The following is a 72089-nucleotide window of genomic DNA, read 5'->3' as shown; positions in this document are numbered from 1 at the left end:
TCCATATTCATCATAACAAATACACTTCCCCAAAAGTTGTCATTCTTTAGATCACATAAAATCTGAGCTCCTAAATTGCTTCATCCTTTTCTATGAGAAATGGATCATTAAATGTAATTCTCGAACCTCCTATGCTGCCAATATTGTACAATCCGAGCGCTCCCACACATACGAACAATCACCATTCACTAGAATGATGGGGTCTACATCTGTCTCCACCTCATCGGCCAGCAGGCCTTCACCATCAACTCTCCCTTGAGCTTATGCCATCATTCAGAAGTGATCTCCACTATCTCACATGCGTTCACTTTCAAAATTAAATCGTTATAGAGAGTGTGAGGGTGACACATAACTCATCACTCTGAATGCAATTAACCTATTCCACCACCTCTCATACTTTCATCCCCATCATATCTCATTATTTTTCCTCAACAACTATCTTGACAAGGCTATCAACAATGCCATTGCCTTCTTTGTAAATATGGCTGATTTTGAAATCTTGCTGACTATCGATTAATCGCTTAATTGGTATTAGCCACCTTCCCAATTTTTAATTTGGCATATGATTATGTCAAATTGTATTAACATTAATCAAAGAGTCCCATTCCAAGTGTATCTTCTCAGCCTCAACTTCATTTCCCAACTCCAATCCCATTAAAGCCGCTCTGAATTTTGTTACAATGTTCATGGTCTTCCCAATATGTTTGGATCTCTAAACTAAAATATTTCCATCAGAATCTCTCGCAACACAGCCTATTCCACTAGATCTAGGGTTTCCTCATTAGGCCCCATCAAAATTGAACTTAATCAAACCATGCTTAGGTGCTTCCCAATGAACATTATTATGAGGGTTTGTTGATTGTCTGGCATTGTTACCTTATAATAAGGGGGGTACTTTCAATCCTTGAAAACCCTTCATCGTCCCATCATCCCAATTTAAGAAAATGCTTTGTTTTAGTGACTTATTTCTAGCCGCATTGTTGGCTATCTCAACAATTGTCATTTCCATTTTTCTGATCAAACATTTTCTTGCCATGGATTTATCTTGAAATACTCTTCAATTATGCTCTTTCCATAGTTATCAGATGATAGAAGATGGAATGATTTTCCATAAGCTATCAAAAATGCCTTTCCTAATCTTGCCAACCGACATCTCAAACCAATCCTTCAAATTTTGTGGAAGGGGCCATTGGAAGTTGAGTTTGTCCATGAAATACTTCCAACACGTCTCAGCATATAGACAAGTTAGAAGGAGATGAATTCCATTTTCTTTTGAAATTCTACAAAGGTAGCATCTTCTAGGCCTAACAATGCCAAGCATAGCCAATCGATCCTGGGTAGTATTCTATTTCGAATTGCTAACTACAGACGTATAAATTTGACCATCTGATTAAATAAATATTTATTGTTTATTTAATCTATTAAATCAATTCCTTTATTAATTAAATTATATTTAATTAATCCCCCCACATTCCTTGAATCATATTTAATTAATCCCCCCATTTCTAAATTCATAATACTCAATTGCTTCAGTCTTGCTCCACTAGCTGCTTGCGATCTACATATTTTCTCCCACGAAATCAAAGGGACTTCTTGTATCTCCGTTGCCCCATTCTAAAAAAAAGTCTCATGACTTGAATCAGAATGTCCTCAATCACCCTAGGCAACTTCATACAAGATATTGAATAGACCAATATTGCTAATAGAACCACTTTTAATGTATGAGGATTCGACTTGCGGAGCTAAGCCACTTTCCTTTCCAGATATCCTATTTCTTCTTGCGGCTATTAATCAAGGTTTCTCAATAATATTTTTTTATTAATGTCAACAAATAAAGGCATCTCAAGGAATCTTCCTGGAAGTTGGCTATCCTCAACTCCAAAATTGGAGCAATCTCCCTTTGTATAGACTCAGCTAGACATTTAAGAAAAAGATTTTGATTTCCCCCAGTTGACATTCTTCCTTGAAGCTTTGCCATAATCTGATGAGTTTGTCTAATGTCCTAGGTTTTATAGTTTGATGTCTCCATTTTATACCACTTGCAGACTATAGTTAAGACTTCTATATACTTTATGAATGCAGAAGGCTACAATTACTGTTAATTATAATATATATACATGTGACATAATGGTATACATATATTATGCATTTGATGGATGCTTGATACTAAATAATTGTGAAAAATGATGTTTGTGTGTGTTATTACTAGTTGTACTAATGTGGCATAGGAGCATGAACCCAAATGAAGGAAGGAAGAGTTTTGTTGCGCCAATCATCCTTAATCCAAGGAAAGGAATTGAATGCACACACATGTGGAACAATCAGGAGCGAAAATGGTCAAAGCAGAAGAAGAAGAGTCTTTACAGACTCTGCCTATATCGAAGTACATTTGTTGTTTGAATTAGTCTACTGTTATGCGCCATCACTTCTAGAGAGATGGAAAGGATTACATTTAAGATATGTTGTAACCATTCAAAAAAGGAGTTTCCTCTGTAGTGAACTCCTATAGTTAGTTTTCTTCTTTCTATTGAATAAGTCACTCGAGTCTTCAACATGAGCAACAAGTAGTTAAAAGTATATAAATAATAGTTAACATTTAACTCCCTCCTCGATATTAAATAGAGATATGCTATTACATGTAAAAAATTAGTCAATAAGGAAGAATGAGGATTTATTTTGTTAGTCTTTAGTTTATTTTGTACAGAGTTATTACCAAAATTGTGAGAATGAATAAAATATCTTGACCGAGATTCTCTGCAACTACTTTGGTGTTACTACTTACATATGTTATGAGGAGAATTGATGAATGTTTCATAAGTAGTAATGTTAGCTCACGGGAGGACCACATTATTCAAGTAGGTCACTTGAGGTAACGTGGAACTCTCCTTTTAATTTCCAGTTGTTTTGTTCCCATGCATGAGAAGATTAATTCACTAATTTGAAGTTGTTATTACTTTAAGCTTGTTGAAAATGAAACTAGTGTAGTTAGTTAGTCTGGTTGCAACCATATCTAGCTACATAATTGTTCAAATATTTTGTTTTAGGAAAACTTTTGCACCCGTAGCCACTATTGTGTTGCTACAGAAGCCACCCATGACCACTGTTGGTTACTTAGTTTCAGTTACTTTAATTATGTTTTATAGGTAATGCACTTTCTTTACATAACAGTAGGAACCAAAACCCTTCACTGCACATACAGTGCCAATGTCATCTTTGATATACGTCCCTAGTTGATAATTTAAATGAGGCTCCATTTTAGTCAATTGGTTACCTCTTGAGTACTTTAACCGAGTTGAATACAAGATAAACTATTCCAACTAATTGAACATAATGGAGACCAGTCATAATCATCCGATACCTTTTTGATGTTCCTAGCCTCAACTTTGCAAACTTTCCCCAATAGAATAGTGTCATCCACAAACTGTTGGTGGGTGACAAAATCTATACTAGGTGCCACTTCAGTGGCTTTCCTTTGACCTTCCCTCTTGAAAAAGGAGATATATCTCGCTAGTGATTTTGCCATTATTATAAAAAGAAAAGGGGACAAGGGGTCCCCTTGTCTAATGCCTCGGGTTGAATCAAAAAACCCTTGTGCCGCCCCATTCACTAGGACATAAAACTTTGGAGTGCTAATACAATTTCCTATTCATTCAATCCATTTGCCTTCAAATCCAAACCTTATTAAAATAGATAACAAAAATTGTTTGTCCATCGGGTCATATGCCTTAAGTATATCCAACTTAATCACTATGCTAAGGGTTCTTATTTTCCTTGTTATATGGATAGACTCATGAGCCACAATTATGGCTTCCACTATGGATCTTCCAAGCAAAAAACCACTTTGTTCTTCTGAAATAACTTTGTGTAAGACCTTCTTCAATCTATTAGCAATCAAATTTGTTGTCACTTTGTAGATAGTATTACATAATACAATGGGTCGATAACCATTCATACACACAACATCCTTCTTCTTTGGAATCAATGCTAGAAAGGTATGATTTAGCACACTCAGCAAAGTGTATTTCTTCCTAGATTCTTGTACAGCCTTATGCACATCATCCCCTATAATATCCCATAAATACTAATAAAATTTGGTTGGAAATTCATTTGGGCTAGACGCTTTATTTAGATCAAGTTGAAAGGTGGCAATATGAACCACTTCCTTGGTTACGCTTCTATACAATTTTGTATTATCATCTTCACCAACTATTAGCGATACCTTTTCCAAAACATCATCCCTAATTCGATCGTGAACTAGGGTATCATGGGTCAAAATTGTTTGGAAATATCTCACTGCTTCCTGATTAGCTTCTTCAATAATATGAGTCATGGATCCATCTTAACTCATTATCTCCACCATTTTGTTCCCGCATCTATTTGCAATTGCCATTTTTGTGAAAAAATTTAGTGTTTCTATCTCCTTCTTTGAGCCATGTTTCTCTTGTCGATGACACTCCTCACGAGCCGATATTTTTCTCAATTCCTAATTCAACCTTTTCTCTAATTCATATTCTATTGACCCCATCCCATTATCAATAATGACTTTATCTAAAGCCTCAAGCTCTACTACTATCTTGTCCTTTTTTGCTAAAATGTTTTTGAATTGATCCTTATTCCATTCCTTGAGTCTTCTTTTGACATGAGCAATCTTCTTACAAAATAGATATAATTTAGATTGATTACCAACCCTACTCTCCATCCACCATTTACACACCAACTCCTTCAAGGATGGATCCCTCAACCACATATTTTCAAATCTGAAAGGACAACATCCTTTGGGGTCCTCTGGTTTGATCTTCAGAAGAATTGAGAAATGATTTGAGTCAGTATACGAGTGAATCTCAACCTCATAGGTGAATAATTCATTGTTCCAATCCCCAAAGAGAAAGAAATAGTCAAGTTTTTCAACAATAATTGTGAAATCCTTTCTTTGATTTGTCCATGTGAACTTCTTGTTTATGGTTGGAATGCCCCTCAAGTTGTTGCCATCAACAAAGGCTTGGAAGTCAAGTTGCACTCTTGTAATAGTTTGCAACCCCCTTGCTTTTCTGAATTGTTTAAAATGGCATTAAAATCTCCCCCAATCACCCCAATTTCACCATTCACTTGTGCCAACCAATGAGTGATTTCCTCTCATGGCCCTAATTTGGAAATAATGGAAATAAGCCCATAAACATTGATGATCAAGAAACTTAAATTCCTACACAAGTATTTACACCAAGCAACAATCCAATTGGGATGTTCAATAATTAGAGAATAAAAAGTACTTAAAGGGTTCCATATTATATACCTAAGCCACTTGAAGCACCAATTGATTCCATAAAAAGACCCTCCCATTATTGCCAAGCTTTCATTCTAAATTGGTATTTGTAGCGTCATAAATTGTCACCGGGCCAATTTACACCTCATGTTTATGCCTCTACTTTAGCGCATCTCCCCCTCATCTCCTATCCAGGTCCATTTAGTGCCTTAAATCTAGTTTTTATGCCATATACCTACCAAATGATTCTTTGGAGAGGTGTCCTCCTCTCTCGGCCTTAATTTTGGTCCCTGATTGAGGAGGACTAGAGCATCGAGCACCCTCCTTGGTCCCCCTCAATGGGGCCCAATTTTTAAGAGAGGGTTGAGACCTATCTCTCTGATGGGAAATGAAATTGGGGGTTGTATATGACTGTTGGAGGTCGGCCTAATTAGTAAATTGACATAGGATATCATATATAAAAACATTTGATCAACCTATTTTCATCTATCCATTGAAGTATTTGACCTAAAGCATTCAAGCATTAATCATCAAGCATTTTCAGAAATCTTCAAGGTTGTGTTTCCTTCATTCAACCATTGTGGAGAAAAAATACATCATTCATATGCAAACATGTGTGTGTGATTAGGGTTTTGTCATGTTCATGCCATTTCATACAACATATGTGATTATATTTAAGAAGAAAAGAATCATTATCAGTTATTTCATATATGCGGTACATCTCACCATTGTTTATTTTAGCTTTTGTAATATTTCATTCAAGAATAATTCCTAAATCGGACCCCCATTCCCAACCTATTTCCACTTCTCTCTATATGTAGGAAGTAGGTATGAACCTGCAATCTTCAGGATAAGCTTTATTTACATAGACAAATAGGTTCCCCTTTGGATGACAAAAAGTGCAAAGATTTGTGTGATGGGCATTACCAGTCCCAACATTTTAGGAGCTCCTTCTGGGAACTGGTTCTAATATATGTACATTTCTCTAATCTATGTTTGTGGCTCGATTCAATGACTGTAGCTCGTTGTTCACACATAATTACTTTATTTTTGACACATTTACCCTAATTTCTACATTTTCACAATTCAACTTAAAAGAGGGCAATCAATACAAACCTAGTAAATCCAATAGAATTCTCAGCCCTATCCTTACAGATTTGTGGCTAGATCTATTGGGTTTACCTCTCTTTAATGTTGTGGTAACTAAGCCTAAAATTAGTGGTTTTTACTATATCTAATTGTGAAATCCCTATTTTTTCACCATTATAGTATTCTTCTTTGCTCCATTTTGTTTCTTGCAAGAAAATGATATTTGCTTTACTTTCCTCTAGTTTATGTCGAATAAGGTGTCATTTTCTAGGGATATTAATGCCCCTAGCATTCCAAGTTAGAAGCTATAGGAGTTGAGAAAACACAACACCACAAGATCCCAAATGATCTCTGAAAGCTGAAAAACCTGTTACAAGGAGAAGCAAGGAAGCAAATCACAGAAGGAACAAAAACACAGGAAAAATATGCTCCAAAAGATGAGAGCTCAATAATCTCCAAAATGTATTGTCAATAATAATCCTTCTTCATCATACAATGAAAAGAAAGAACTTAACCTTTAATAGATCAAGAAACCCTAAAAGGGAAAACCCTAGGCTTGCACATAATAATTAATAAAAGAATTAATTATTATGCACCTAAAGTTAGCTTAAGTGTAAAAGAGATAAAGGGAACTTAAATAATTAAACAAATATTGTTTAATTAATCAAGTAAATACCCGAATACTCTAACACCCCCCCTTAAGCTAGACTTAGGGAGAAGCTAAAACCTAGAACAGCTACTGAAAGCAATAAAGATGGGTCCCGGCAACAACACCTGATCAGGTACCCAAATACAATGAAATCTCTATGAACTGGATAAATAGAGAAAACCACGTGGGAACAAAACTCTACTCCAAAAAGAGATGGAAAAGAATACCACTAAAGCATGAAGAACCTTCAATCTCTGTCGAAGAATAATTGTTGATCTAGAGAACTTCCACTGAAATAGAACATGACCAGGTAGAGAAGACTGTAATCTGTATGAGTGCCCTCAAATGACATTACTCGAATCAGAAGGCAAACAAGGCAAACAACTGAAATCGAAGATACAGATGGCATGAAAAAACCAAAGCCTAAAGAGCTGATCAATCGAACCACGGAAGCATTAGAACCAACAGGACAAACCTCCCCATAATGCAGAAGTGGGAGAGGGAAAGGAACACTAAAAAGAATATCCAAGAAGAACTACATGATGAAGAACTAGGAACATCAAAGGTGCTCAGGAAAGTACATGGTGTCGTGGAAGGAACACTCATTGGACAAAGGAAGATGGCAAATAATAGGCAAACATCAACCCCCTCATGGCACTTTATCAATAGTGCATGTACAACAAGGCACAAGATGTGCATGATCCCAAGTAAACAATGCATGATGGCACTTTATCTCAGTGTGTTTGCATAAATACAAGCTACAATGATAAGAAGACTGGAAATAGAAACAAGAACCAAAATAGAGACACCCTACTCAAAGAAGAGATCCTAGGACCTGAAACAACCCACCAGAGTGCTGAATAGCAAAAAACTGAATAAAATATGCATGGAGCAGAATCTAGAAATAAAACTCATATGGATGGAAAGGACACAACACACGCCTTCCAAAAATATAAACTTTTCAAAAAACAGAGGTTGGATGCTCATTCTATGGATCCCGGAGTGCAAAAAATAGACCTCACTTTGACTGGAAAAAAACACAGTCAAACAGCAAAATTGGAAAAAATTACCAACATGACGAGGTCCAGCTCAGAACCAGCTTTCCGACACCTATTCATTTTTGAAAAAACAACTTTGTATGCCCAAGATAAGGCCAAAAAACCAAACCCCCCCCTGAAAGAGGCAAAAAAGGTAGTCTAGTGGCTCTGGCGAGCAGAGGTGGCAAAGGAGTGGCGCTCTGGTGGCAGGATGGTGGCGCTGTTTCCAGCGGGGGCCACAGGGAGGCCAGTTGCGGCAGGGCCACAGGGAGGCCGACGATGGCAGGGCTGCAGGGAGGTCAGCAGCGGCGGGGCTGGCCCGGGCGGTGGGGGCCGCAGGGAGGTCGGCGACGGCGAGGCTGCAGGGAGGCCGGCGGCAGCGAGGGTGGGTCGGGCGGCGGGGGCCGCAGGGAGGTTGAGGGTCGGTGGGGGCCGGAGACTGACGACATGGGGCCCGAGGCCTGACAGATCTGCAGGAGCGGCAGGGGGCCCCACGGTACCTTGTGTACCATGGGAAACCCCCCAAAAAAAAATTTGATTGATTTTTCTAATACCATATAGGAGTTGAGAAAATACAACACCACAGGAGCCCAAATGATCTTTACAAGCTGAAAAACCTGTTACAAGGAGAAGCAAGGAAGCAAATCACAAAAGGAACAAAAACACAGGAAAAATATGCTCCAAAAGATGAGAGCTCAATATTTTCCAAAATGTATTGTCAATAATAATCCTTCTTTATCATACAATGAAAAGAAAGAACTTAACCTTTAATAGGTCAAGAAACCCTAAAAGGGAAAACCCTAGGCTTGCTCATGATAATTAATAAAAGAATTAATTATTATGCACCTAAAGTTAGCTTAAGTGTAAAAGAGATAAAGGGAACTTAAATAATTAAACAAATATTATTTAATTAATCAAGTAGATACCCGAATACTCTAACAGAAGCCTCGTTGGTCCTCAGGAAGGATGAACTCCTTCCCTTTTATTAGTTTCATTTGACCTTTCACCTTAGGAGCCATTTCTAAGTTTTCCTTATTAGATTTTGCACCTCTCTTTAATGTTGTGGTAACTAAGCCTAAAATTAGTGGTTTCTACTATATCTAATCATGAAATCCCTACTTTTTCACCATTATAGTATTCTTCTTTGCTCCATTTTGTTCCTTGCAAGAAAATGATATTTGCTTTACTTTCCTCTAGTTTATGTCGAATAAGGTGTCATTTTCTAGGGACATTAATGCCCCTAGCATTCCAAGTTAGAAGCCTCGTTGGTCCTCAGGAAGGATGAACTCCTTCTCGTTTCTTAGTTTAATTTGACCTTTCACCTTAGGAGCCATTTCTAATTTTTCCTTATTAGATTTTGCACCTCTTTTTTACTTAGTTTTCATGTTGGGCGTCTTCAATTTGAATTGAGTCTGTTCTATCCCCCTCTTAGTTAGAGTGTCTATTTGATCATCCTCATAACAATTTTCCATATCAGTGTCATCCTCCAAATCATCTTTATATTCTGGGACATTCTCTTGCTTCTCCTCTTCAATAGGCTCAACCAATGAATTAATGGCTATGTTTAGAATGGGAGTTTCCTCTTCCACACTTAGGATGGAATTGACCTCTAGTGCGCTACTATCCATTTCCTTCTTCTCATCCTTTAAGGGTGGAGACTCTATCATGACAGTCGTGTGCTGATTTGGGATCTCTACCTCTTCCCAATTTGTATTCACTTCCATATATCCCCCATGGAGACTTCCATTCCCTTGAATTATAGAGTCTACAACCACATTGTTGTTATTAAAGGTATTACAAAGATCCTCCCTAGGATAAGAGACCTAATCACCCCTGGAGTTTAGTGGTACCTCCTTCTTTTGCCCATTCATGACCTCATCTTATTTTATCTAATTATCTCTCCCCTTGCCCTTTTTGTCAACAAAAATGAAGGAAAACTAAGAGGGTGGGGGGGTGAATCAGTTTTCACCAGATTAGCAAACTTAACCTCACATGCAAATCTAATTAACTACAACAACAATACAGATAAGAAAATTGATAACACAACACACAACACCAAGGTTTTGATGTGGAAAAACCGGTTAAGGGAAAAACCACAGTGGGAACCTACCCACAATAAGATGATACTTTGCAGTTGGATGTGAAAATAATTACAATGGGGAATGCACATGCATTCAGGCTCACTACTTAGAGCTCACTGCTCAAAATACAATAACCCAAAAGGCTACAATTCTTAGGGAAGGTTCAATACCTTACAAGGAAGTCTCACCAACTTACAAAATATTCAGACAACAATCCATAATCAAATGAACTTAAATAATAGCTTCTGCAAATGCTTGATGACAATTTCGATTAAGCACATTTGTTTGCTCTGCAACACTTCAATCTCTGCTCAATCACAATGTTGAAGGATGTATTCGCTTGTTCGTACCTTTACCATTCTTTGATAATGTAGATACTTCATCATCCATCAAAATACATGAATAATTCATCTATATATACCGATCATCAACCTTGACAACAAGGTCGACTCAACCCAAAAAGACCTAATTACAAAATCTCATCACCCGATACACAAATCGACCACCAGACCAATATTATGACATAAAATGGATCCAAATTAGATGATCAAACACGCAACACCACCAAAATCATCTCCAAGATCAACCATAACATGCTACATCACTAAATAGGTCTCATATAGCATGAACAACACCACCAGATAAAGAAAACACTAAAACCATGCACAACGATCAATGTAGATCATCAAAACAAATAGGACATAATTAGGAAACACCAACAAGCATGTTATAATCATCTATAACAACTGCACCAACACCACTTATTAAATCTTCATCGATCAACATCGGAAACTCAAGAACACTCAAACAACAACAACTGCCACGAGGAAAGATAACTTGCAGATCACCAAATCACAATCCATTTGAAATGAAGATACACATGAACATCCCAAACATTCTCCCAAAGCCACAACTCAAGATCTAATCACACTAGAATATATTAGAGGAAATACCAAACTTTGCAAAGCACTGATGAGAAGAACCAAACTGTAAATCGGATCATGTGATTTGACCAATTATGCTCCCGGATCACTGAAAACAATACAAAAAGATATAATGATACTAGAAAAACTCCATATACCAAACCATGATCCCAATAAACCAATCTGCAACCAGTGGAGCAATAAATCATAGGAATATGTTGATATCAATGACAACAACATATCTTAGCAACAACAATGTCCAACAACCCCCACCAAGGGCTCCACTATCCTTCACCTGATCTACCTTTGTGATCCCCAAATCTTGCCCTATGGAATTTTTACCCTCTAAAGGAATAGGGTTTTGAGGCCTACCTTGCATATACCCAATGTGATGATTGACAAGTGTATCATGCCTTCCACCCCTCCAAGGATTACTTGTTTTGAAGCCTTTATATCCACATCTAATTTCAATGTAATGTGATTTCCAATTCTCCAAAATGTTTGCTAAAAGCCTTCTCTTACTGGTTCCTCCCGAAGTCACACCTATTCCAATTGTTCTCTATCCTCTGAGAGTTTTCCATTCTGTCTGATGCAAGGTCTCCCCTGTATTCTTCATTCCAGTCTGTGTTGCATTATTGTGTCTCATGTTGTTCGATAGAGGGATGTTTTGTTGTGTAGTCCTTTGCCTCGATTGCCTGTCTTCAGGTGCACGTTTGTCCACCCAATAAATCCTCTCAAACACCCACTATAGAATATGTTTGTCCTTCTATGGTTCTCTGCCATGTCGCTCTTCCATCTTAGGGTACTTTGACTCCTCTAGATCTCCCCAATTTCTCCCTGCATGATCATCCACTACTCTTTGAAATTCGCACATTGCCTTTATATCCTAGACTCACACTACCCTACTCCCACTCCTGCTCCCACCATTAAAATTAAAATCAATTATTTGAACCAAGGATTTTATACACACACACACATCTATGTGAATAAAGAGCATTCCTCTTGTACAATTATGGTGTATATGGGGAAAATTACGTTGTTGAAGCTAATTGCTTTTATCATCTGCATTCAAATTCCTTTGTAGGCAATTCTTGCTTTTAGTACATACAGACACATGTAGTATTATATTTCATGGAAGTACTTTTGGTTTTAAAAATCTAGAGTTGAAGTTGAACTTTTGTTGAATTTATCTCAAAATAGGGGTTAAGCTACCATATATGCTATTTCAAGAAAATTTATTTTGACCTTAATACTTTCACTCAAAAGTATTTCAAGCAAAACTTTACATGCAAGTTAAGCTTAGTTTGAGTTTTACAAAATAATTATACCTATTTAATGGTTTTGAGTGAAAGGGGTTTTCTTGGAACTCTTTGTGCCATGTACGTACTAAGTAGTTTTGGGTGACATTATTTCACCCAAAATTATTTTATCTAAAACTATTTTGTTGACTAAAAGTCTGACACAATTGTGTACTTTTACCTACATACACTTCAAGGCGAGAGACAAATATAATGGTGAAATTGTATATCCATGTGGTTTTCCATTTAGTTTTGGGTTCATTTTGAGGAGAGTTCCTCGATATATAGATATTTTACAAATGATATATTTTTGTGCAAATTTGCGTTCCTTGCAGTATAATACCTACATATGCATAACACACACTCCTAAATATTTACCCCTTTATCTCATCCATATGTTTGCACATCCTTATACATTCATCCCATCTACTTATTTATTATAGCTTTGTGTAGGCACTTAAAATTGTCCTGCCCTCCCGCCCCTACAAACACTAACTTTGTTAATTAAACAATTTTAAAATTATTTAATTAATCCAACATCATTCTTCCACCTCAAACTTAAAATTCAAATTTCCCTCTAATTGCACAATCAATTAATCTTTAATCAGTTCCCCCTAATATTAATTAAATAATTTTATTATAATTAATCTTAATTATTTACTTTAAGTAAATGATCTTTATCATTTAATCAAATCCATTTCTACTATTTTTCCATAATCAAATAATTACGCCAAATTATTTAATTAAGTAACAATGTCCTCTCAATTAAATAAATTTCATAATTCAAATTAAGTTCATTTTTCTCACATGTCAAATCAATTTCATTTCTCTTACATTTCAAATTAATGTCATTTATCTTGCATTCCAATTTAATTTCACATTTTCAAAAATCTAAATTCCCTCTAAATTAACCAAAATGGTAATTTCATTCAATTTCCTACAACACGTGCTGAAAATGGCTAATTGCCACTAACTCTCAGTCCCATTGTTGACTTATCCATTGATTCATTAATCACTTTTTCTAACTAGTCAGTCAGTCCCCCTTTTTCGAAATCACCTTTTTTTTTGACTAATCAATTGATTCTTTCAATTGGTCAATCAAATCAATCATCAAATACATCAATCCAATTACATGAGTAATCAACTCCTACCTACCTTGTCTCATCAAATCTAAATCATTAATCTCTCTCTATCAAACCAATCTTGATCGTCCATTTCAATTTTCAAAATCTATAAAATCAACATCATACTCAATCATTACCAATCACATTCTTCAAATTCTTGTGATCACTTTGTAGGTATTGTATGACTCTGAGAGACACTATCACCATATACAACAAGGAAGAGAAGAGAAATGGAGACAGGAGCATCACGTTCGACTGATGGTTTGCACATTTGATTATGTTTTCTTTGTTAGGCTTTGTTGAATCTTGAATGTTTCCTTTATTGTTTGCAATTGAAGATTTGTAATAGATTAGAGTTCGTCGTCGTTGTATTAGTCTATTTACATGCAATTCGATTTTCAAAGTGCTACACTTTGCACACAAAAATTCCATATAAACATATTATCTGTTGAGATTTGAACACTTTCTTATTCCAATGCTAGTTCACAATCTGGAGGATGTCCTTGCTATTTTAAAGTACTCCTTCCCATTTTTTTTTTCAAAATTTTAGTCGAATCTCATATTAAACCTTCTAGTTTAAGACCAAGAAAACACATGTTTGTCATATGTTGCCATGTCCTTATATTTAAAAGCATCAAGTGCATTATTTTTAATCATCTTCTAATCATTAGACAATTCTAAGCATTACAAAAAATATCATTCATATTTACATACCTAATTAGTGCCCTAAAAGGAATCTGGTTCTCCACAAACACATTAGGAGCATATGCATAACTAGATAATGATGTGTTGGATCATTTGTATATACATTATTGTTAGATGACCTAGAGAATATGTCCCCCTCTGACATATTGACATACCTACTAAGGTATCTATAAATATGATCAACACTCAAATATCAAATACACAAGAAATTAAGGTAACTTAAGTGAAGCAAAGAATGAGAGTCTATAGACTATGTAGTACATGTTTGTGGGTGCAAGAAATTTTATGATCATTAACTAATACTTAACTGTTGAATATGTCCATGCACATGAATCAACATTTTATTTCATAATGAATTCTAAAATATCACCATTTATTTTACATCCCAAAACATAATAGACTTAAATCCATCTAAAATTTAATATTTTTTATCCCAAAACTAAATACAAACATTTCTATTTATATGTTAAGATTTAATAAATATTATATATTACCATAATATTAAAAGGATACATACACATGCATATAGAAACAACACACATACTTTTCAAAGTCAATGATGAAAACATTCTTTGAAATATATAACAAGAGTTGCAGGGCAGTGAAGTTCCTGCTCAAGACTAAAAAAACAATTTTGGTTTTGTTTGGTTGTTTTACATGAAAAAATGCTTTTGTATGATTTGTTTACATTAAAAAATGACTTGATTTAAGGTGAACAATTGGAGTTGAACACAGTGACAAAACTACAATAGTTCAAACAATGTCGACAACAGTTCAAACAATGTCAGATAGTTACTGGTTTGCACTTTAAGTGTGATACTTTCAATTATTATGCATGCCTTCCCATTATCTATCACTATGAAAACTGTACAAACGTAAAAAATACAATTTCTACCCCAAAAAATAATTTTTTTTGAAATCTAATCCCTGCCTAAATTAAAAAAATAGAAAATAAAAAAATCCGGTCTTTTTTCAAAAACAAAAAATCCCACAGATGTTAATTAGCAGATGAATGTTGATGAATTCATCATTTAATTTTGTTATCAAAACCAAAAGTGTGAAGTACATGCCACTTTTGGTCTCCCTATTCAACACTCTAAATGCACTCGTCTGGTCTGTGTACTCTATAATGGCTGAGAATATGTTTATAGCTGTAAGCTTCTCTCTTTTCCTAGTGTTGTTTTCAAGCATAGATTTCAAGTAATTTTTGGCAAGGATCGTTAACCCTTTTTCTGATCAAATTATTATTTTCTTTGCAGGTGCCCAATGTCATTGGTTTCCTGTTAGGAGTAACTCAGCGTGTTGTTTACCTCATTTACAGAAGCTCGGAAGTTTTTTTTACCTGTATCTACTGAGCTTCATAAACTTCCTCAAATAAAAAAAATTGATGATGAATTTGATCTGCCTATCCATATACTGAAGGTTGACGCCTCAAATGTTGTCAAATTGGCTGCAGTGAATCTTGTTATTGCTAATCAAGTTTGATTTCATTCTTATTGATCAATAATTAACAAGATCTATACACCTTAATATCTAATGACCTCTCATGAGAGTGCTGACGAGACTAGCTCGATTTCATTATCCGAGTGCACAGTCTAGTACAGGGGAATAATAGAGATGGGATTTTCAAGGAATGAGCAGGCAGCCGAGGGAGTTGGTTTCCGGGCCTGGAGGAGACCAAATACCTAGGCATCAAAAACTCAATTTCTTCAGTGTTAAAGGGTGCTAACGATAAAAAACTTTCACTTTTACTTCCATGTTGCAAAACATAACTGCAACTACCTACCCATCTAAATGCATTTCATTTTGCAACAACACGTCATACGAACATATATCCTAATTGCCAACTGTGTGTAGCCTTCTGCAAGAACGGTAACCCCAAGGCCTTGTTTTTTGCCCCCTTCCTCTATATCTGGGTGTTCTCTTGCATTGGGGTCTGAGATGCCTTTGCATCCGCCAACGACAGGCTGCCAACGCTCCCATTTTGCAGACAATCACTAAAATTAGATCACATATTGTACCAAACATTGAATTAGACTTAGGAAAGGACAAATCAAGCGATGCTATTGGCTATTCAATGCATGATTAATCACTGTTTTATGTGAACCCTCCCCAATAGTTCCATGTGGAGCAGGAACTAATAACCCCTTTTCAATCACATACCATTCCAAACTTGCATTAGAATGAGTTGATAAATTCAAAGCCCCCAAAACCATGTCTTCACTTGTTCCACCCCTCAAGTTAATTTTCACTAAACTTTTTAAAAATCATATTATAATATGTTATGAGTATATTTTCAAAATCAACAATGGGTCATTGAGTATTCTTGTAAAAGCATTACTTGAAAATCAAATTTTATAATTTTAAAGTGTCTTGTTTAAAAACTAGCATTAATGAGATGCAATTATGAAAACTCTACTTTACATATTAATCTATGTGTTTTTTATATTTGCTTATAATTTAATATTTTATTTCTCACAACCTCTACATTTATTTATTTATTATAATTTCAATATTATTCAGATTAAAAAACACGCTCATCAAGATTCACAATAATTGTGGGGTGTCACGTAATAGTCACCAAATTTGCAACGAAATACTTGCTAAAAACATGAGAAAGTTCCCAAACTTTCTTCAGAAAGATCGTGGAATGGCATCACAGATTTCGGATACAGCATATACTAAATGTTATTATAATATTAAATTATTATACCAACAAATAGCTGATCCAGAGGCCCAGACATTAAAGTTGACCTTGTGTTTTGACTTCTTTTTTGTGTTCTGCACGAAAGATTTTTGATTCAATTTGGACAAACCTGCTGAATTCAGAGTGACGTGTCAAGCAAATTGTTTTCACCATTGGAGATCACTCTGCACGCACTTGTGAGATGTGTTCGGTATTTTCCCAGCTCACTTTATATTAGAAAATCCAATTCATATTTTGGTTGGTTCAGGGAGAATGGTTGTTGGGCGCTTGCAAATTTAGCTAATTGCCAGTTTGTATGAGAAAAAAATCTCACCTCGTAACGTCCCATGTAAAACGTTTAAAGGGGTTATAGATGGTTTGCAGGAAAGAAAAATCTGTGTAAAATTATTGGGTTGAAAGAATCAGTGAGCTATGAGTGTATCGAAGGCAGAGGCAGTAATGTCAGAAGATGTTTTGGGCATGGTGAAAGCTCTGAAAGAGGCTTCTCAGGAGTTACCCAAGAATGCTAAGAATGTGGAAAGCTTGGTGGAAGAGCTTAAGCGGCTGGAGGAGAGCGGGGCAGTGAAGGACCCAAAGCTGCGGCGGAAGCTTTTGAACTTTTGCAATCTGATGGAACCCCAGTTGGAGAGGGCTCGTAAGCTTGCCAGTAGAAGAGGTTTGCGATACTATATTTCGAGGGCCAAGGGGAAGGTTTTGGGGAATGATATCAGTAACGTGGCCAATGCAATGGAATCTGAGATCAATTTGTGGTTAGATCGGCAGAATATTGAGCATCTGTTGAAGCTTCTGGACAGCCCTGGTTGTAAAGAGAAAGAGATAATTGATGCTCTTGGCGTGTTTGAGGCTAAGGTTAAGGAAGGATACAATTCTGAGCTGCAAGATGTTATTTTGTCTCTCAGGGTCTTTGAGTCCCTCACTTGTATGTTCAGTAGGCCTGAGTCTTGGAGTCCTAGGGTTCTGAGGGAGGCTGCCTTTGCTTTGGCTGCTCTGGTTCTCTTTAATAAGGACGTGTTTGTCAGTCAGGTTCTCATGTTGGGTGTTGTGGAGAACTTGTTAAGCATGGTTAAGGATTCCAGTGATTTGTCAATTGGGGTTGTAAGTGTTATAGGGAGTTTGGTTACAGCGGGCAAGGGCGCGGTGGTGGATGAGATTCATGCCCATGGAGGAGTGAGGAAAATTGTGGGCTTGTTGGAGGACAAGCGGGAAGAGATGAGTGTGGTTGCAATTGAGTGTGTGTTTGAGATAGTTTACTATGGTCAGAAGGAGGTAATAGAGGCCATGCTAGAGGATGACATTGTAGGAAAGCTTGCACACCTTGAGCAGTCACAAGCTGGAGGTCATCTCATTGATTTGCCCATGCACTTCGAAAGTAAGGAATCATCATCATCACTATTGTCATCTCACCATGATTCACAGTCGGATTTGGCTCCTGGAAATTCAATGGGGTCTAGCAGCATTACTTCGCCCCAAAAAGATCCCCTCGACTGTTTGGAGAACGTAGAGGATGAATCTGAAAATGGGGCAAAATCCTCTCGTTCTATTTCCAGGAGATCAGCAGAAAGCTTCCTGGAATCTGTAAAGTCAGCTGATGAGCAGCATTATAGGGCTGTTGAAGAGTTTTGGCGCAAGCATCCCTTTGCGAGTGCTGTGTCCAGGTTTGCAATACAGGTGGAGATTGGACAAGGTTTAAGGAAGAGGGAAAAGAGAGCGCTGAAGCAGGAAATTCTGAAACGAGTTAGACAGGTGGCACCTTCTGATGGAGATGTTGCAACTATTTATTCAGAAGTTTTATGGGGTCCATAGAGTTTGATGCTACTTGCAGATAAGCCGTAACCATTTATTCATTTGTAATTTTTTGTATGTTTCTTAGGGAGTAATGTTTGCATAAGCTATCCTTTCTTTAGATCTCTTCTATTATATTATGTCAACTTCTTATGGAGACTCATACTCCCTCCTCTTTATAGCTCATTTTTCCAAGTTTGTACTATTATTTATTATTTCTGCTTCCCACTTTTGTGCAGAGGTATTTGTTGTTTATCACAGCAACCCAGCTTACAGGGTGTTCCTGTTGTATAAGTGCATTTATTTCTCTCTTGTTACATATCTTATGAAAAACATTGTTTCGTTTCCCATGCGTTTGCACCAGGCAGAAATGGAAGTCCTAAATACGCTCATGTATACATTGAATTGTACGTGTACACTTGTGGATTGACTATTTTATCAATGTAAAGAAACTAGCCAACATTTGGCTGCCATTCAAGCTTTGGCATTTCATGAAGATGTTTCAGTTTAACAAAACTGTCTATACTTTAATTTTGTGTGTGCACCCATATATGTATATATGTATGTATGTATGTATATGTATGTATATATAATGTCCCCTGTTGGGGTCTTTTCCTGATTTACCCTAGAATCCCAAATTCGTAGATAAGGAATGAAATATATTTAGGGATGCACAATTGCCCACTTTAAATCTTGATTTAGGTCTTGCAAACAAGTTATTTATCACTCTAATATCCGTGAAAGATTGTCAAACATATAATTCATAATACTATAAGGAGAATCTTAATCACCATTGCTATATGCATAATGTGTTAATGTTGTGTAGCTTCAGTCAGATAATTCTGATCGTCGAAATCAAATGTTTAAGTGGCCAATTGGCCTTAAGCATTTGATAGTTTCTTTATCCTTGCAAGTTATGTTAAATTAGCTTATATGTATTGTCACCGAAGCATTTGTAATTGATGATTGGATTTAATAGTCATATATTAATATCTATTACAAATGTATATATGTATCTATATATCTATATATACAATAATGTTTGTGATTTACATTATTGATATATATGTATATATAATATATACATACATTTTTGTAATAAAGAAAAAGCTGATTACTAAATATGTTTATTAAAACCAATAGTAAATATAATCGACTTGTTACATTTAATCGCTTGACAAACATTAGTCGACTTAAAGTTGAATTGGTTAATTATACCATCTTGCATCTTAGCGTATTGTCTTTAATGTTTATTGGTCTAACCCTCACAGGTTCGTGGTCTCTACGGTGGATGCTATTCCACGTATAGGCATGCCTCCACATCATTGTATATATGGTGTATAGCTGCAGTTAAGGGACAATATAGAAATCGGAAATATTGAACCAGCCGGCCTGCAAAAAAACCGAACCTTGCTGTTACATATTCATTGAAATACAAATCATAAATTCTGATTGCTGTTTCTTACTTGCTTATATTCAAAAGAGATCAAATCAATATATGATAAAAGAAGTACTTTGATAAATAAAATAACCCTTAGCATTCTCAAATCTGATAAAATTAACATGGTGTTAGAGACAGTCTAAGGAAGATCATATCAGATTTAAATCAAGAATAAAAATTATATAGAAATCACATATAAACTCCCCTATCTCTTACTTACCTCAAAATGGCAAATGGGGTTAAGATTTGAGGACCGCCTTGAAGGGGCATCAAATTTCGTTTCATGGAAATTTAGAATCATGACTACACTAAGAGAATAGGAATTAGAAACCCTCATGCACAAAGATTCATCCATGCCAGAAGATGAAGATGAGCAAAGACTATGGATTAAAAACAATAACCAAACCATGAAGATATTGGTAGATGCAGTGAAAGATCACATAGTGCCTACCATCTCCAAATTGGATACGGCAAGCAAAATGTTTTCGACATTGGAAAACATGTATGAAATTAACAACACCAGCAGGGTACTATCCTTAAAACAAAAACTTAATCATATAAAGATACATAAGGGTGAATCTATCACCTCATATTTCATGAGAATTACGGAATTAAAAGACCAACTCTCTGCAATTGGTCATATCGCATATAGTAAGGAGCTAACCCTGTTAGCACTAAATGGACTACTAGGATCATGGGAAGGATTCATGCAAGGAATCAGTGCTCGTGCCAAACTACGTGATTTTGATAGATTAAAGACTGATTGCATCCAAGAGGAATCAAGACTTAATGTAAGGGGAGATAATCAAACCACTTCAAATGAAGACATTTGTGTTCTAAATTCTTCCTCACCCAAAAAGGGAAAGAAAAGAAATTTTAAAGGGAAGAAGGACAAAGAACCTAAAGGAAACAAAGGAAAATACTCTCACAAAAGGAAACAAGATATGACCAAAGTCCAATGTTTTAGATGTGATGAATATGGACACTATGCCATTAAGTGCCCAGACAGATTAAAGACTCAAGTCTCCATTGCAGAAGTTGGAAAATCAAGGGAAGATGAAAAATCAGAAAAGCTTGTATTCTACTCTGCCTTTTCAAGTCGAGTTTCAACAAACCCTAATACTTGGGTAATTGACAGTGGAGCATCCAGGCATATTACTGGATTCAAAGAACATCTTGATGACTTAAAAGAAAATTCAAATGAAGAAGTAACCATTGGGGATGATTCAAGCCACCCTGTGAAAGGGATTGGGACCTGCACCATAAATCTGAAATCATGGATTTCTCTTCAACTCTCAGGAGTACTATATGTACCAAGGATGAAAAGAAATCTAGTCTCCATTTCAGCACTTGAAGACAAGGGTTATAGAGTCACCTTCATGGAAGGAAAAGTCTTGGCTTGGCCAAAGAATTCAACCATAAAGAATGCCTACACAATTGGAGTAAGGCATAGATGCCTTTATAAACTATGCACGTCTCTCCCTCAAGTTTTATTACATGAATCACCAAACTCAAATGAAATCTGGCACAGGAGGTTAGGTCATCTACATTTCTGAGCTCTTCCCACAATTGAAAAGTTGGTGATTGGTCTACCCAAATTAAAACAAAATCATGAAGGTACATGCAAAGGATGTGCTCTTGGAAAGAACACAAAAGGTATGTTTCACTCCAGCACTAGCAAAACTACAAATATATTAGAAATTGTTCATTCTAATTTATGTGGACCAATGTCTGTAACCTCCTTAGGAGGATTTTTATATTACATTATTTTTGTTGATGACTATTCTAGGAAGACATGGATCTATTTCCTAAAATGTAAAGGGTCAGAAGAAATCCTTATGAGATTTAAGGAATTCAAAGCCCTAGTAGAAAATCTATCTTGTAAGAAAATAAAAATCTTAAGGACAGACAATGGGGGGGAATACACTTCAGAAATATTTAAGATTTTTTGTAACAATGCTGGGATTAAGAGGGAGTACACTGTTCCCTACAACCCCCAACAAAATGGGGTAGCAAAAAGGAAAAATAGGTCTATTGTAGAAGCTGCTAGAGCCATGATGTATGACCAAAATTTAAACACCTTCTTCTGGGCAGAAGCATCTAGCATTGTTGTATACATTCAAAACAGGAGCCCTCACTCTCTCCTAGATAATAAAACCCTGAAAGAAGCCTTCTCTGGAGTTAAGCCTAACATAAGCCATCTAAGAATCTTTGGTTGTCCTGTATATATTTATATACCAAAAGAAAAGAGGACCAAGCTAGATCCCTCAGACAGAAAAGACATTTTTTCTAGGTTATAGTGAAACCTCCAAAGCTTACAGGATTTATATTCCAGGTTAAAAGCAAATTGAACTAAATAGAGATGTGATATTTGAAGAAGATATTGCCTTCATGAAATCTAAAAGCTCTCGAGATTTAGAAGACCCTCATCCTCCTCAAAACATGGAAGAAGATCCAGTTCTTGGGATTCAGAGGGAGACTCCAGAAACTATAAACAATGATGATAATGAGAATAACTCAGATCCTCAAAATCCTGTCCCCCTTGAGAATCGTAAAAGGCCTCTTTGGGCCAGAAAAATGATTCAAGAAGCAAAAGACTATGCAGCACCTCCAGGGACATTTAGGGAAAGCAAAAGACCCCATAAGTTCTCCAGCTATATTGCACTAATGGGTGAAATCATAAACTCAGAACCATCCAGGATAAATGAAGCCTTAGAAAGACAAGTGTGGAAGGATGCTATGTCTGAAGAATATCAGTCTATCATTAAAATGATGTCTGGGATATTGTACCTCGTCCCAAAAACAAATCAATAGTATCCTCCAAATGGCTATTTAAAATCAAGCATGCAGCAGATGGCAGTATTGAAAAATATAAGGCAAGATTTGTTGCCAGAGGATTCTCTCAGAAAGAGGGAATAGACTATGAAGAGACTTTTGCCCCTATTGCCAGATATACCTCTGTGAGAACCATCATTGCCATTGCAGCATCTAAAGGATGGAAAATTCACCAGATGGATGTGAAAACAACATTTCTAAATGGGATTTCTAAAATATGTGAGTACAGGCAAGCAAACTGCAGACATTATCACCAAACCTTTGTCTAAAGCAAAGGTTGAGTACTTTCGTAAGAAACTTGGCATGGTTGAAAATGTAAGTTAAATTGAGAATGTAATTTTTGATCTGTTGTACTATTTCTTATTTGTCATGTGTGAAACTGTAGCGTCGTAAATTGTACGCACTTGCTAAAGCAGTACAATTTCACACCTAGTTTAGCACCCACCTTGGCGCAGTTTGCATTTTTCATTGCATTTCTCCTTTAGCATTTAATTAATCAAATTAATTAGGTCTAAGGTCCTATTTCATCGTCCTCCACATCATAAAGTTGGGCCCTTTCATTAAAATGTGCCCTTATCATTTTATTCCTCCAATACATCATTTAATCAAAAACCCTAATTAGGCCCTATTTTGGAACTTGGGGGCTTGATTTCGGGGGTCGAAACATCTCGAAATCACCTGTAACTTCGGGATTCTCTCTAAAATCATCATATTCGACGGCCCTGAAAATTTGGTGAAAAGTTGCCGGGACCATGGCGCCCGGAGTGCACACAATCCCGGACATTTTTCCCGAAATTTTAGGAGTGCGATCCAATCATAAAATAAAGCTTAACCCCAAGAAATTGGCGGGATATTCAATCTCTAGGTCGGCCAAAAGTTGGAATTAAGACCTAGGGTTTCATATATAAGAGCTCTCTTTCTTCATTTGAAAGGATCCGAATTTTGTTTTCAGGACCTTCTATGCAGCGAAAGAGCAGATCTTTGAAGACTTCAACAACATTCAACATCCATTTATCAAGCATCTATCAATTTCATTCATCCATTTAGGGCTTTGAAGGCATTGAAGAGCAATAAGGGATCACCGATTGAAGATTGGCTTGTACCCCTCCCTTGGGGTTGGGTATGATTTCATGTTGTTTTCATGTCTTTGCATAAGTCTCATTATATCACTTGCATTCATGCTTTAGATCTCTTTACATCTCGATTTGGAGCATTTACATTATCATTTACAAGCAATTAGGGTTTGCTTTCTAGGTTGCTCTAGTTTGCTTACGTGCATTTTAGGATCTTGCACACACACAAGGTCTGCACACACACTACTTTTACAATACAACTTGGCTATTCGTGGAGGTGGAAATCACCAAAGCGGGGGTTTGACTAAGGCAAAACCCTATATAGCCGCCCAAAACACCTTTTCAGATATAAGTGCAGATTTCGGGATTCAGACGACGCCGCAAGTTGCAGATCCGAAAGAAGCAGACGGAGACTGAACCATACACCAAGTTTCAGAGCAGAAGACCAGGACAGGGGCGCGGGGCGCCCTGGTCCCTGGGACAGGGGCGCGGGGCGCCCTGGTCCTCCTAATAGACAACAATTTTTAGCATTTCCGACAGTTTTCCAGGTTGCAAAGTAGCAGTTTCAGGTGCAGTTTCAGGAACAGAATCAGGACAGTGGCGCCCGCGCCCCCGTCCCGAACATTTTCACTCAGATTTTAACTCCGGGTACGCATCTGCATTCTTGTCTTGCCCTTGTGTTTGCAGCTTTCCATTGTTTAACTTCAATTCTGCAATCTTGTTATTAGTTCATACTTGCACTTGGAGGTTAGGAATTGAACTTGCATCATTTTATCTTTCAATTACAACAAAGGAATAGAAACCCTAATAGGTAGCCCGTGGCTCTCTCTTTCACAAAAAGAAGTAGCCAATTGTGTGATACCTCTAGGCTCTTTCGTATTCCATAATGTGTGTCAAAAGGTAGGATTAGGACATGTTAGCCTAGTCTCGCTTTTTCCCCTACACAGAAACTATATGACTATTTAATCTTTGTGTGACTTTGGAAGATGACGATTTTTCAAAGTTTCACTTATTTTGGTTAATACTGTAGAGTGACGATTTCACGGTACTCTAACCTCACTATCATGAATAGATATCACGAGACTTGATATCTGCAACTTTGTCGTGATAGTTTGCATCTCTGCAAGCATTATGATTGATATCATGAGACTTGATATCTTGAGAAATCATAATGATTGAGACGATCATGGCAAATATTATGCGACGTAATATTCATGGATAGGACATGATTTATATCCCCATGATAGGTATCATGCGACTTGATACCAGTGCACATATCATGGATCTTGGATACTCTTTGAGAACCATGACAAAATATCATGAGACGTGATATTTGTGGTTATGTCATGATTCTTTGATATCACGAGAAGGTGATGTCATTTGTTTGAGATAGAATTGATCCTCCCTAGCTAAGAGGGAGTGTTAATGTTGTGTAGCTTTGGTCAGATAATTCTGATCATCAAAATCAAATGCTGAAGTGGCCAATTGGCCTTAAGCATTTGATAGTTGCTTTATCCTTGCAAGTTATGTTAAATTAGCTTATATGTATTGTCACTAAAGTATTTGTAATTGATGATTGGATTTAATACTCATATATTATAATATATTACAAATGTATATATGTATCTATATGTCTATATATACAATAATGTTTGTGATTTACATTATTGATATATATGTACATATAATATATACATACATTTTTGTAATAAAGAAAAAGCTGATTATTAAATATGTTTATTAAAACCAATAGTCGATATAATCGACTTGTTACATTTAATCGCTTGACAAACATTAGTCGACATAAAGTCGAATTGGTTAATTATACCATCTTGCATCTTAGCGTATTGTCTTTAATGTTTATCGGTCTAACCCTCATGGGTTCGTGGAGACATGTCTCTACGACATGTCTCCGTAGATGTCTCTACATGGATGCTATTCCACGTAGAGGCATGCCTCCACAGCATTGTATATATGGTGTATAGCTGCAGTTAAGGGACAATATAGAAATCAGAAATATTGAACCAGCCGGCCTGCAAAAAAACCGAACATTGCTGTTACATATTCATTGAAATACAAATCATAAATTCTGATTGCTGCTTCTTACTTGCTTATATTCAAAAGAGATCAAATCAATATATGATAAAAGAAGTACTTTGATAAATAAAATAACCCTTAGCATTCTCAAATCTGATAAAATTAACATAATGTGCATGTGGATTCCTTAAGACTTTTTCCTAACAACCCATCCACATTATGGGGTCCCTTGGGAAATCATACAAGGCGCCTCGAGCATATTCCTATCCATCAAGCCCAAGAACATGGAATGACACTCACCATTCGGCCTCCTGGCCCCACCCGGGGTTGGCGTACCTAATGGACCCAATGCTACTTGCTTCCTTAGTATGTGGTTCATTCTCCCCTCCATAATGGGACAGTGGATTGGGTAAAAGCCTTAAAGGAATCTTTATCAACCATAATTAATTAATTATGCATGTATATTAATAATAATAGTAAGAATGATAATATTAGAACTGATATATTAATTACTTATCATTTCAAGCATTATTATATTGAAGACATGGTAAGTGAATCAAGATGATAAATATCTCTATGTATCATCATACCCAACACCTTATAACCATCAAAGTCTGCTGACTTCTCTTACTAATTCTGCAATTGGATCTCTCTTCCTTATTCGACTGACTTCTTTTTGTTTGCCTTTTTCGTTGCCCTTCTTCCCCTTTACAGATCGATCTTATATAGCTGCTAAGAGAAGGCGTAGAGTCACCCCTCTTTGTAATGGACATCACGCTTCATAAGGACATGTCTCTCCTCTACTGATTGCTGACCCTTCAAGACGTGGCTTCCTGAACTGATTAATTAATATTCATTTATTCAGGATTATGATCTCTTTTGCTTCTAACAAACAGTTGTTAGGATGATCGCCTTCTAGCAAAGATTATTAATGACTAGTCATCAATTAATAACATCCTTTAATGTGCCTGCAAGCTTCTTTTATCTGATCAACACCCTGCTAGTTCGGACGTGGATTTCTTGCTCTATGGTGGATGTAACTTGCTGCCAGCGTCTTCTCTTGGGAAAAAATCATAAAGTCTTATGCCTAAGACGATTTTCTAGTGTCGCCATCTTCACTTCATGCTTGGGGTCGTGACAGTCTGCCCTCCCCAAGATTGCTTGCCCTCAAGCAATTTCAAATTTGGATGATTGAAGATTTCATTTCCTTCCCAAGTAGCATCTTCTATAGTTAGGCCTTTCCACTTAACTAAGAATTCAGAAACAGTTTTATTCCTCAATCTCGTCTCCCTCACATTGAGAACTATTTCAGGTTCTAGAATTAATTTGCCTTCATCATCAAGTGGGGGTAGTTCCGCACATGGGGTAACATGTTACCCTAGCACCTTTTGAGTCGGGATACATGAAATATATTGTGGATTCTGCTGTTTGCTGATAATTCCAACTCCCAGGCTACCTCGACTATCCTCCTTAGGATCTTGTAAGACGCATAAAATTGGGGTTTGAGTTTTTCTGCTCCACTAACCTTGATTGAAGACTGCTTGTATGGTTGTGGTCATAAGAAAACCAAGCCCCCAACTTCAAATGTCCTTTCGGTTTGCTTCCAGTTGGCATAAATCTTTTGTTGGTTCTCTGTGTGGCGTAGATTGTCCTTGAGTGTGTTCGTAATATCCATATTTCGCTGTACGAAGTCCTTAGCTCTTGGTACTCAATTTTCTTGGAGAATCAAACTTCCAAAAGAGGTCGCCTCGTATTTGTACAAGGATTTGAATGGGCTCATTCCTATTGACATTTGGTGGGTGGTATTATAACAATATTTAGCAGGCTGCAACCACTTGATCGACACATTCTATTGTCATGTGGCATAGTTTCTTAAGTATCCTTCCACCCACTTGTTTAAAATCTTTGTTTGGCCATTAGTTTGGGGATTATAGCTTGTACTAGGTGTGAGCTCAATTCCTATTAGACGGAAGAATTCTTGCCAGGAATAGGCTAAGGAATTGGCTATCTCTATCACTTGCGATGTTTCTTGGAAGACCATGTAGTTTGAAGATTTCCTTGAAGAATACATTGATGACTTGGGGTGCCATATAATCAGTGGATATTGTCATGAAATGTTTGTATTTGGTGAGAGGGTCTACGACTACATATATGCAATTCTTGCCACTTACTTTTGGTAGCCCGATTTTGAAGTCCATAGAAACACTTTCCCATTTTTGGTTAGGGATGGGTAGTGGTTGTAGGAGGCTTTGTTCTTTTGGTAGGTTATACATTCTTGGACTTGCCGAAGGACATCTTTCTTGAGACCCTTCCAAGAGTATTTCTCCTTTATTTGTTTATAAGTTTTGTAGTACCCTTGGTGGCCTGCTAAAAGATTGTCATGATATTCTCTCATGATCTTGTCTTTCATTTTTGAGCCAGTTACAAGGAATACCCTATTCTTGTACAATAAGTTTTTCTACTAGCTTGTTTTCCTCATTGGGTATATTTCCTTCTAGGGTTCCATTGGCTTGTGGATCCTTGACATACTTGCCAATAATGGCATTCTTCTAGTCCGTGGAGATGCTTGTCATGGAGTTCAAGTGGGGTTGTCGTGATAGGGCATTTGCTACAATGTTGTTTGTTCCTTTCATGTATTCAATATCAAAGTCATAGGCTTGTATTTTACTTTCCCAATTCTGTTGCCTATTGTTTAGATCCTTTTGATTCGTAAAGAATATTAGGCTATTATGATCGGTTTTGACAAGGAACCTCCCTCAAACCAGATATTGTTGGAACTTGGTTAGTGTGTGCATGATGGCTAACATTTCTTTATCATAGATGGAGTAATGTAGCTTTAGTGAGTTTGCGCTTTTGAATGCGATTGGATGTTTGTTTTGCATAAGGATTGCTCCTATGCCTTCCCTGGAAGCATCACATTCTAATCCGAAAGGTATTGTAAAATTAGGAATGGATAAGATAGGGCATGAGCTCATTATTTCCTTTAGTTTATTGAACGCTTGTTGAGCCACTTCATTCCATGCAAAGGCTCCCTTTTTGGTTAAGTCGGTGAGTGGGGCAATAAGTTTAGAAAATCCATTTACAAATTGTCGATAATAACTACATAGGCCCACAAATTTCCTTAGTGGGGTTCAAGTTCTTGGTTGTGGCCATTCCTTAATAGCTTTGATTTTCTCCTCATTTACACTCACTCCTTGTGCATTGGTTTTATGACCAAGATATAGGATCTCCTTTAGCCCAAATTCGCATTTGGAGGCTTTGGCATATAATGATTCTTGCTTGAGAATTTCCAAGACTTCATCAATACGTTTAAGATGTTTTTCCCATGTTTTGCTGTAAATCAAGATGTTCAAGAATATTAGTAGGAACTTCCTTAATTGTTTTCAAAATATATGGTTCATGCATGATTGAAATGTTGCGGAGGCGTTAGTTAAGCCAAAAAGGTAGGAACAAGAGTTCAAAGTGTCCATAGTGACACCTAAAAGCTGTCTTGGGAATATCTTCTTTCCTCATTCTTATTTGATAGTAACCTGATCGTAAATCAATTTAGAGAAATATTTTTCTCCGTGGAGTTCGTCAATTAACTCATCAGTTCTTGGAATAGAGTAGCAATTTTTTATTGTCTTTTTGTTCAAAGCCCTATAATCTATACACATTCTCATAGTGCCATCTCTCTTTTTGAGTAGCATCACAAAGGAGGCAAAGGGACTAGAGCTAGGCCGAATGTGACCCATTTCAAGCAGTTCTTTGATGGTTTTCTAAAATTTCCTCTTTGAACTTTTAGGGGTGCCTGCAAGGTGTAGTAATCATGGGCTTAGCCCCTTATTCCTGTTATATGGTATGTTCAAATCCTCTCTTTGGGGTAGCCGTGGTGGAATATTGCCGAATACTTTCTTGTGTTTTTCAAGTATGGGTTGGATATCAATATGGAGGGCTTTGCCCTTGGGGGGAAGACTTATCAAGAATCATGCACTGTGCGGTCCATTCTCCTTGTCCATGCCTGAAAATTATCTCCATCCTCTTGGATGAGACTATCTTTGGAGATTTGTTGGACAGCCCACGTAAAGTGACTTCTTGGCCATTATATGGGAAACAAATTTCCAACTTTGGGAGGTCCATAGTGAAGTGTCCCAAGGAGTGTATCCAAGGGGTACACAAGATCACATCAACATCTAGATTTACCACATAGAAATCCACTTTGATGGGATGCTTTCCCAAGGTGATCTCTAGTTGGGGGATTCTCTTGCTGCATTGAGCCATAGATCCATTAGCCAAGGCTACTATAAAGCCCTTAAAGTCCTTGGTTTCCAATTACATTTTTGCAATCAAGTTATTGTCGATAAAGTTGTGGGATGCCCCACTATCCACAAGGGCGATTGCCTTTTGTCCTTTTAGAATACTTTTGATTCGAAAGGGTTGATGTTTGGAGGCTTGTGAGATGGTGGCTAGGGTTCCTTGTTCTTCTTCGTCATACCTTGTTTTCTTGCTTGGATTTTACCTTGCTTCCTCGTTGGACAATTTTTGATATTATGTGCTTGACTTTCCTTTCCGCATGTGTCTTGGCCTCCATTCTTCCTTGCATTTGAAACACAAACCTTTCTTCTTTAGGTCTTCTCGTCATTAAGTTTTTCTTGGTTACAAATGTGCCCATGTTCCCGTTTTTCCTTGCATTTGAAACATAATTCTTTTTTCAGGCACTCCTTTCTTTCTTTGTAAGAATAAGGTATTTGTTGTTTGTCCTTTTTGTAAAAGGGTTTGGTATGAATGTTAGAAGGTTGATTCTATGTATGGTATTTGTCCTTTGTAGGTGTAATATCTAATTTTAACGCCTTTTGGATTGCATCCTCAAGTGATGTAGATTGAGGGCACTTACCAAGCCTTAGATAGTTTCTTTTATCCCGTGACAAATAGGTATGCTAGCCTACTTTGAGACACTTCTGGTACCACAACTGAAAGTTTTTTGGAATTTAATGGCATGCTCTTCTAGGGTTCCATGTTTCTTTATTTGTGTAAGCTCTTTAAAGTACCATTTGGGGTGTTTTTGGTCAAACCTTTGGATAAGTTTTCAAGCGAGTTCATCATAAGTCATTATGTGTTGGTGGCCTTGGGTAATAGGGCCATGATGTCACCGATCATGGGTTGTTCCCTCCAAGTGGAGTACGACAAATTTTATGGCGTTTTCTTCTATCATGGGGCTAAGTGAAAGGTAGGTGCCCAACTTTTGGACCCATGAACGTGCCGTAAATTTCACGGATCCATCAAAGTTGGGAAGGGTCATTTTACTAATCCTTTCTTTTAAATCTTTGTCAAGTTGCCCTCTTCTCCTATTAGGGTCAATTTGTGTTTTAACATCACAATAATTCCTAAAGGAGACATTCCTCATAACTTTGGGATCTAATCTTGAGTATGCTTCTTCAAGTTCTTCCACATTATCAATGGTTGGATTATTTGCTTCTTCCTCTACCATGTGTTTTTCCCTAGGTAGGAAGGGAGGTCTTGTTGGTCTAGGGGTTAATACCCTTGTTGGGCTGTTATTTTCGAAGTGGTTGGAGTGGGTATCCCTCCCATTGGTTAGGGTGGATCCAGAATTATATTTATTCATGTTTTGGATGGCTTGGAGGAGAAGTTGGGTCGTTCTTTCATTTCTTTCATTTTGCTTCATGGGAGCTTGAGTGTTTTTCTCCTTGAGGGTCCTTAATTCATTGTCTATTTGTTCGCTCATGGTGTTGTTGGTTGTAGGGTTATGGTTGGATGTAAGTTTGTTCCTCTCTCTTTCCAAAGCCCTTTGAGCCCTTTGGCTAAGTTGCATCAACTATTATTTGTTCCTTAGGCTGGTAGGAACAGTGCTCTGCTACCAATTGTAATTTTCCATATTGGGATCTTTTACTAATTTACCCTAGAATCCCAAATTCCGTAGATAAGGAATGAAATATATTTAGGAATGCAAATTGCCCACTTTAGATCTTGATTTAGATCCTACAAACAACTTAGTTATCACTCTAATATCCATGAAAGATTGTCAAACATATAATTCATAATACTATAAGGAGAATCTTAATCACCATTGCTAATTACATAATGTGCATGTGGATTCCCTAAGACTTTTTCCTAACAACCCATCCACATTATGGGGTCCCTTGGAAAATCGTACAAGGTGCCTCAAGCCTATTCCTGTTCATCAAGCCCAAGAGCACGAAATGACACCCGCCATTCGGCCTCCTGGCCCCACCTGGGGTTGGCATGCCTGATGGACCCAATGCTACTTGCTTCCTTACCATGTAGTTCATTCTCTCCTCCATAGTGGGATGGTGGATTGGTTAAGAGCCTTAAGGAATCTTTATCAATATGTATATTAATAATAATAATAAGAATGATAATATTAGAAGTGATATATTAATTCCTTATCATTTCAAGCATTATTATATTGAAGAGATGATAAGTGAATTAACATGATAAGTATCTCTATGTATCATCATACTCAGCACTTTATAACTATCAAAGTCTGCTGACTTCTCTTCTTAATTCTGCAATTGGATCTCTCTTCCTTATTCGACTGACTTTTTTTTGTCTGTCTTTTCGATGCCCTTCTTCCCCTTTGCAGATTGATTGTATATAGCTGCTAAGAGAAGGCGTAGAGTCACACTCTTTGCAATGGACATCATGCTTCATAAGGACATGTCTCTTCTCTACTGATCGCTGACCCTTCAAGACATGGCTTCCTGAACTGATTGGTTAATATTCATTTATTAGGATTATGATCTCTTTTGCTTCTAACTAATAGTTATTAGGATGATCGCCTTCCAGTAAAGATTATTAACGCTAGTCATCAATTAATAACAGCATCTTTTAATGCGCCTGCAAGCTTCTTTAATCCGATCAACACCTTGCTAATTTGGATGTGGATTGCTTGCTCTATGGTGGATGTAACTTGCTGCCAGCATCTTCTCTTGAGAGAAAATCGTGGAGTCTTATGCCTGAGATGATTTTCTGGTGCTGCCATCTTCACTTCATGCTTGGGGTCATGACAATATATATATATCATTCTCATTTTTTATTATTGATGATAAAATGTATTGATTTGTCTGCAATACTTACATTGATAATATCATTCACCCTGCCTGCTATTTTCATGTCATAGTCAGTAGAATCTATTACTACGTAGCTGCAGAATAATATAAGAATCAATCTGATACTGGGAAACATATCCTAGACAAAGCTTTTTAGGTTTTTAGTGTCGGTTGCCTAGAACATGAGCTTGAGAATGGAATCCAAGGCTTTGAGTTGGACACTTGAATCAGTTGTTGTAGTATCTTCCTGGTGTCACTAAGTTAAACCACTTACTAAATAAATACTAACCCAAAACAATTATGTATTTTTTCTGCGAAACATGGTAAAACAATGTGCTACACATGATAGTTTACCCTTGTCATACTCTCTCATCTACTTAATATGCTTTTCATCAAATCCAAACAACACAAACATAATGAAGCACCATTCCTTAATTATTTGCTAATTAATCCTAGCTAGCATTACTTTGACACGTTGATGTGTTTTTTATGCACTTCATACACGGAATAAAATACCAAGGTATCTTATCTTCTCTTGAACAATCAAATGCTGAACTAAGTGATCACTTGAGGTGACTCCAAGGTTCCAAATGTCAGGTCTTGACGTGTGGATAAGCTAATGGTTGATGCGATATTGCTGGAATCACAAGGGAGACTTATGTAATTGTTCTTAAGAGATGAATCACACGAGGAATGCTAAATGAATCTGGATTTGAATGATTTCTAATGACACGCTTTGCTTACTACTACTAATGATTGTTTGACAAAAAGTGCAAAAAGATTAGGGGTTTGAGAGATACTAAACTATACCTAGGAATGCAAGGACAATGGACATTTTTTTGGTGAAACTCAACTAGGCTTTGCTTTGACATACAAAGAACAACTCCTCAAAGCTAGTGTGATCTTCTAAGGTAAACAATTGATATTCAAATTACTACCAACAACATAGACACCATCAATATAATGCATGTCAATGAATGAATAGCAATAGAAGTTAAGTTCATATAAAGAATTCAGTTGACTACGCAAAGTACTTAACAATCAGCCAAATACTAGTAGCATGAATATGTGAATTTCCCCATAAATCATTCACAAAGACCTTTCATTCATCTAAAGCAATTAAACAAACTTAAACTTTGACTTGAGAAGATGGATAACCATGCAAATACTCCAAGATAGAACAGAAAATCACCAAGCTTCAATGTCTAATATTAATCTAGCAGCAATGTAGCAACAATTCTCCAAATCTCGCATCCATTACAATTGAGAAAATGGCAGCTTATATAGAGCTCCAAATACAAATAAAGGGCCAAGATGGATCTAAAATCGATGGCCAAGATTGAGACAACTAATCCCTAATTAGGGTTAGTTGTAACCAACCAACTAATTTTAAAACTTAATAAAAAACCAGCCAATAAAAAATGAACACCTTCCTTGGCACAAAATGTGAGAAAAGAGAACGAATGACAAAATTCCATGCCAACTAGGATTGCAACAAACTTTCTTCTAGGAAAATGTTCCCCTTGTCTTTCTCCTTGAGAGCAAATACAATGAACCTAGAAATGACCATTTCAAGCTCTTCCATGGATACGCTTGGCATGATGTCAAGCCTGAACTCATTAACATCCAACGTTTCAACTTTCAACACAAGTAGCAAAGATTCTTTGCCATTCCAATTCCTGTTTTCAAAAATTTTCCATGAAGACTATGAATGAAGAAACATTGTTCAAGAGATTTGATGAAAAGCCTGTAGCTGGAAAGAAATTGTATTTCACTTTGCTCTGCAAATTATCAACACTCAAGCCATTCTCATCAAGTATCTCTTGCCCATACACTTCTCTGATTGACACAAGGAGCTGATCCTGAATCCCCTTAAGCATCTCTTCCATTTTAATAGAATCATCCTTCACCTTTTCAAGAGTTTCTTTCTTAGTTGTCAAGGCACAATACCATTGGCTAAAGTCATAAACTGCCTTGCCTCCATCACCCCTCCATCTACCAAAGTTTGCTTAGGAATTTCTTTCAATGCTTGCAAATGTGGGATGGTCTTGTCTTGAATAACTTGGAAGTCTTCCCACAATTCTATTGTGTTATGAATCCGACACAAGAATGATGTGACTTTATCATATGTTTGCACAAACTCTCTGGTAAATACATTTGCTTGATCAAAGGTACCTGCAATCCACCCTTTGGTTGTTTGAGCTATCACCCTTGTCTCCTCAATGCCTTCAACTGCTTCCTTGGAAAGTATTTCAGGAGGGACAAATGTCTCACCTTCTTGTCGGAGTGGCTTTGTCAAACATTGTATATAGTCCACTAACTACTTATTTTCTTTCTTCAATTGTCTGTTCTTTTCAATCTCCATTTCAATTGCTCTTCTATGTTAAAGACTGAACCTCGTAGCTCATCAACTGCTTGACTCTTAGTGATAGGACCTAGATCAATCTCTCTTATATATCATAATCTTCAGCTGTGATCGCTTCCCTCGGTTTATCAAATTCTGGGGTTGCCACTTGTACCACCCGAGAACCAGAAGCTTCATTTACAAATTTGGAATATTTCTTAGGTTTCTTCTTTTCTTTAGTTTGGCGCACCTGAGCTAGGAGAGTATCTAAATCTTTCACTTCATCAATCACTGTTATAGGCTTCTTCTTCATTCTCTCCCTTAGCCATTCTGGTGCTTGGCTTAGCTGCTCATCTTCTTCCTCTATTTCAGCTTGTTCTTGATTTCCTCTTGAGGCTGCGATTGTATCTTCATGGAACTCTTCCTCATGACCATCAATATTCATTCCTAGTATCTCTCCAACAGTATTTGCTTGCTGATTGTATGTAGTATCTTCATTGTTGGGTGGTAAATTGACTTCCACATCCTTTTGCTGGATAGTTTTGTTTGATTCATTTACACTCCTATCTTGCAAATTTGGAGTAATTCCATCTCCTTCTTGGGATGTGCATCTCTCCTTTGAAGCTGCATGCATATCCACAAAGAGATCTACCTCGCTTCCGGAAGAAGTGCTGGTAGTAGATTGGGTAGTTGCTGACTTATGTCTCTTTTGCTGCACTGGTTCATCATGTACTCCTTTCCTCTTCTTTCCTTGAGATTGTGAACTCTCGGGAACTTCTCCTTCTCTACCATGATTCCCTTCTTCTTGTGTATTTACTTCATTTTCTGTGATTTCATCTTCGGATTCCTCAGAATATTCATATTTTGAAGATGCTGATTCTTCTTTGTCCATCAATTCATAAGTTAAAGGGATGTGTTTTTCTCTTAGCTTGTCAACTTGATGAAGTATCCATCTCTTACTGTTATCTATCACTGGCTGATCAATTATCTCAGGTTGAGTAATCTCTAGAACAGATCAGTCTTATGAAGGAAGAGGTTTACCTTTCTCCTTATCAAAATGCTGTAATGTAGCCCTATCATCTTCCTCAATTTGATCAGGCACACACAATATCTTTGTAAGTCTAATCAATTCAAGTGATAACCTTGAATACAATCTTTTCCTTATATCATAGTCATCCATTGCATTGGCCCAATGATCTTTAATGTGCATGAGATGAGGGAATTTCTTTCCATTCACTGTCTTGACGTTGTGGTAAGGATCAAAATTACTTCTTGCAGTGTGTGTCTTGAGATTATAATATTGCAACTTTTCTTCGGATCCTTGTTCCTCTTGTAAGGTATAACAAGTTTCAATGGACTTCCCTATCATGTTGGGGAAATTCGTTCTTGCCTTCTTCTTTTTCTTCTGAATCTTATCATACTCCAGCAATTGCCTTGACAACTCTAGTAGCACCATCCTATCCATAGGATATCTTGGAAGACGGTATGCATAGGATGAGTATCCTTGTATCCTTAGATAAGTGAATTTAGGGAATTGAATGTACCATGAACCATACTTTTTGATCAGATTCATAGCCTTCTTAGACAACCGCATATGAATGCCTCCTTGTAACATTCTCACATTCTCACATTCTCACAATATGCATTGTGAAGGCATCATTCACTCTCTTGTAGTGAGCAATGTGCAAATGTAATTGAGGATAGGTGTCATATACCAACATTTGTCCTTCAGCAGGTCCAACTGGTGCTCTACAAGTTAGTCCTTTATATTTGCAATATCTAGCTAGGATATATACCACATATGAGCTCATATAAAAAGTCTTTGTCTGCTCTATATCCTTCAACTGTTCATTCAGGTTGTCACTCACTAACTTTGCCCAATTGATGATCTTGGTTCCCTTTGCAACCTCTTCAATGTAATACCACATCCAATGCTCATATGAAGAAGCTTAGGGTGACCCCATGACTCGGTTCAGCATCACGACCTAATCTCCAATTCCTTCCTTGAAGTCAGATTTGAGAAGCTTCTTTGGTAACCTCTTATGGTGATGTCTAGGCTCTTTGATCTACTCGTTGTTGATAATCTCAACACATTTTTCAGGCTTGCTATCATATAATGCTAAGGCATCCTTCTTGATCTTGTAAACCATGGAGTCACATATAGGAAGATCAAATACTTCTGCCACTGCTGCCTCTGTGAAGTAAGCTAACACTTTACCATCGGGTGCCACAATTTGTCTTCGTTTCCGAGTTGTAGTGCTTGGCACACTCTACAATCAGCTCACTACATTAAACTGCAGGGAGGAAGCCAGCAATATGAGAGATGCCATTCCTTGTCAACTTTCTTGCCATCTTGGAAGTATTGTACTTCCCCTTCCCAAACACTCGATCTTGAAAGTCATTGATGTCAATGTGACCAAGCTTGATGTTACCAACTTTTCGCCATTTAGAGGAGAGCTTGGATTCCAAGAGTACTCCTCTAAACTCATCCTTCATTTGCACCTACCTTCTGTTACCTCCAGTCCTTGCTCCTGATATCTATCTGCAAGACAGTTTACTTTGTATTATGATATTGATATTTCTTGAGGTTTCTGATGATTAAATGATGACCAAAAGTTAGACTGTACACCTCTTATGCCTTTAAGTCTGAAATGAACTGCAATGAGATTGATGCAAAGGATGCGAAAGAGAGTAAGCCCTAATCAATCCTCAAGTAATGAAATCTGAAATAAAATGCCACAAGAAACCCTAATTTTAACCTAAATTCTCAGCTTTCCACATACCCCAATCAAAACAAAACTCGATTTTGCTTAAAAAAAATGAATTGCAGCCTGGAAATTAGTCTGCAACGATTGAATTGCAGAGCTTGGTTCAATAGGTCAGACCTGGAAATGATGTAAATAACTCGGACATTTAATCTTATAATAAAATTTTAAGCCTAGGGTTTCTTGAAATTTGCAGCAAATGATGATTTTTCCTCAAAATCAGGTTTGTAATGATGTTTTGATTGATGTTGATGGTCTGATTTGAATCAGCCTTGCCTTTAGGACTGCCACAGACCTGTTATAAATTCAAATTTCAGATCTGCCAAGGTTTGAACTTGTATCAATGCTGCTTGATGCTTGTCTTAAATCTCTTTAACTTCACCTTAAGATGCCTGATTGGATTGTCTTCCTTGTTTGAATTTGCAGGTATGATCGGATTGGATATAATGTTTGTTGGGTGAAACTTTTGTACACTTGGGGAATGTGCAAAATTGTGGTTTCAGCCACAGTGTGTGAGTATGATACTCTCCTAATTTAGTGAAGGCTCCCCCTATCTACAAACTAAACTAATTTAATATGGGTGAGACAACAGTCTTCTTCTTCTCTCAAGAAAAACTATACTCTTTTCTCTTCACAAAAAAGTAATAGCAATTGGAAATAAATAACAACAAATATAGAAATGAGACTTTTTTTTGTAGTATTTTTGAAACAAAGGGAAGCAAAGTTTCCATGAAAGCACAAAGACCTCCGTCACTTCCCCGGGACAAGAAAACAGAAATGAAAGCACAAAGTCTTCAACACTTCTACTGTCCTATCAAATTGATAATAATGTACAACACACAACAGCTCAAAGTCTGTCTATATGATGCACTTCACCTTACATGCACAAGTCTTAAAAATAAAAGCAACACAAAGTCTACAAGTTATCTCCTTACTTGATCTTTCTACACTAGCTTCAAACATGATAAACAACTCAAAGTTTGCAAGACCAAGTCTGAAAACCAAACCTATATCTCCAAATGCAATTAGCAGCTCAAAGTCTACAAGATTGAATTTGAATCCCTCTTAAACAATATAACAAAAATCACAATCAACTCTAGAAAATGTCATCACATAACAACTTGAATTGGCACAAAGTCTCAACACAACTTGCCTCTTTTATTGAAAGCAATTTGATTTACTTCTAAGCTCAAAGTCTGAAAGTGTACATACAAATTGACAAAATTTTGCTGCATTGCCAAAAGATAAAAAAATTACAATAGATCCCCTCAAGTATTTATAGGAGAGGAACCTTGAGAAAAAGGTGGGAGGATCCTAACTAACTTGAGAAATTCTTTCAACCACCATGACTTATTCCAACTACTAACTAAGACTTATTCAAAATTACAATTCCTATTCTGAATTTACTTGTAATCAACTTACTTGTAATTACAAAAGTGCAAGTGATACACTTGCAATTACAAAATTGTTTTTTTTACAAGTAAACTTGTCAAAACGAAATTACAAATACACAATTGAAACTATTCTATGTGTTCGAAGACATGACTCTAATTACATCATCCTCTGTTTTGAAAATGTTCATGCTGCTACAAGACACTATGTGATCGAGGTAAATGGCATCTTGAACTGGAACAAGAACTTACACCTTTGATAGTCTTTGTGTCTTTAACCTGCGAACTCCAACCTTTCACATGCTTGGGGTAGTACTGACTTTCCAGGAGAGAAGTTCTTTGCAAGGTTGAAGTAAGAAGTCTATCTCTGTCTTGAAAGCATTCTATGCTCTCAACCATTCATGTCACTTATCCATCTCCTTGTGTGGCTCCGTCATGTTGTTGTTCTTTCTCCAATCTTGGAATCTGTTTGCAAAATAAGGCCCATGGTCTTATCCATTGATTTGGTAGGTCTTTTGTGCGAACATGACTGACAAGGGAAAGGATGAATTGATGCAAAAATGGGCTCACAAGTGAATTTCGGGTTTTGGAAACTTCATTACATGCGTGGAAAAACAAGAGTATTAACTTGCAATTGTGGAGAACAAACATGCAACTTCATATGTGTAATGGGTATCCACAAGTTTGCACTTATAATTGGACCTTTAAGACTCATTTTCAAGTGTTTTTGAGTGCATTTTGGACCAATTTCGGTTCTGGAAGGCTGACTGCAAGTGAAGACACAACTGCAATCGGGTTTTAAAATTCCGACTGCAAGTAGACTTTAAAAGGGAAAAATGGATGAAGGTGTGAAATGAGTGGATGAAATGGTGGGAATAGGGATTTTGATATGTGGGAAATGATGGGAATGAAGCTTATGACCATGTACATGTATGGGAAGGAATATTTTCAGATTGACAACTTGGAAAAAGGGAAAAAGTTCAACTTGTAATCAGATTTGTAAATCCTGAAATCAAATGAATGAGTCTCATGACAATTCCTCAATATTTGTAAATTTTGTAAAAAGAAGATTAACTCTTTTTACCAAAGGGGGAAGGTCAACATTACCACAGTTACTTGTAATCGGGTTTTATAGACCTGAATACAAGTAAATAGGAAAAATGAAAGAGGGGAAAATCTTGCACATTTACAAATTGCATTCAAAGAACTTACCATTTGGGAAGATCAATTAGAAACTCGAATTCTTGCTTGGTCAAATGTGTCCTAGACCAAAACAAATGAGCTTGGGAAGAATTGAAATGCTCCATAAACAAACATGCTGAAAACCCTTGGCAGCCAAAAACGAATTTTGATTCAACCTCCTCCTTCAAAAACGGCATGGAAATAAGACTCATGTTTGATGCCAAACACTTTGCATTAATGTTGGATACAAAACGTGGCAACAATGGCGAAAAAGGAGCACCCAAAATGCGGAAAGAACCAGCAAAAGATGTCTTCAAAAACGTCTTCCAAAATGCCTTACGTGTTTGCCCAAGCCGTTTTTGGTAGAAAACGTGGCAACTAGCATTGATTCCTAATAATTTAGCATTAATATGGAACGGATTTAGGGGAAGAAATGCCACCAAAAACAGATTTGTGAGAGCAAGGATGCAAATCGGGTTTTTCCTCTCCAACTACAAGCAAAAAACGTAGCCTACAAAGATGCAATCGGGTTCTAAAAACCTTTTACAAGTTTAAAATGACTTACTTTTCCCTTCATTTGTGCAAATTCGGGTTTCTAGGAGAGAAAAGTACAAAAGGACTTGTATAGGGAAATAAAATCCCTATTACAACTTTCAACAATAAAACATAAAAACTTGCAATAGGAAATAAAATCCCCATTACAGCTTAAAAATAAAACATAAAGTCACATAAAGACTTGTAATAGGGAAACAAAATCCCTATTACAAGTTTAAAACATAAAGTAGGAACTTTTATGAGAACTTACAAGTTCTCATTAAACTTGTAATTTTAAATTCACTTGCAATTTATCCAAAAAGTTCCTACAACTTAAAAGACATAAAAAGCAAGGGGGAAATAAAAAGTAAGTTACAAGTTACAAGTTTTAAATAAAGTGCACTTGTAATTGTTTTAAAATTTCCCTACAACACAAAAACATAAAGGAAACTCCTAACTTGCAATAGAAAGAAAATTTCTCACCTGCAGTTAGGAAGAAAAAACCCAAAATTGAAAGAAAGACATAGCAAATGAACTCGAAACGCGATGAAATTTGAAACGTGAATCGAGAATGGATCGAAGATCAGTCCTGTTCACCAAGGAGCAATTTTTTTTTGCCTCGGGAAGCGTGCCTTAAGAGTAAAATCTCAACTTGCAGTGACTGCTCTGAAAACCCGAATTTGCACAAAAAACTACGAAAAAGAAGACCAAAACTCACCAAAATTTGGACAATGATGGCAAAGACACCCCCCAATGATTTGACACTAACAAATGTGAGTTTTGTACCTCATAAAATGTGCCTTGGAGACAAAAACAATATATTTAAACCAAAATTTTGTAAGGGTTGTCACATTTTTGAAAATCCAAAAATGAGGACAACAATGTTTTGAATGGCTGAGCAAATGAAATGCTCAACCCATTCATACATAGGCGTTTCAACCACCAAGTGTCTTTTCATCTTCAAGGCTGACTTGACAAAAGACAAATCGTTTAATCTCCTTCATTGAGCGCATTTCTTCTTGTGGCCAACTTAGCAAATGAAATGAATTGCATTGCTTCATTTCCTTCTTTGAGCATTTCTACATGTGGCTGAGTTAGCAAACCTTGCAACTTGACTTAGGAGCGCCTTGCTAGGGCAGATTTTTCACATCTATTTGCACAAGTGAGGGCGCAAACTTCATGCTCAATTGTACAAATGAAGGCGCAAATCGTAGGTCCATTCACCCAAAATGCTCCCTTGAGCGCATTTTTAACGTTTATTTACACAAAATATTCCTTGGTTAAGCCCATTTTCAAATTTTCAATGGTTAATTGCAAAAAAACTTAAAGGAGGGCGCATTTTTGGCGTTCATTTGCACAAAGGGTTAAGGGAGGGTGCATTTGTTATGGTCAATTGCACAAATGTTAGCGCAAATCCTAGGCTCATTCGCACAACATTTACTTAAGCGCATTTTCTATGTCCATTTGCACAAAAGGGGGGCACGAAATTGGGGTTCACTCGCACAATCTTGGTTGCTTGAGTGCCTTTTCACCTCTCATTTGTACAACTTAGGGCGCATTTTGCCCTCTCATTTGCACCACTTTTGCTTGGGCGCATTTTTCATGCCCATTTGCACAATTTTGAAAGTAAGGTGGTCCTTGCCAAGACTCATACTTAGTCAAATTTTCATTGCAAACATCAGGCTCACTCTTCTCCATTAACGTTTGCCACCTTGATTGATATGTTGCTAGGTTCTTGTGAAGTTCTAGGTGACTTAGAGGCTTTGATACCCCTTCTAGGTTGGGCGTAAATTCTAGGTTCATTTGCACAAATTGCCCTTGGTGAGCAAGCTTGTATAAGGACCACGACTTAAGCAAAATTTTAACTTAGTCAAATTTTCTCCTCCAGACTTCCATGAGTTCATTGCCTTCATTCTTCACTATTTGGGTGTATTTTGTTGGATATTGTTGGTCATTGCTGCTGCTAGGATATGTTGTTGTCATTGATGTCAACATATTCCGGTGATTGCTCCAGTGATTGCAGATTGGGAAGGTTTTGTGATCTGGTTTGTAGTGTTGGTTTGCTGATCACTGTTTTGCAAAGTCCGGTATATCTTCCGGTATATTCCGGTGTGATCAAATCTGGTGCTGAGCTTTTGGGATATTGCTTGGGATGGTCTTGTGTATCTTCATTTCAGTTGGATCGTGATTTGGTGCTCCGCAAGTTATCTTTCTTCGTGAGAGTTGCTGATTGGTTGTGTTCTTGAGCTTTCAGACGTTGACCGATGAAGATTTGAAAAGTGGTGTTGGTGCAGCTGTTCTGGATGATTCTAACGTGCTTGTTGGTGTTTCTTAGTCATTTCTTATTTATTTTGGCGATCTGCATTGATCGTTGTGCGAGTTTTTGATGGTTTCTATCAACCGGTGATTTGCGTGTTATGTAGTATTTCTGGTGGTGTAGCGTGTTGCGGTTGATCTTGGCATGATTTTCGGTGGAGTTGTGCGTTTGGGAATTTGATTTAGGACCATGTTATGCTATGTAAACCATTATATTGGTCCGATGGTCGATCTTTGTATCGTGTGATGTAATTTTGTAATTGAGGGTTGAGGGTTTTGCTGACCTTGTTATCAAGGTTGATGAATTGTATATATAGGTGATATAGTCATGTAGTTTGGGTGTCGATGTTGTGTATGCATTATTAGAGAGAGGTTTGTGTGCGAACAAATGATTTATCCTTCGGTGTTGAGTTTGTGGTGAGATTGGTGTTGTAGGGCAGACATTTGTGCTTAACTGGAACTGTAATCAGGCATTTGGAGATGCTATTCTTTCAGTTCATTTCTTTCGGATTGTAGTCCGAATCTTATTGTAAGTCAGTGAGACTTCCCTGAGGGTTGTAGCCTTCCGAGCCATTATTTTTGAGCAATGAGCTCTATGCAATGTGCTTGAATGCATGTGCATTCCCCATTGTAACATTTTCACATACTATTGCAGAGTATCATCTTACTGTGGGTAGGTTCCCACCATGGTTTTTCCCGTAATCGGGTTTTCCACATCAAAATCTTGGTGTTGTGTGTTGTACTGTTAATTGGCTTATTTGTCTTATTGCTGCAGTTTATCAGATCTATGTTTTGTGGTTAAGTTTGTTGTTCCAGTGAAGACTGATTCAACCCCCCCCTCTCAGTCTTTCCTCTTGGTTGCTGCTAACATATTTCATCATTGGAAGGTAATTCTTGACAACAATGCCTCAATCTTGACCTTTGCGCAAGGCGTAAGGAACTACCGCTTGATGATTTATGCACCTGTGAGCAACGATTAAGATGTCGATGGTTTATGCACCTATAGTTGGTGATTAAGATTCCAATGGCTGGCACACCTGTAGGCAGGGGTCATTTTTCTTTGCTGTGTGTCATCGGACACCAGCAAAGCAAAGGAGAGTTATGAAAGCAACAATAGGATCATAATCAGACACAATAATTTATTCATTAGAACTGGGAGTGCCATTTGTAATTAATATTGTGTGTTATTGCATTTTGTACTCAAAAACCTTATCAGATTAATATTGGATCCTAAGATTATTATTAGTCTCTAATATATTTGGTGTCATGGTTGGAAATTCAGTTATTTGATTGTTGTTCTAGAGAAGGACTATAGAGTTGAATGGTTGTCTAGAAACTTTAATTTTGTGCATGCTATTTGAGCATATAAATTTTGTATACAAACCCTGTTAAAAGGCCTGCTAAGGATATTTCAGACTAGAGCCGTTAGAGAAAACCATGCAACAACATAACATTTTAACTTCTAACTCCTCTTCTACTTGTACAGGCAAAGGTCATGCTCTCTTTGCATGGGCCTCATCTACAACAGCTAGTTGGAAATTTGACTCTGAAGCTTCCCATCGCATGACACATTCCTAGGTTATAGTCACATCCCTCTCAGTTTGCAACACTTCACATATTGTAGTGAGGGACCCTACACAACTCTCAATTTTGGGTTCAGGTACCATTCCGCTTAGGGATGATTGTATTTAGGATGTACTTGTTTTCCTTAATATTTCAACCAACCTTCTTTCAGTGTATCGGTTTTGTCATCCTAGTACAGGCAAGACAATTGAGTTCTCCCGACATGAGGTGGTCATTCAGGAGCTTCATGATTTTTATATTATTGTGGCTATTGGGAGTGTTTGATTCGACTTCTTAGTTATATAGATTTGATGGCTTTGAGAATTCAACAAGTTCATCTTTCATAGCACACGCAAACTCTGTTGATAAGATTTGGCATGAATGTTTTGGTCATGTCAATTACAAACATCTACAATAGATTAGCACGTAGCCATTAGTGATAGGACTACCTACGATTTCTTGCATAGACAGTGTTTGTTGAGGTTGTCCTTGGTAAACACCACTGAGATTCTTTTCCTATAGGTAAAGCCACACATGTGATTGCACCTTTAGAGTTGGTACATACTGACATCATGTCATTTTCAACTCCTTTTTTCAGGGGCCAAATATGTGCTCACATTCATTGATAACTTCTCAACACGTACATGGGTGTACTTTCTTAAGTACAAAAGCAATGTCTTTGATACTATCAGGATCTTCAAGGCATTAGTGGAGAATCAATCTAGTCTTTCTATCAGTAGGATACACACAGATAATGGGGGGGAGTATGTCAATCATGCTTTTAGGGATTTTTGCATTGAGTATGGTTTTCAACATCAGCTTACAGTTCCTTACACCACTCAGCAGAATGGTGTAATGATGTTGCTGAGCAAAAGAACAAAATAATATGGTATATGGCTGACCATATGATTTAGTCATGGGATATGGATTCTACTTTTTGAGCCGAAGTAGTGAATTGTGCCAATTATATTCAAAATCATATGCCTTACAAGGCATATGACTCTTGAGGGGGTTTGGTCACTTGTCAAGCTAGATAAATCATTTACAGTTTTTGGTAGTGAAGTTTGGGCATTTATTTCAGCTGCTCAACGGAAAGCCATGGAGAGGAAAGGCCAACCACTCATATTTGTTGGCTACTATGAGGATGTTAAGGCATATAGGTTATTTGATCTTGTTTCCAGAGATGTCTTTTGTAGGTGGAATGTCTAGTTTGATGAGTGCTTTCATCTGATGGATTCTTCTTCACTAGATTATCCTCACTACCTACTACTCCTTCATCTCTTGAGGATTCCTTATTTCTTAAGGATGAGGATGATGTTCTAGCTCCATCAGCACCTCTAAATACTTAAGCGCTTACCCAAGTGGGCCCTCAATACCATTGATGTAGCTGGACCCTTGGTAGGTGATCCTTTGGATTCCCATTGTACTTGTTCACAAACATTAGGTGTAAGTCTTTTAAGTCATGCCATTTTGGATTATCCTTAAAAGTTTTTGGATGCAATAGTTATTCCTAAGTGGGATAGGGCTATGGTAGAGGAGTACTCTTCATTGATGAAGAATAATTCTTGGTATCTTGTTCTCCTTCCTAAGGGAAGAAAGTTGGTTCAGTGCAAGTGGGTGTATCACACCAAATATGTTGCTAATGGTTGCATTGATGTTTTCATAGGTTGAAGGCATTGATTATTCTTAGACATTTGCTCTATTGGCAAGATGGATTTTATTTGTCTTGTACTTTCAGTTGCAGCTTCACAGGGATGGACAATATATTAGATGGATGTGAAGAGTGCTTTCTTGCACGAAGATCTTCATGAGGAAATTTATGTGGAGCAACCACCTAGTTTTGTGTATGACTCTTCAGTAGTTTGCAAGCTTTGTCATTCATCATATGTTCTTAAACAAGCCCTTAGGGCTTGGTATGAGAAGATGGACATTTTTCTGCTTTCTTTTGTTTTTCACCCATTGTCATTCCAATCCCATAGTGTACACTCAGAGATAGAGGATGATCTTTTGATTATAGTATTGTATGTAGATGATTTGATTCTTACAAGTAGTTCATCTTTCATGATTCAAAATGTTCAAAGAGCATTGATGGAGCGATTTGATATGACAGATCTAGGTCTTTTGCATTACTTTCCTGGTTTATAAGTTATTCAGTCTTCGGATGGGATTACTATTTTTCAGCAAAAGCATGCTCTTGATATGCTTTAGAGATTTGGCTTGCTTGATTGCAAGCCCACCCCCCAACACTATTCTAGTTAGGTGTTGTATTGTCTTCCAATTATTCCACTCTTTTAGTTGATGCTACATCATATAGGTAATTGGTGGGCAATCTTTTGTACCTGACACATTCTCATCGTGATATCTCTTTTGTAGGTGATCTTGTCTCTCATTTCTCACATGATCCACCTAAGAGTCATTGGAAGGCTGTGAAGCATATTTTGATATACATTCAGAGCACCTCTCATTATGATATTTGTTATACATTAGGAGATTATTGGATTGTGAGCTTCACTGACTTAGATTGGCCTGGTGATGTTAATGACAGGATGTCCACTTTTGGCTTTGTTTTTTCCCTTGGTTCTGGACGCATAACATGGTTTTGCAAGAAGCAATCAGCTATTGCTTTATCATCTACGAAGGCTGAGTATCGAGCAGCGGTTTCAGCTAGCCAAGAGATGATATGGCTTCGTTAGTTATTGATTTTGGTTTCCCTCCTGATGGTCCCAATGTTATTTGGTGTGACAATTAGAGTGCCATTTATAGTTCTCACAACCTAGTGGAGCATCAAAGGAATAAGCACATAGAGATCGATCCACATGCCCTTCATTCGGCAATTGATTCGGGATGGTTTTCTTACCTTGGAGTACATGCCTATAGAGGAGTAGGTTGCAGATATCTTCACGAAACCTTTAGCATTGCCTTGTTACCTCCAGTTGTGATCGATGCTTGGGGTGAAGGAAGTTGTCCGGAGGGGTTCTTCATGAGGTCTCCTTCATTTTTTTATATGCTTTCTTTCATGTTTGCATCTTTTTCTTGGAGAGGAGTGTTTTCACATGAGGTTTTCTTCTTTTCTTCGGTTTTGAGAGATTCTTTTTATTTGTATGTGGATACCTCATCAGGTCTTGTTGTCTAGACTCATCTTTGTTTTTTCATGCATTGTTTTGTGCCACCATAAGTTTGATTTAAGGGGAGCTGTTGGTGCAATTATTTATTTAACTACACTTAATTACCTTTTATTAGGCTCACTTAAGGCTTTTTTAGGTTTTTTTTATCCTTGCACATAAAAGCAAGGCTTTTTATTTTTTTCATTCATTTTGTACTTATTCATTCTTGAGCAATTAGCAAATCTTGCTTTCCAGCTCTCATTTTGTGGAAGGTTTCCAGGTTTTGTTGTTTGATCTTGCTCCTGTGATTGCTTCATTTCTTGAACAAAGGCATCATGGCCATGTTTGGAAAAATTCCTGAATAGTAAGGCAGCAGCACCAATTCTTAGTGCCGGATGCTTATAATGGCATTATGCGCATGTTTGGCGAGTTCCATATATCTTTTAAGGAAGAAAATAGAATAAGCAGTTCTCCTTTCATACAGTCAATCATTTTGCTTGGGGTACATCATTTGCAGGTAAGAAGAGAGTTAGAAGCACTTTGTTAGCAGGTAATTAGGGTTGGACTGTATATCTGAAAACTAAAGACCAAGATAGATTTATATCTAAAACTGTGTATCATTATGCTTTAATTAGGCATAGTTGGAAAACTTAAGACTCGGCACAGACTCAGCAGCTGAAAATTTGAACTTAGGAAAATAAAAACACACAAAAAAAGCAGAAACTAATGCATTTAGAGAACACACAAAGAAGCAGAAACTAATGATGCATTTAATTTTAGAGAACACATCACTTGACAATCTTAAACAGGACAAATCAAGCTGTTAATGACTTGTCCTATATTTTAAAGTTCTACACTCAGAAGCCCTCAATGTGCTCCTAAATGTAGCAATATGCACAAATACCCCTTAGAAAGGGTGCCTTTTTCTTACAAAGAAAATGGTTATTATTTTAAGCGAAAGCAACATTTTTGAAACTGACTGATGCTCCACCTCCTACACTTCATCACGCGCGACATTCCTGGATAACTTATATTTTCAATAGTCGATAAATAATCTCTAATGCTTTCTTTTGTAGAAGCTGATAACCATATAGGAATCATGCTACCTGTATTTTTATCAGTTGTAAGAAAATTGCAAATGCAAAGCATGGAATGCTTTATTTTATTAGCATAAGTGACTGATGTGGAACACCCCTTTCCCACTTCAATTCATAATGCTGCTGTACACAGTCATCTTAATTCTTCTTACTGCTGAGTTTGATTGGAAAATTCTATGCTACAAATCATGTTGTAAATTTTGTTGCAAAAATGAGCAAAATAACTACCTTCTCGCATTTTTCTTTAGTTGTTTTGCTTCTCTTCAACAAGTTATTAGTACAAGAAGAAAAATTCACTGTAATAAATATGACATTTAATAAACTTCTGTGGAAGTCTCCCTGTTTTCTATGGATGTTTTTGGGAGGTATAGGGAGATGCTCGGCTACACCAGCTGAAGTCTCATGATGTCTGCAAGCATCCCCATGCATGTCTCCAAGGAAGGGTTGCTTTTGTGAGACAGGAGACAATTACCAAGGGTCAAGGTACAAGTTTTGGGTAACAGTGAATTTTTTCAATTGTTAAAATGACCCTGAATTAAAAATGGAAACTCCTGATAGCCTCTCCTAATAACCATTTTAGTTTCTTTTATGAAGGGAACTTGGATTTTCAAGTTTTTGATTTTACTTAATGGCAATGTAAAGATATTTTTAAGCTAATCCTGCATACTAAAACATATCAATTTAACTTCTGCTCACCTCGAGTCGCATGTAATGATGTTGGATCTCAATTTGGTTAATTTCAGTGCAAAAATTAGGTTTTAACTTTGTGGTCATCACTATGAAACTTTGATCTCACAAAAAGAGAATTGTTGGCTCCATTTGATGCAGATTCATGTCCGAAGTATTCCCTTGATCCAGATGGTTTCATAAGATACAGTGACCAGTGCCTTGCATCATGCCTTTGTGAGGGATAAGATAATAGTCAGCTGTTTCTTAATATCTCATGAAGTTACACTGAACCTGTGTTGAATAATATGGTGGTAAATCCAAGCTGGTTGCATAATCCACAGTAGATTTAAAGTTACATGTACAATGTGCTTAATTTGAATTGTGTGTAGCTGGTCAAGAAAAGAATGGTATGCCATGTCTTGCTTCATCAATCCACAACGAGGAACAAGTTAATAATATAATAAGTCTCACAAATTGTCACTTGATAAATTTGAACTTTGGATTATTTAGAATCTTGGTTGCATCCAAGGTAAATGATAGTTCATCATCTATTGCAGTTAAGGAGAATTCACAATCTCAAATTCAAGGATCTCAAAAGCTCTAACAAATGGAGGTGCCAACTTTAAGGACTTATAGAACTTGATCAAGTTTTCTGAGGCCAAACTCTTGAAAACAACTTTAATCTCACTACAAACTGCTGAATGATCCTCCTATTAGCACAAGTCTTTTAAATGACAAACCTTTAAGATTCATTCCCTAATTGTGCTAACTTTGTTTAATTTGATTTCAAAGGTGAACTGAGGGATGACCTTATTGATTAGCTAGTAATGTAACAAGAAAGGACAAGGAATATACTTAGGTTAACCAAGGACCCAAATGCTGATAGTTTAGTTTAGTTGGCTGCCATTTACCATACAAAATTTTAGTTTGCAAAATTGTTAAAACCAAGAATTGTCATTTCATGTTATAGTGCTCCAAAAGTCAACAAATTTTCACAGATGATAGTTTTCCCAGCAACAAATATCAAAAAAGTTTATAATTCTCTGTTATTCAGAGTCTACACGGTACATGCACATGTATGTATGTATGTCCCCACAAATACAGACTAAAAAGAGAAGCCTGTGTGATAAGGATGTGGATATTTCATTTTAAAATTGGCACATTTTCTTCATCAAGGGATTACATGCACATGCAAGCTAGATAAAATAGGGCGTTGGTTTAGATGTATCTATGTACAGCCACACACACATGTCCAAATACTAAAGACTCGTCTACATGGTCGGGATTAAATTTAGGACAAACAAAACAAATCCAATCATTATACCTTTCAAAATAACTTAGACACAATAAACCAATTTTGTTAGTAGATCAGAATTCATATCAGATAAAAATGGGAAACATTATATGAGCCTTATTTACTTTTAAATATCTCTCTATCTCAATAATATTCAATGACTCATACACATTCCAGAATGGAAAAGAAAATAACAGGCTTCTTGATCTTGCAATAATTCAATGGGTTTGACATGTAATGTCATTTAACTAAAGAAGAACCAAATTCTATTCAAGAATTATTCAGCCATTGATCCTCTGCAGTAAATGAATTTACAGTTCAATGTCATTGTACTAGAACATCCAAGCTTAATCAGCTAAAATTCTTATCCAATCCGAGTCATGTGCAGTCTTCATTTGTGAGGTAAATACCTAAAGTTGTTTACTGCACATGCCTTGGATTATAGAAAATATGAAACATGCTCTTTGCGGCAACTGCATGAGCTGCAGCAGCAAGTAAACCCAATTGTATGTTTTGACTAGAAAGCACAGAAGGAATACCACTTTGCTGCCATGCAGTCCTTCAAATACCTAAACTTAACTCGCCATTTCCACCGCTGTTCATTGTAACATAATCAGTTCATTAAATGCAAAGGGCAGTTACCAATTACTCATAATGTTCAATCGAATGAAATTTGTATTCAACAAAAAAATTAAAAATTAAATTGCAAATTGCTCTAGGAATTCTACACACCGCGGAAAAAAAATCCATCTCCAGAAACAAGCTTTTTGCAACTAACAAAAATACTCCATCCTGTAGTCAGCAAATGCCTGCATAGTTGGTCTGCATGTTGATTATTATCATACCAATATGCTTAGAATGATCACAATTAATCAAATGATAAAATTATCAACTACAATTATACATATTACTAAGACAAACTATTTTCATTCACCTCACCTTTTACAAATGTAGATTCTAAATATCATGTGCAAAGAAAAATAAAATAAAAGAGGCATTCACCACCATAGGTATTAACCATGTAAATTTGCCAAAATTCCCACTCTATAACATGCAAAACCTTTGCCACAAGCTTGTGGAGGTCTATGCCGATTGTAATCCTGCTAAGAGTTTTTTATTATCCATTAAAACAACATACAAAATTGAGCACAATGAAAGCTAAACGCTTTAGGTCATGAATGCCATAAATATTTCTATAATTCTACAAAACAGTAACTTTAAGAAACACCAACGCACTTCAAAACTTCTTTGGAGATTGAATACTAATGTTAAGTCAAATGCTAATACTGTACAGTTGCAAAAGACCTATCTTGTACAACATCATGTAGTTCTTTAAATTCATTCACTTAATACAAAGTGGAAATAAGTACTTGCCATCCTAAGAAGATAAAAAAATCTAATGAGTGGAGGAAAGCAATCTTCTACAGCTCTCTCAGGGACTGAAAATCCACCATGAGTGCTTGTATCAGATATCCTCAGAGTTTTACAAAACATATGAGGGCATGTCGTGGATGAGAGTACTTCTCTTCGTTGGCCATGACACATAGCATCATCCTCATCATGGAAATTTTCCATGTACTCCATAAAATAATGAGAGAAAACATTTATTCCGGTGTTAGATTAAAAATACCTCAAGAATAGGAACTAATGTCAATTGTGCATAGATCCCATCAGTCTCCTGATTAGCTTGATAACACGCATACAAAGGCCCATTATAGTGATGCAAATGCCAAAGTTTAAATTGCCTATCTTAAAAATGAAAGGTCAAATCTCAAAAAGTCAAAGACCACCAACCCAATTCTCAAGCATCTGCAATGGGAACTCAATAGTTTCTTCATGTACATAATGTGGAAACTAGAGCTCACATTAAGTTTCACACGAAGGACCTTGGAGAAGATTTGGGGAGGGATATTATATGAAGGCATCTGTTGGTCTGCTCCTTGGTTCAAAGATGCAGCTACTTGCTTACATTTTGCAACAACACGTTTTTCAAGCATTAGAATCATGATCCTTAAAGAAACTACATTTTGCTTTACCCAAACAAATTCATGAGAAACATTGTAAGTGTGGATCAAAATTCAAAAGCATTAAAGACTCAAAGTAAAACATTGATCCAAAATAAAGGACAATGTTATCATGACTACCTACTCCATATGTTCTTAGGGGAAATACACAACATGGCTACCCTTACTAGATAGGAATGTGAGGGGAGTAGCACAAGCATGCCATGTGTTTGACAAGTCTTCTCAAAGAAATGTGATCTTGTGGAATTCTAGGAGTGCAAGATATCCATGAAGTGGACTTTTAAAAAGGTTTACAAACTTTCAAACAAATGCAACTGGCAGCCATAAAGTTCAAGTTTGTAACTTTTGCCAACATCCTCCTTGTGTATGACCAAATCAGAGCTTTGGACACACTATGAAGATCTATCAAAGAATAAAGAGAGGGATATGTTTTTCCATGTTATAATTGCAATTGCCCTATTATGCATTTATCCAAAATGTGGAAGCATATACAAGGCACATAAAATATTTTGTAGCTAGATGCTTGAATGCATCAATGTTACTTTCAATGTCCAAATGTAGCCAACTGCATGTGCCTTGCATGCAAAAACAACATTATATCTTACAGCATGTTTGTATGCAATGAGCAAGAAAGAACCTTAGAAAAGTTCAATTTTTTCTTCACCCTCTTCCCCATTAGATGACTTTTTTGGGAAGTTTTCTAGAAATGAACTGTTTCATCTTCAACTACCAAAAATAGTCAGTGTCCAATGGAGCTAGAAAAATATTTATTTCTTTGCACGAGAAAAGCCAACACTTTTGAATGTAGAAGGCCTTTGACAAATACATCACTTTATTCCATATTGAATAGGGAAAATATATAGAGAGCTGAGAATTCATCTCTTCTACTCTACAAATTGTACAATGTAAGTATTATACAAGTAGGCCATTAGCTAGATATCACATAGATGTTGACAAGTGTTCAATGCATATGACATATTGTTTATGTGACAATATGACAATAGATGGCAAATCCATATGTTGCTAGTTGGATCATTGCGATCCTTTTGTTGAATGTGTATGGTGTCAATTGTATGACCAAGTTCTATGGCATAGACGTTGCCAAGTGGCACACACATATGGAAGCATAAAATGTGGCCATTGATGTTTTCTGTGCCACACATGTATTGTCTAATTGAGCACTAGCATGTCTAGGGCCATACTATACGTGTAAGTAGCATTGTGTGGTTGCACATGACAATCATATAAAAAGGTGTCAAGACATTATTTTACGTAGGAGCATGAGAACTATGTTGTGTTAGAGTCATAAATAGACTCAAGCCTCTAGAATCACCTACAAAACCAAAAGATGCCTTTCACATGAGAGTAGCAAGAGAAAAAGATTGCTTCATTATGAACACAATGGATTATAGTTAGCTCAAGCTCACACATCCTAGAATCACCTCCAAAATATAAAATAGTCTTCCACAAGAGAGTATGGAAAGAGAATAGCTTGCTTGATTATGGGTGCAATAATGTACAATGATCAATAATGGATCAATGATAGTATATCCCCTATGATGATATAAATGTACAAGAGGTCTTGCTTATATAGGCAATATGAGAGATAGGATTAGACAAGATCATGGCAAGAACCTTATTCACATCAACACCCCCTTAAGGGCAACTTATGATGGAGAAGTAGATAAGTGGACAAACATGAATATGATGCAAAGATGCATGGATCATGGGTCTTGACTACTAGGCCATGTTAGGTACCCTTTCATAAATGATATCTCACAAACAAAGAAAAGAAAGAAAAACCACATGGAAAAAAACCCCTCTCCGAAAGAGATAATGCAAGAAAATAATTACGTACAACTAATGGAATAGAGTCTACTCAACATAACCCCCCAAGGACTACATCCATCACATACATACAATAAATAGTTCCCCCCATATGAGAGAAAGAACTATGTAGCTCCCCACAATGTTGAATCTCTTGAAGATAAAATATGATCCATTGCCTACAAACAACATTCCACCAAGTATAGATGTAGGAATACTTCTCATTCCATATAGGAGTTGATAGGAAGAAGGGTGAAGATGTATGATGACGTCTTTGAAATCTACTCATGTTTCACCATGTCCATAGAAGATGATGCCACAATCAAATTAGGTACATGCCCAATAAAGAGAGAAGGTGCAAAAGTAGGATCAAATGTTAATTAATAATGAGCGAGATCCAAAGACAATGATGGTTTGACAATAGTAGTGCAATGGATATCATAAAAGAGGAGACCTAACCCCTCAAATGTGTCCTCCAAATATACAATATGAGATTCACAAAACAAATATGATATACTTGTTAAATGCTCATGCCACAAAGATGAATTAAAAGATAAAGATGGTCATGTTGAACCTAAATAATCCAAGTCTCAATCAATGGTTCTACACAAGGAATCAAAGAAGATGAAGGATCAACAATTGTCTCTAAAGGTGGAGAAGGACCAACTCTAGATTCAAATGTAGCAATAGACAATAGGTACATTGAAGCAAGATTTGGATGACATTATGTGAGACAGGAGGACATTACACATTACCATGTAGATTGCTCCCAAAATATTTGCATACATAACTTTTATACATGATTCACTCCTCAAATGATAAGATCTCCAAATAATTACAAAGAGGAAAGCTGCAAAGACAACTAGAAACTCCCAAATATGATGAATATTGATAATGAAGTTCCACAAGGATACATAACCTCTCTAAGTGTTAGGATGTCTAAGTAATCAATTAAAAATAAATATTTACAAAAAATAAATAAATATATTTGCTGCTAAATGTAGAAAGTGTATGGCTTAACAAAAGGGCTCCTCAACACCTTTCCAACATTGCAAAAATAATGGAAAATGGATAAACAAGTAAAATTTATCACATCGAAAGCCCAAATAAGATATTTGACTTTAAATAATAATAAAATACACTACTAGAAAAATATGATAACGAGACATGCACCAGTGGAAATTAAGTGGAACCGACTTTTCAATAATACCTTGTTTGTAAAAAATTGACTCCTAGACCAAAAGTTATGGTGATTTAAAAAACCTACCTAATTAGGACATTAGGGCCAAAAAATAGGCCCCTTAGGGGCTTGTTGGCAGTCACATTTAACTAGGCACTATGTGGACTAGGTATTGGTCGAAGCGACATTGTTAATTGGGGCTAGATAGTGGCAGCAATGGGGTTGCACCTTGTTGATTGGTGGCTAAATATCAAATTTAATTTCATAAAATAACTTAAAAAATCCTATCGTACTTGATGTGGCTATGTTAATGCAGAAAGTATGTAGACCCGATGCAGGCAATATCATTCTTGTAGAATATGCTCTATACTAATTTGTTATAGATCAGTGATGTCAATGGATTGTATGGACCGTATAGATTCCATATAACCATACAAATGATACAAAATTATACTTGCCAATATTTTATCAAACTGATAGAAAAGGCCTAAAATTTTTTTGTTGCCAACATATCAAGCATTACACACACACACACACACATACATACATATGTATATGTATGTATATGAATGCATATGTATGTATATGCATATATACACGTATATATGTATATACATGTCTGTATATGTAAACACCTAAAATTTTCCTAACTTAATTAAATACATATTTTATTTATTTAATTATTTTATCCTAAACCTTCTATTAATTAAATAGATTTTTATTTATTTAATTAATTCACTAATCCTCTTCTAGCCTTTCCCCATTTAAATAAATTTTTATTTTATTTAAATTATGCTTTACCCAAAATTAAATAAATATTTTATTTATTTAATTGCCCCCGCTTCTTCTATGAATTAAATAGATCTTTATTTATTTAATTAATTCATTAGCTTTTTCCCTCCATGACACTTGTCATTCATATCTTAATTTACCTTTAACCACCTTTCTAATATTTTCCTATTTTCTATACCTACCCTTTAATCCTAGCCGACTATTTATCCCTCCACCTCTTAATCCTATCCCTCCATTTCTAGGGCACTCTCTATATAAGAGGATCCTTTCATCCTTTCATAACCCTAACGAGTGAATCAATTCTCACGACCTTTCACAACAATCAAGTGTCTACACAACCACAATCCATTCTTTGTCGAGCTCTTGTGCACAATATGTTCTCCTCCTTTTTGTTTTAAAAAATGAAGGACCATTACATAAAATTTTTGTCAAAAATTTGAAAATTTTACTCTACGACATGCTTCCCAAGATAGAATTTTGCTTCGCCCTTGGACTGGCTTAATCCTCAGTCCATCCTCGAACCACGTTTCAAATTTCATTGCATTCTGGGTTAGTTTGCCATGTCTTTCCTTCAATTTCGGGTTTTTTCTCCCTGACTGTAGGTGATAAATTTTCCTTAAGTTGCAAGTTTTAATGATTTTCTTTGTTTTAGTCTTTGTAGGGGAATTTTTAGCTAATTACAAGTGCACTTTATGGAAAAAGAACTTGTAACTTACTTTTAATTTCACCCTTGATGCTTTTTGGCTTTTTAAGTCATAATAGGGATTTTTTGGATAAGTTACAAGTTAATTTTAAATTGCATATTTAAAAGTCACTTGTAATTCTTTTGTAAAATCCCTATTTTAGTGTTTTTTGCTTGTAATGGGGATTTTATTCCCCTATTACATGTGTTAAGTTATTAAAACTCGTTGAAGGGATTTTATTTTCCTTTTACAAGTTATTATAACTTGTATATCTCTCTCAAAAACTCGATTTTGCTTAGAATGAAAATAAAGTGATATTTTAAAACTTGCAATTGAGTTTTAAAAACCTGATTTGCTCCATAAGTGAAAATAAAAGCATTTTAAACTTGCTAAAGGGCTTATAAAACCCGATTTTGCCTTGTGGGAAGAAAAGTGAAATTTTAAAACTTGTAATATGAAAATAGAAACCCGATTTTCACTATTATATGCAAAATCGAACTTGTTGCCTTCTTCTAAAAACCCGACCAGCTTCTTAGGCAAATTTGTTGAAAGATTTGGTTGACATTTCCACAGATTTTTGTGGAGAAATTGTAGTGCCCCTACCCTAGTCAGCTTTGTAAAATCGGTTTGACCTTGGTTGACTTTTTATGTGGCATCCCTGGATGGTTGGTTTACCATTATGTAATGTTGTAGTAAGATATTATGATTATTGTGCATACCTATTAATGTGTTTTCGCATCAATTCTTATGTAAGTTTATTTGTGCTCCTGATTTGTGTTATTAATCTTGGGCTAACGCTTTCATTATATATATATATACTTGTGTGACTCATGGTTGCAGGAGATTGTAGGAACAGTACCACCTAGGTGCGAGGTTCGTCTTCACCTGGATTCACAGGTTTGAGTGTACCTCTTTGGTCCTTAGAGTTTGGATTAGGTGGTCGTAAATCCCTCATTTTACCCTAGTCGTGCTCAAGTGAGCGTCGTCTGTGGTCCGTCAGTTTCCCTTTTTTGTTTGGGTTTGCGGGTCGTGTATTTGGTTGGCTTTCTTGGGTTACGTGTTTTGCGTGTGGTAAAATTGAATATTTAATCCTAAGTATTAAATTTGATTTAATGTGTTCTTTTACGCATTAGTAATTAAGGAACTAAATTAAATAGGTTTCTTTTATGTGATTAATCATTAATTAAAAATTGCTCTATTCATGTTTGTAGCAAGTTCAATTTAATGGTTAATTTTAAATAATGAATTTATTCAGTTTATGCATTTTGAAAGGAAAGATTTAAATTTATTCAAAATAGAAATAATTTAATCTCTTTTGCATTTTGAAATAGAAAGGTTAATTTCAATTATTTAAGAAAATCAATTTTAATTAGAAAAGCAAGTTTAATATATATATTTGATATATTTTACCCTCATTAATATTTTGAAATATAAATGTTAGTTTTGTTTTTGATTAATTAAAAACAGGTTTTAAGGGACCTGAAACCCAATTACATATGAAAGATATTAAGGAAAGAAGCAAAACTCAACAGCGGCAAAAAACCAACAAAAAGACCAACAACATAGGAAAGGACAACAAGAGGCCAGCAAGAAATTGGCCCCAAGCCCAGCATAAACATAAAATTAGAAATTCTTCATGGTTTCTTTTGCATCCTACACCAAAAGCATCATTGCCTTGGTCGCTTCCCTCAAGTCAGTATTTTCCTGAGCAATCTAGCTTTTTTTCATCTTCATATCCTTCTCCGCTGTAGTCTGCCTGGTTCTGCGCCTAGGGGTCTGGTGGCTTAGGCTGGAAGTAGGAGCATCTTCAATAACTACCAGGTTCTTCTCTTGGTTTTTCTTTTCCAGATGATTCACTAGCGCGTTCATGTTCTGGGAGGAGACTTTTAGAACCTGGAGGCTATGGTCCATAAGGCTTTTCAAGGCTTTCTCATTTCTAGCCATCCAGGCATTGACATTGTCCTTATCCTCCTCCACCTGTTCCTTCAGTATTTTGATGACGTCCTCCAGATGTTTCAGGTTGCCTTTTATCAAGTCTTTCTCCATCCAGTCTTCCATTTCCATTTCTTCCTCCACTTCACTATTCTCTGTCTCCTCGTGCTACTTCCCAGAGTCGGACATGTTGATCAACTTGTTGATATTAACTTCCAGCTCCCTTTGTTTACCTTGCATGCTGGTAATGTTTTCCACCACCTACTTCTGAAAAATTGAAGAATTCAAGGGTGCATTTGCGGGCGGTATCTAGAATGGTGTCCGCAGAATCCTTGCTCTGTTCCAGCTCCTCCGCATTAGGGTTTTCACCTTCCTTAGGCTTCAGAGCCTCTTTCTCAGTTTCCGAGCCTTCAGGGTTAGGTTGACGATTCTCAGAATTTCCCCCTTCCTCTCCTTCCCCGTAATTCTCTTCCTTGTTAATCTCCATTTCAAAAATGTTTTCCTTATTCTTTCCCTCTTCTTCCTCACAAAGCACATCCTTTTCTTCCTGCACAATTTCAACCTTCCTTTTTTTATGGGTAGGGGTGTTGGTCTCCCCAGTCGAATCAGAGTCTATGCATTTCTCAGAAATCTGAGCATTGATGATTAAAGGGTCATCCTTGGTAGTCCTAGTCTTATCCTTCATATATTCATAAATCAATAGAATGAGTCCCTGGTGTGCTAGAGGGTAGGAGCTGGGTTTTTTAATATGGTCGGCCAGGCTCTCGTTTAGAGAAGAGGCTAAATAGAAGGGCAAAGATATTTTAGCCCCATGGCGGAAGTGGTTCAGGATGGCGAAATGATAATTGTAAATTTTCGTAAACCTGCCATCCACAGTTAAATATTCCATTAAAGCCCTAAGATTTTTTTGCCAGAAAGGTTTTACCTGTTGGGGGGTGAATTATGATATATTGTCCTTCTTCGCTAGGTTGCCTTTCTCGTCCTCCGTCTTAGGGAAATTTTTGAAGGCCTCAGCGGCATACTTTCTATCCCTATAGAATTTGGTCCCCTCCATCTTGAGTCCCGTTACCTCCGAGATCAAACTTTCATCGATTTGCCAGATTTCCCCAAACAGGGTGGCCCTATTATTGCTCCAGCTTTTAGCGAACCCATGAGAAACAAAGTTTCTACTACCATGGAGCTTCTCCATATAATCCGTGAAACCATGTCTGTGGAGCCTTCTCCACACCTTTCTTTTGCTCTTCCAGTGCTCACAACCTGACGGTTCATTCCTGTTAAGGTTGCCTCCCATTCTGCTTTCCAGGTAACAATATCCTCTGTTACAACTCTCGGCCCGTAGGTAACACTCTGAGTTTCTGGTTTCTCCTTGTAGAGAGTCTTTCACAATTTTGAGATTTCCACTCATGTTCATATGAACCCAGCTATTATTACAATTACCTCTCGCACACATATGATCTTGGTTATGATGCCGAGAAGCACTCATCATCTGGCAGTTCATCCGCCCCCAAAATCTGTCATTGGTACTCGTTCCCCAGAAATCAATCATAATATTAGCTTGATCCATTAAGGTGATCAACATATAATTGTTCCTTAATCTCCCACTTGATGTGATCTTCCCCTATATATTTGACGCCCTTCTCCAATTTAACCCCTTCATTAGCAAGGATATCTGCTACCTTGTTGCCCTCTCTAAATGTGTGGGTTAAAATAATGCTAACATAGTTATTAAGGATAGCTTTAGCATTTTTAATAATATTGGCAATATTCTAGGAGACTGAACTAATACCTTTGAGGGTTTGTATAATATATAAAGAGTCCCCTTCGAGCCAGATTTTTTTAATGAGGAAGAGAAAGCATTTTTTATTTTTCTAATTAGAAAAGCGAGTTTAAAATATTTGAATAGTTTGAAAAGAATGATTTTTCATTTTATTTAAAAGAAAGTATTTTAAATCCTCAAATAAGATTAGGTCAAACATTCTCCCATTTAACCTAGGTTTGAAAATATTTTTGGGGGAGGATTTTTGGAAAAAAAATTTCGGGAGACATTTTGGAAAATGTTTCTGGAAAATATTTTTTTGGAGGAAGAAGAATTTATCTGGAGCTTGTAGGTTGTGCCTGTCTTTTTCTTTTAGAAAACTCTTTCATTTTGGATATGAAGTGAGAAATTAATTTAGCTTTGAACCCTTTGTTTCATGGATGCAAATCCATTTCTTCTATTTGGGAAAGAAATGATGTTTTAAAAAAAAATGACTAGATCCATTCTCTGTTTTATCTCAGAAAAATTATGAGTATTTTATTTGGGGGTTCTGTTTGAAATTATATAAAAAAAAAAGTGTGCATAGATATGTGTAATTCTTTTGTTTAAATTTTGGAAAATACTTCCAGAGTTTGTTCTCAAGAAAAAAAATTCCAAGTCTATTTTATTTGGGGGTTATGTTTGAAATTATAAAAAAAAAATGTGTGCATAGATATGTGTAAATCTTTTGTTTAAATTCTGGAAAATACTTCCAGACTTTTTTCTCAGGAAAAAATAATTCTGAGTCTATTTTATTTGGAGGTTCTGTTTGAAATTAAAAAAAAAAAATTTGCACTCTATTCTTGAGTTTTAGCCTTATCCCTTCGGGGTTTCCTGGCGGGGCATTACATTTGGTATCAGAGCCCAGGTTGCAAACATTGGGATCTTTGGTGTCGCTTGTGCCCTTAGTTGGTGTGAGGTGTATCAACCTTATGTTGTATGCTTGTCCTCTTGTGTGTGTGTGTGATTGAGGCATAGGATCGTGAAGATCTTAAGGACTCGTGTTCTGTTCTTTTTGCGTATTCTTTTGAGCAAACCTTAATTGTGTGTAACGTGTGTATTCACACCTTGCTTTCACCTTCTTGATGTTGGTGCTTTTTAGTGATTATTTGTGCTTTGTTGCTTATTAGATATCTTGGTTTATGATTACTCTTATTCTGAAAGAGAGTCGTATGTACCATATTGATTGTTGTACTCTTTAGACTAGTCCATTTGGGTTGGTCAGTGCTTGTTTGGAATATGAAAGTACGAAATGTGCTTGTTTTAAGATTATGATCTAGTTTAGTGTTTGTCCACTTGAAGGACTAGTATGGTAGATATTGAATGCTTATTTTGTAGCAAATGGAATGATTATCACCCTTCCTCCTCTTTCTCTCCAGAAGTTAAAATGTTTGTGATATGTGTAATTATATTTTATGTGACTTTTCTTATTGCGAGGGAAAGGTTGTGACTTCTTGAACCCTTGTGTGAGCCTAATGATGCTTTTGTGCTTCTAGATAATAGAAGAGGGCTATGGGTTTAAAAGTTCATTTTGATTATTGGGAGAAAATTGTACATTTACATTAAAGAATTCTCCATGTGTACTGTAGGAGTAACATAATTAAATTCTATCTTAAGTAATGTGCATTAGTATGCAAATAGTTGTTATGTAAAATTGTTTTGTTTGTAAAAGATGTATAAAAAGGGAACATGTAATAGTAGCTAAGAGAGTGTACTAATGTGTTTCATTATACCGATTTGATTGAGGACTTATTTTAACAATGCTACATTGAACTTGCTTTTGGACATATATATAATTGACTTATTATGATTAGAAAGTGCAAATGAAAAGCTTGTTTGATGTGCATGCATTAATATGTATTATTGAGTTGATAGTTCCTCATTTACCTTCTTATCGTACCTTGATTTTCAACGAAAGGTTGCAAATTATAATATGTTTTGTATTGAAATAAGAGTAGTGAGTGTTCACAAGAGGCCTTGCATGAGCGAAAAGATTGTTTGTCTTGATTTCTTGTGTTGGGAAAAAAACAAAAAAAACTAGGACATTCTGTTGCAACCATAATATTTGGAGATGTCGTGTTAGGCCTATTGGCATTCTTCTAAAAATGATAGTGGAATGAAAACCATACAATTAAAATGATAGACTTATAGTGAGAAATTTTAGCATGTTGTGTGATCTTGTTAAATCTTGTGCTTATGTAAGAAATGGTTTGACTATCAAACTCTCTTTCCCTTCTCTTTGCCTAGATTTTAAGATTATTAGAAATGCTACTAAAGGATGCATTGATTTAAATAGAATGTTTATAAAACATGTGAAATCGTATTTTTGCATTTTGGCTTCATATTGAAAAATGAAATTCTTACGTTTTGGAAAGAAATTTGCATAGTTAGTAATGTGGTTATGAATGCTTAGTGGAATTAGAGAAAGATATAGGAATGACGTTATTTCTTTATGTAATTCTGAATTGTAAAGAATTTTTGTACTTGTATCTAGAATAAATTTTATTCAGTTATTTATGTGGGAAGCATAATTAAAACCTTCCTTGAGTAGATGATAGTGTACTGAAAAGTACTCCCCGTAAATGTGACTAAACCAGTACTGGTGCTTTCATTGTGTATTGTAAGAAACCCGTGCTTGCTATATGTGCCCATGGGATGGTGAAATAATCAACCATGGAGAATACATTTACTTATGGGCATGGGAATACCATACTGTTTATACGTTGTTGCATGCTTGTTACCTTACTGAGTGCCAACCCACGGGTTGTTGATAAGTCAGTATGTGAAGGGGTAGTATTAGAAGTCACCATTCCTTGAATAGTATGGATCGACGTACGAGTAATGTCAGCGTGAAGCAACTTTAGCTTCTCTATTTCGAGGAAAAATATAGTTATATAATGAAACTGTATTAAAGGTGTACTCAATACTTTCTCTTTTGATGAACCAATTTATAAGGTTTATGTGTGCCAGCCTATTCCTCTCCTTTATTTGAGCATATTGATGGCAGTTCTTGAGCATAGTGATGGTGCATCTTGGAGGATCTTTTGCCTTGTCTTCATGAAAGGTATGTTATTGCCACATGAGCTGCCAATTGGCAAGCGTTGGTAGACATGTGGGTGAACCTTAGCCATGTATACCTCTGGCTTACGATGAGTATCCTGAGAGGTACGTCGCTATGCAGGGTGTGCCTACACGTGCCCTTTTCCACAAGGTACACTGCCATGCAGGATACATCCATTGCGTGCCTTTTCCGCTTGGAGTATAACCATGCCGTGTTGAGACACGATGCGGGATGTAGTAGACATTGCCATGCGACCTACCGACTAGTTTAGGGTAGAGCCATGCCGCGTGACGACGTGATGCGGGGTGATGTTGAGGTGCACACTGCCATGCCATGCGGATGTGTGACTAGGCCACACCACATGATGAGCTGCTGCAATAGCTAGACGATTGTTCCTTCCTCGTTGGTGGCTAGATGTTAGTCACATAGTGATGTTATGTGCAATTATGATATTCTTATTTATTTCCTTGTGGACCAACAATTTATTTTATTTTGACTTTGAAGGTTTAGCCACGATCCTGCGATCTTTTGCTTACTTGATTTGGTGTTGCAATTCCGGATTATTTTCTTGCCTTACTGTTGGAATTGATGATTATTATCTTTATTCTTCTGTACTTTGGTGCCTAAATTGGTTTATCCTTATTATTTTCGTATGCTGGTCTTGTATTGAAATGTGAATTCCTCTCCAAGAACGTAGGAGATGGTCTTGGTTGAGTGTATACGAGGAAGTAGACGTAGGGAACCTTGAGGATGGGGGTATGTGAGGCCGTGATACAACTAGGATCCACTACCTACCTATGTGTGGTGACTATCTCTTAGAGGCTAACCACCTTACGCAACAAGGGTTGTTCATGAGGGTCTTGTATGGAAGGTAGCACCGCTATGGTGTGCCCTAGCACCATCAAGCCCTTGAGTGAGATGTTGGATATTCATGATCATGTTATTTGTTCTGAGATCAGGCATAAAGATGTTGATTTTGCATGTTATCTATGACTGAGCATTAGACATGCTCGCATGTGGCCTTTTTGAGTTGTGCATTTCAGTTTTGTGGATGGTTATTATGTGTAATCATGGAGTAAATTGTGTTAACTTGTCACTATGTTATGGGACATAGTCATTGGAAAGGTCTTTATATGCCTGGCAAGTGTTAACAATTGAGTTATATATGTTGCTCTTATTTCTGGGAAGTTAACTTAGTTGTAAAATTTGAAATTTGAAGCTAGTTCTATGCGATAAAATTTTATGATGAGGATGGATTGGTAAAAGAAATTGATCATGATGGCATGTTTCTTGTCATATTTGGTAGATGAGTATGGTAATTGTTGTTTACCTCTTTTAATTCTTTAATTTGGTGTGATGAAAGGAAGAAATTTTTTGTTTCTCTGCTATGATTATAGATAATTCTCAAAATGTTATAAGAAATGTATGAATTTAGATGTATCTTGTCAATGGATAATGACATTCGTAGAGGATTTAGCAATAATGTTTCAATTATTTGTGAAAAGATTCATATGTGCAAATTGATAATTGTTAAATGAGTTTCAGGGCTAATGCGTGCTGCATGTTCTCCGCCTAGCCTTACGACTTCCGGGAGTAAGTCGGAGCCTAGGGGGGAGGATGTAGTGCCCCTATCCTAGTCAGCTTTGTAAAACCGGTTTGACCTTGGTTGACTTTTTATGTGGCATTCCTGGATGGTTGATTTACCGTTATGTAATGTTGTAGTAAGTTATTATGATTACTGTGCGTACCTGTTAATGTGTTTTCACATCAATTCTTATGTAAGTTTATTTGTGCTATTGATTCGTGTTATTAATCTCGGGCTAACGCTTTCATTATATATATATGCTTGTGTGACTCATGGTTGTAGGAACAGTACCGCCTAGGTGCGAGGTTCGTCTTCACCTGGATTCGCAAGTTTGAGTGTACCTCTTTGGTCCTTAAAGTTTGGATTAGGTGGTCGTAAATCCCTCATTTTACCCTAGTCGTGCTCAAGTGAGCGTCATCTATGGTCCGTCACTTTCCCTTTTCATTTGGGTTTGCAGGTCGTGTATTTGGTTGGCTTTCTTGGGTTGCGTGCTTTGCGTGTGGTAAAATTGAGTATTTAATCCTAAGAATTTAATTTGATTTAATGTGTTCTTTTACGCATTAGTAATTAAGGAACTAAATTAAATATGTTTCTTTTATGTGATTAATCATTAATTAAAAGTTGCTCTATTCATGTTTGTAGCAAGTTCAATTTAATGGTTAATTTTAAATAATGAATTTATTCAATTTATGCATTTTGAAAGGAAAGATTTAAATTTATTCGAAATAGAAATAATTCAATCTCTTTTGCATTTTGGAATAGAAAGGTTAATTTCAATTATTTATGAAAATCAATTTTAAATAGAAAAACAAGTTTAATATATATATTTGATGTAGTGTGAAAGATTGATTTTGGGATTTTATTTTAATTAAATTTTTTTTACCCTCATTAATATTTTGAAATATAAATGTTAGTTTTGTTAATATTGAGAAAATTAGAAATTAAATGAGGAAGAGAAAGGATTTTTTATTTTTCTAATTAGAAAAGCAAGTTTAGAATATTTGAGGAGTTTGAAAAAAATGATTTTCATTTTATTTAAAAGAAAGTATTTTAAATCCTAAAATAAGATTAGGTTAAACATTCTCCCATTTAATCTAGGTTTGAAAATATTTTTTGGGGAGGACTTTTTGGAAAAATTTTACGCGAGAGACATTTTGGAAAATATTTCTGGGAAAATATTTTTTGGAGGAAGAAGAATTTATCTAGAGCTTGTAGGTTGGGCTCTTCTTCAACAGCTCTAGGATTGCATTCAGGGTTGGCATTTTGGTTAACCCTGCATTTTTTGTTGAATTTGTCTGAATTTAAGGAGCTTCCTGTGTGTGTGTGTGGCTGTCTTTTTCTTTTAGAAAACTCTTTCATTTTGGATATGAAGTGAGAAATTAATTTAGCTTTGAACCCTTTGTTTCATGGATGCAAATCCATTTCTTCTATTTGGGAAAGAAATGATGTTTTAAAAACAAATGATTGGATCCATTCTCTGAGTCTATTTTATTTGGGGGTTCTGTTTGAAATTATATAAAAAAAATGTGTGCATAGATATGTGTAAATCTTTTGTTTAAATTCCGGAAAATAATTCCAGAGTTTGTTCTTAGGAAAAAAACATTCCGAGTCTATTTTATTTGGGGGTTATGTTTGAAATTATAAAAAAAATGTGTGCATAGATATGTGTAAATCTTTTGTTTAAATTCTGGAAAATACTTCCAGATTTGTTCTCAGGAAAAAAAATTCTGAGTTTATTTTATTTGGGGGTTCTGTTTGAAATTATTAAAAAAAAAATGTGTGCATAGATATGTGTAAATCTTTTGTTTAAATTCTGGAAAATACTTCCAGAGTTTGTTCTCAGGAAAAACAATTCTGAGTGTTGTCTTTTGTTTTAAATTTTTATTTATTTATTTTTTATTATATATAGAAATATATTTGGGTTTATAAAGCGACCATTCATATTCTGGAAACTGATTCTCAGAATATTGTCTCAGAGACTGCAAAATTTTTTGGGTCTGAGCATACCCAGAAACTGGGGTATGGTTTTATTAATTTTTATAAATTAAAAAAAAAAAAAATCAAAATAAATAAATAAATGAATTAACCCCACGTGGCTGGGAAAATCCCCACCACGCGGGGAGGTAGCAGGCTACCAGAGGTAGCGACTGCTACCAGTTGGTAGCAGCGCTACCAATGGTAGTGATCTGCTACCATTTGGTAGTAGCGCTACCAATGGTAGCGTGGGCTACCAAGGGGCCCACGTGGGTACCCCCCCTTCTATGGGTTTTGCTTTTTTTTTTATATATATATTTTTTTATGTTAAAAAATAAAAAATATAATAATATAATAATAGTGTTTTTAAATAAAGTTTTAATTATTATTTAATTTAGTCATTAAACAATAGTTTATGATTAATTTGTTATTAATTAATTATATAATGGTAAATATACAGTGTTTTTAAATAAAGTTTTAATTATTATTTAATTTAGTCATTAAACAATAGTTTATGATTTTAATTTGTTATTAATTAATTATATAATGGTAAATATACATTAATTAATATTCAAATTTTATTTTTGTTAATTAATATATATTTTTCTAAATATATACTAATTGCTGAAAATTATGATTTAAGGTATATATAGTTTGAGATATATATACTAATTAATATCTTATATTTGTATGTTTGTTTAAATATATACAAGGAAGTAGATCTTTGGGGAGGACGATGGAGGAGCGCAGGAGGACGTTAGGGTTTTCAGGTGGAGGCGCGGGTCGATTGCGGGGATGGGATCAAGACTTTGCTCAGAGGGTGTATCGGCGGCCATGGTGTCCTTCGCATTCAAACCAGTGGCACTGGCAAGAGTCGAGAAGTAGTCAAAGGGAGGCTCGCAGTAGGGGGACTAACCGTTTTCCTTTTGAGCAAGATAAAGCTAAATGGGGCCATTCAAGGTACCCGAACTTCCCGAAATGGACCAAGCAGCAGTCGGAGGAAAGGATAAAGAAGAAACTCCAGTGCCCCCTGAAAGACTCCTCTTTGGGTGGGATACCGGCAACGACTGAGAATAGGTCGGTAAGTATCTGTATTGAATAGGAGGCATGGAAGGAATCGGTACTATTTCTGCACGAAAGAGCCTTCTTCATGAAATGGGGAGGTGAATGGCCAGCTTTTCCCATAGTGAGAAACTGGGTTGATGAAGAATGGGGTAACCACTTTGAGATAAAAACTCTTACTAATGGGTTTTTTCTTATCATTGCTGGTTCGGCTGAGGAGAAGACTGCTCTGATGGAGTCGGGGCCATTTTTGATGTCAAGAGTTGGTTTTTATATAAGGGATTGGACCCCTAATTTCGACCCAAGACAAACTAATATTGAGGAAATTCCTGTGTGGATAAGACTATACAATCTCCCTCATGAGTATTGGAAGGAGGAAATTTTTAAGAGTGTAGGGGAGAAAATAGGGAGATTTATCAAGTCAGATGAAGCAGTTGATAAGCTCAGTTCATGCATGTATGCTCGTATCTGTGTTATGTGGAAGCCGCATCTTGGGCTACCAAAGGTAGTTGAAATGAGGTCTCCAGAAGGAGTATGGAGACAGGATATAGAAATCGAAGAAATCATAGTCAAATGTAAGATTTGTAAAGAATGGGGCCATGAGGATCGAGACTGTTTGTCGGGTCAAAAAGGTAAAGGAAAGGCAGATCGTGCTTTGGAGGAGAAGCTTTTAGTTGGTGCGGTTGTAGATCAGAGCTTGGGAAATATCAACCCGAGTTTTGTATCGGAGGCCGCTAGTGATGAGGTCATTTGCGTTTGCTCAGATAGGCAAGTAGGGGTGGAGGAACTTTCTGACCCCAACCCAGGTCAGGAGAAGCTGCTTCAGGCCTCTATGTTGGGTGGAGATAAGTCCACTGTGCTGGTGTCGGGCAAATTGCCTGAACAGGTTGTTGAGTTCTCTCACAGGCAAGGACTTAGTTTGGGAGAAGAGAAAGAGGACCAAGTGTGTAAGGGCAGTGGCTGGGAAGGTGAATCTCAAATTGAAGGGAAGCGGTTGGAGGTAGGTGTTGGGCCTGATGAAAAGGTAAGCAAAATAAGGGGAGGGTATCTATCTCAGCATAGATTCTACAACACCTCGGCGGATGGATTGAAGTTTTAGGAGATGGGTGATAGTGCTAAGTCACTGGTAGCGGTAGAGGACCTTAGTGCGAATGCAGAAGGTAATACGATCAGATTCAAGGACATTCACATGTCCCCAAGCAAGGATAATGGAGTAACAAGAGAGTTGGAGTCAGAGGAGGAGGAAGGTTTAAGTGACGATTTTTTGGGACTGTCGGCAGAAGTAGGAGAGACAGAAGTTAGGACCATCAAACAGTCTAATTTAAATCCCCCTAAGTCTAACGGGAATTTGAGAGGAAGAAAGAAAAGGCAGAGATTGTTGGAGGAAGCAGGCAACATGAAGGGCTAGACAAGGCTTTTGAGATCCGGGAGAGACTTATTCTGTCTTGGGCAGCAATGAAGTTCCTAACCTGGAATGTCAGGGGCTGCAATGCCCCTGACAAGTGTCGTCTGGTCAAAAGAGGTTTTGATCAGGCCAAGCCGGAAGTAATTTGTATTCAGGAAACTAAGTTGGGTCGTGGTGGTGCTGCTTGCATTTTCAAGGTTAGGCAGAAATGGTCGGGTCACTTTGTGGATTCTGATGGGGCGTCAGGTGGTTTGGACATTCTGTGGAATTCGTTGGCTATTCATGTGGAAGTTGTGTCAAGCTCTAAGTATTGGCAGATGGTTAAGGTGATTTCGAAGACAATAAATTTCTCTTGCTTTCTTGTTAATGTCTATGGGTCGATTTTGGCCATAAAGAAGTGCAAATTATGGGAGGATGTCTCTAGACGCCTTGAGGAAGTGAGGCCCCTTTTAGCCATTGTGGCTGGAGATTTCAATGCCACTCTCTCTTCCTCTGAGAAGCGTGGAGGGGTGAGGAGATTGAGATGGTTACATTTGGATTTCCAATCCTTTGTTAACGACAACGCTCTTCTAGAAGTGGTTGCTAAAGGAGGGGATTTCACTTGGAATAATAGGCGTAGAGGTTTTTCCAATATTGCAGAGAAATTGGATAGATTCTTCCTTGCAGGAGATTGGAGTGTTGCCCTTGTTGTTTTTGAGGCTGAGGTTCTTGCTATTTCAGGGTCAGACCATTTTCCGGTCTCCTTGATTGTGCAGAATGATGCTGTCCCTATTCGATGTCCCTTTAAGATGGAAAAGATGTGGTTTAGGGAACTGAGTTTTAAAGAGATTGTAGTGGGGTGGTGGAAGGAAGCCCCAGTGGTGGATGGGTTCATGGCCTATCAATTTTTCAAAAAGCTTAGCTATGTGAAGCAGGAATTAAAATCTTGGAATAGGGAGGTGTTTGGTAATATTTTTGATGAGAAGAGAAGACTCGAAGGTGATCTGGGGGCCTTGAATGCTAAAGTCATGGTAGATGGAATGGATGAAGTGGATTTCCTGATGGAGAAAGACCTTCTTAGTAGGTACGGTGAAGTTTTGCAAAGAGAGGAGATCTATTGGAAACAGAAGTCGCGTGTTAATTGGCTGAAAGCGGGTGACAGAAATAGGAAATTCTTTCATAGTTTGGTGAAAGCGAGGTAAAGTCTTAACAAAATTCTTACTTTGAGGCTTGCGGATGGTTCGGTTATTGAAGACCCAGATAGTATAGGTAAAGAGGCTATGAGTTTCTTTGAAAATTTGTGGAAGAAGAATGGGATAGCCCAACCAGGGGTTCAGGTGGAGCTTCTGGAGCTGATCCCTCCTTTAGTTTCCAGGGAGGACAACTCCATGCTGGAGGAGCTTGTTTCACTGAAGGAAGTTAA

The 72089-nt window shown here is 36.6% G+C and overlaps 2 protein-coding genes and 1 long non-coding RNA gene across 3 annotated transcripts; all 3 read left to right on the top strand.

Annotated features, from left to right (window-relative positions):
* The first annotated feature begins 16761 nt into the window (after positions 1 to 16761).
* LOC131047902 (uncharacterized) lies at positions 16762 to 19147 on the top strand. The gene has a single exon (XM_057981712.2). It carries the CDS (start codon positions 17285 to 17287, stop codon positions 18674 to 18676), a length of 1392 nt encoding a protein of 463 aa, XP_057837695.1. The 5' UTR covers positions 16762 to 17284; the 3' UTR covers positions 18677 to 19147.
* A 17488-nt stretch (positions 19148 to 36635) lies between these two features.
* LOC131047937 (uncharacterized) lies at positions 36636 to 50585 on the top strand. Its single transcript, XR_009106322.2, has 2 exons — positions 36636 to 49887; positions 50233 to 50585. It is a non-coding gene; the product is annotated as an uncharacterized LOC131047937 (long non-coding RNA).
* Positions 50586 to 70737: 20152 nt separating this feature from the next.
* Positions 70738 to 71868, top strand: LOC131047916 (uncharacterized). Its single transcript, XM_059217477.1, has one exon. It carries the CDS (start codon positions 70738 to 70740, stop codon positions 71866 to 71868), a length of 1131 nt encoding a protein of 376 aa, XP_059073460.1.
* The last annotated feature ends 221 nt before the right edge of the window (positions 71869 to 72089 follow it).

This window comes from Cryptomeria japonica, chromosome 3 (genome assembly GCF_030272615.1).
Source record: "Cryptomeria japonica chromosome 3, Sugi_1.0, whole genome shotgun sequence".
NCBI lineage: Eukaryota > Viridiplantae > Streptophyta > Pinopsida > Cupressales > Cupressaceae > Cryptomeria > Cryptomeria japonica.
The sequence above is the reverse complement of the archived record's forward strand: the minus strand, read 5'-3'. Positions and strand labels throughout refer to the sequence as shown.

Coding starts and splice junctions, on each gene's coding strand:
- LOC131047902 (XM_057981712.2), top strand. CDS start 17,285: ATGAGTGTATCGAAGGCAGAGGCAGTAATGTCAGAAGATGTTTTGGGC.
- LOC131047916 (XM_059217477.1), top strand. CDS start 70,738: ATGAAGTTCCTAACCTGGAATGTCAGGGGCTGCAATGCCCCTGACAAG.